This window comes from Pyxicephalus adspersus, chromosome 6 (assembly GCF_032062135.1).
Source record: "Pyxicephalus adspersus chromosome 6, UCB_Pads_2.0, whole genome shotgun sequence".
NCBI classification, from domain to species: Eukaryota; Metazoa; Chordata; class Amphibia; order Anura; family Pyxicephalidae; genus Pyxicephalus; species Pyxicephalus adspersus.
The window spans coordinates 23163970-23233601 of NC_092863.1; the positions used below are offsets into that span (position 1 = coordinate 23163970).

The window sequence follows — 69632 nt, forward strand, 5'->3', positions numbered from 1 at the left end:
AATCTATTCTCCCTTTAGAAGAGACATTTAAGGGGGGATATGATCACCCTGTATAAATATATAAATGGTCCATATAGAGAACTCACTTCCCCATTATTTACTTTGAGAACATTACAAAGAATAAAAGGGCACTCTTTGCATCTGGAGGAAAAGACATTTAAGCTCCGGATAAGGGAGTGATTCTTTACTGTAAGGTCTGTAAAAATGTGGTATTGGCTCCTTTAGGAATAGGGATTTCCCTAGTGGTTGAACTTGATGGACTTACTGTATGTCTTTTTTTAACCTAACCTACTATGTAAATATGTAAGATTACAAAGCTCAATAGCTCAAGCTGAAGTGTATACAAAAAAAAAGAATGACAGGAATATCATCCCATTTACCTGCCTGTCTCTGGGCTCAATACACATTTTTAGATGTAGAGAATGTGCATTCTGGAGTGGAGTGGAAACCTGTCATGTTGTATGACTCGGCATGCTTGGACTCATATAATAAATGCTTGTAAAACTTAGATTTTACCTATATAGCAGATAACATATATAAAACTAATTGTTTTGAAAATATAGACATTAAATGAAACTAAAGCCAACAACTAAACATTTATAGTTTTCTTTTTGCCTACTATTTCAAGTGTTAAATAGATGTTGAGTGTTGTAAACTGGACTCACAACTTTTTATAACCATCTTGGGTCTTTTCCAATATAAGTCTTGTGGCTTAACAGTAGCTACTTCCCAATACAACTAAATATTTTAGGAGTCCTAACACTACAGTCTTCATAAAATAAAGCATTTGTATAAAAAAAGTCACAAAAATCATAACATCTAGTGACCATGTAAAAATAAGCAAATCAGTATGGAGAAAATACATATGCTGATGGAAAAGAGAATGTTAAATAAATAGTTTGACAACTTGAGGAAGGATAAAAAATGCTGAAAATCACAAACCATCCTGAATTTGACAAGTTATGAAAAGCAGATGCTATGCTTGAAGCTGAGACAGTGCAGGTTACTGATGAGACAAGGGAATGTGGATGGCCAGTGGGTAAACTTTCTGGAGTCCTACAAAAAAAGTAAGTTAATTTGTTAATTAAGTTAATTTAAGAAAATAAATCTCCCCAGCGGTTACCCCAAGTGTGACTCGGGGTAAAAAAAAAAAAAAGATGCTGAAAGAGGTAGATCCGAGTCACACTCGGGGTAGTTAAAATAGTGAAAACCAATAATAAATAGAGCCTTACCTGGTCCACCGACATCCTCCTTCATCCTTCCCGTCTCCTCGCTTCCTCCGGTCTGCGTCCCCTGCCTCTGATGAGTCACAGGTGAGTTCCCAGTGACGTTGGTGTGTGCGGGGGTTGCTTCGGGGGCAGGGTGGGAATTTCAAATTATTTTGTAATGCATTCAATACAAAATAACTGTTTTGCATGTGTCTAAAAGCAGTACATTGTCTTTCATGAAAATGTATTTTAAAGTAAAATATATCAGTATAATATTTATTTTTTTAATTTTTTTTATTTATTTAATTTACTATTTTGCCATTCAGGGGTATTGGTCCTACCGACCTAGAGACCTTGTAGGCTCTACAAGCACACAGGCTGCACACTCTTACAACCTGACCTTAGGCTATCACTTCCCCCTGATAAAAAGGCAGTTGCCTGTATTGTCAATGACCAGGTGCACCAGAGCAATTCTCAATTTCTGGCCTGGAAGAAAAGAGGAGTGCTTGGACCACCCATTCCTTCCAGGACACTCTGGGCCTGGATCCTAAATTAAACAACATATGAATAAAAAGGAAAACGTATCTTATATATATATATATATAAGAATATTACCTTTTATATTTTTGTGGTATAGCAAACAGGCACCTCTCACATGCCATTACATGTGCAAAGTTCTTTTCATTAACTCTTTTCAATAATAAATGTATGTCCCTCCCATTTATTGACTAATTTGTTGACTATTGGTATCTAATTTTATAAGACTTACCCTTTCAGGTATCCTGATGTTTATTAATGTCATACTGTATGTACTCCCTAAATGCCATGTTTTAAGATAAAACAGCTGAAAAATTGCCAAGACAGCTGATACTTCCCTCTCCCATGCTTCCTTGTAGCCCTGTTCACCTGCTGGAACCTTGAAAAAAAATCTGAATGGAACCTGCATGTCAGTTTGCTTTGTGCTTACTCAGAGCTAATTACCTTCCTTCTCCACCCTGACAAGACAAATTTCAGGCCTGGGTATTGGCTTCTCAGAAGCATGTACTGGATCATGAGATGAAGGAGGTCATGTGTTTTCTCATGCCTGGAAGTACAGGTTATTTCTAAGAGCCAATGCAATTTTAGCATATGAATTTAGGGGTCATCAGGGGTACCTGGCTGTTTACCCTGATTGGGTAAAATAACAGGTGCATATTTGTTTACACTGCAATTATGACAGAAGCAGGCAATGCTAACTGACAGCTGCTCTTTTCTTAATACCCTTGCGATTGAGGTGACACAGTGACGCCAATAACCAGGAAATTCAGGACATGGTCAATATGCTAAAAAAAAGGTTAATACTCCACATTTATTTTAATACATTCTACTTGCAAAGCCTGATTCATTTCTAACAGTAGTTACATTTTCATTAAAAGGACATATTAATAGCAAAGTGTGCATGAACGAAGACATGTATTTTCCCATAGGTCATCTGGATTTATAAATATAAACTAAATATAATTATTACCAAAATGTAGGAATGAAGCATTGCTGAAGCTGAATATTTTCCACCAGGTTTAGGAAAAAGAAAATCTAAAGCATCAGATCTGTGAAATCGAGGGCAAGGAGAAATTGTATTTTTAAAAAAAATCTTTTAAGAAAGAGGATTACCAAACAAAAAGCGAAGACGGCAAAAAAATGACAGGGCTATGTAACATTACCTTTTCTCTCCAGATTTTCCTTTTCAGTTAACCTTTCCTTCTCAATAGCTTTTTAATATATCTTACTTTATTGAAATATCGTACTATCCTACCCACCTTCTTTACCCTCTTTGTGTCTTTAGCTATGATTAGCCTGTACTTTAAGGGCAATTCTTTGTTTCATGTGTTCTAGTGCCAATTTTTTGGTGCATACATTTGTTTTGCATTACAAGGATTTATTAATTTTCTTTGGGAACACACAAGTGAACACCCAAAAAGCCTCCCTTACCTAATGCTAATGCAGCACACTAAAACAGGTGTGTTTTCACATGTGTCTTGAGGATTCGGATGTAGTAGTTTCTGTATTGACTTGAGTTAGAAGTCAATTAACCACCTGAGGGTTACACTGATTTCTAGATTTCTGTTCCAAAAGCGTCACAGGTTTTCATGAAATTTTTTTTTTAAATTGTAGACCTGTAACTTACAGAAATATGTCCGAATAGGGTTCTAGTAGATATCATGAATATAAAAAATGTTTGAAACACACAATCATGTAAAAAAAAAAAAAAACTTTTAATAAAATTAAAGGAAAAACACAAAAATCAGCTTAAACAAGAACACATAAATAAATGAAAAATACTGAAAATGCGATAATTCGGTATAATGTATAGTAATATATTTTTCTAAAACACCTCCCTAGTGTCCGTCACATACCTATAGACAAAACCACATAAATATATTTTCTATTATTTTGTATTGGATTGGATACAGGACTTTGTATTAAATCCAATACAAAAAATTTGAATTTTCCGCTACGACCCTCATCGACGGGCGCACGCACGCGCATCATCAGGAATCGCCGAGGGACGCGTACGCAAATGCCGGGTATTCTAATTCTTTCCAAACTTCCATGCAAAAAGTGTTACATTTTTTGCATGGAAATTTATTTTGGATTGTAGGCTCTAATTCACCGAATTACCGCATAACTCACCAAAATATGTCCAAAATTTTATAAATGTAATAATTAAATTTTTTTTTATAAAACATAAAAAAAACATTAAAAAAAAAAATCTTTAAAAAAAACTAAAAAAAGTTAAAAAAAAAAAAAAGTGTAAAATGTAATGTACAGTAGCTTATATAATATATATATAATACAATTATATATATATTATATAAGGATTTCTTTGTATTGAACTCAATACAGCTTTTTTGTATTCAATACAAAGGAACTCAATGCAAAATTTTGAATTTGCCGCCCCGCCTCCCTCCCGCGCCGACCGGGAAACCCCGGTGATCGTCTCTGCACTCGCCGGCTGAACACAGAAGACACAAGACGTGTCCGGAGGAGCGGAGGGAGAAGGTGAGTATTTTTTTTTTTTTTTGTCCAGCGATCGACGCTGGATAGGGAGAGGCACAGGGATAGGGACAGGGAGAGGAGGGAGAGGAAGCCGGCTGGCTTAGAAAAGAAAGCCAGCTGGCTTTCTCCTCTAAGCCGGCCGGCTTTTTCTTTTAAGGAGAGGGACACCCGACGCTGGAGGACGACGCTGGAACATGGACCCGACGCTGGAACAAGGAGCCGACGCTGGATTAGCACAGCGGGACCAGGTAAGTGGGGATTTTAGTGTAGGCGAAAAAATACGGGCTTAACCAAAAGAGCAAAAATATTTAGTGCGAGAAATTACGGGCTTAGCGGTTAGGGGGTTAAAAACAACATGAAATAAAAGGTATGTGCATGGTAATGTGTATAGACTACTGAAAATGGGCTCTAGATGTTGTATGCATCTCATTGCTTTTTGACTTTCCACTGTGCAGTCAATAAGCACACAATTAAGAAGCAAAATTTTAAGGTATAGCAGTTATTGAGATTTTCTCATATTGTAAATTATTCTGTTTGCCCCTAGTAACTGTACTTTGCACATTATCTGTGTATGTTCTAGTCCTTTTTAAGGCACCATGTACATATATGAATGAATTGTAAAACATGTAATTTTCAGATTTCCCATCTAAGTAATATGTCCCAGAAGTCTGTGACTACACCTTCCAGTCAAGATAGAAAGGAGAAAACCTAGGGATTAGGTGGTAATCATATCACGGGTTATTAGCTAAAAAGACCTCAACCAAGGTGAGGTACCAAATAAGAAGTGTAAATAAGGTCAAAAACAGTGAGGGCCAAGGATCTCAAAACACGTTTGTCTAGAAAATTTGGAATAGCAGAAGCAAATCAAATGACATACAACTTTCTACTGACAAGCATAGCTCTATCCAGTGCATTTGCAGTTGCAAAAGCAAGAAGCAAGGCAAAAATGTGCATCAACACATAACTGCATTTACAAGTATGTTGCATAGGTGTGCATACATAGGTACTTGACATCTAAATAATTGTCCTTCCTGGAATATATCACATTACATCTTGCTTTGGACAACATTTTAGATGCTGTGGTCATCAGGACAAACAGTGGGAAAATATTCTTTCCACCAGGGTCACTGACACTAATAAAAACTTGAATAACGATCTACCCTCCTCTCTAAGTAATACCTACCTGAATTTACATGTACTTTAAAGGCTGCTTCACATGGTATTGGACTATGATAAGTACCAAATGTAGTCACAAGGTGTTGTTTAGAACAATAGCTATTAAGGTAATCACTGATCAAATAATTATGTATCTCCTATTTATATATCTGTAGAAATCAAAGTTTATCTATAAAGCATAAGAGTATTTACCATTAGGTTGACATCCTGTAGTGGGGATCTACCACTTACAAGTAACATATGTTTTCAATGGTAGCGACTGATTTTTAATAGAGAATGTTTGATGAATGTCAGATTCACTGCTTTATAAAAAGACCACAAATTTTTCAGACTTCTGCTGTCCAGGCAACATCTACAATCCTTTCTTAAGAAATGATGCAAACTGATTCTAAGAGATGATCCTCTTTAATTATTTAAACCTGTAGATCATGAGCTAACAGAAATAAATAACCTTTTCAAACTTACTGTGAACATGGTTTCCAAATAATGGGGCGCATACCTGTTCATCTAGATTTTAGACATAATTTTCCTTGTGCTCAAATAGGCACATTTACACAATTTGGTATGCATATCCAGTTTTATCTACATAATTGCATTGTTAGTGATTTAAAACATTTGCATATAGGAAAGTTTGCATCTAGGAAAATATTTAAACCTACCAACAAATAAAATATTTTTTTTCGAAGACTGGTGTGATGGATGTCTAAAAAAGCATCCACAACCTGACAAAAGCCTCAATTCTGTGTTTTTCTATACAATACTCCTATAGATGGCCCCTGTAAAAATCTTCCAACAAAAAGAGAATGACACCTATTAAGCAGCATCTATGATCAACTTCCTAATACTAACTCAATGAGCAAGCAAATAAAGGAAAATTAAAGGGACAGCACTGACATTCAGTTATCCATAGAGCATATAGAATTATTTTATTATGTAAAGCTATCCAATATATGGTTCAGAAACTTGAAACCTAATCATTTCTGGGGTGCTATGTGACCTATGTTGACACCCTTGCCTAACAAATATGCAGAAAAAGTTATTCAGATGGGTTGGATTTTCTCAGTCCAATTATTTTGTTCACTGAGGAAAGGCCTTTATTTGTGTGTCTATGCAGTCTTCATGCATTCTGGTCTAATTGTTTTTTTTTTACAACAATCATTCTTATAAATATTTACCAATTGTACTGAATCTATTGACTGTCTCTTCTGGTGCACACAGTACATTTATATTGTAGCTTTTCTTGCAGAAAACTGACTATTGCAATAAGAGTTTTCCATAGGATTTTTCATCCAATTATGTGTCCCCCTTAAACTGCTCTTCCTGTGTTTTGTCTTGGTGCTGCAAACATATATGATCTGTCATGTTCATATCAGACAACTCTCATTTAATTGCTATGATCATGGTAAGAAACAGAAAGGTATGGAATATAATTACTGTATTTTAAAATCAGCTTATGCCTACTTGTGGCTGGAAACCTTTTCTTACCTCCTGGTACCTTCAAGTGATCATGACATTTAGTAACAGCTATTTACTGCAGCTTTACAATGCAGTGAGTTCACTTCAGTATACATTCCTATAGATTTACATCCATGTGCTTTAAACAATTATCTTGAACAGAAATATAGGAGTAGCCATTACTTTGTTTTTTAAAGTGCATGCTGTGAGTCAGTCATTCTGCCATTGATTTAATTTTGATTGCCTTTATTACCTATGGATATACTGAAAACTTAAAATTTACCCAACGCTAAAACAAAAGGTCCCGCTACATTGTCACTGCCCCCCTACCCTTTCTAAATATCAACGTGTTCTGAAGGGCATGACCCTTCATTGGAGCCCTGTGTAAACATCAAGTTGTGACTTGGGGTCACTACAAGGTTAAGGACTCTTCTTCTAGAGCACCAACACTTTCACAGTGAAGGAACAGCAATGATGCCCATCCCCTAAAGTACCAAATGTTACCCCAGAAACTAAACAGAGCAGTGGACATTAAAGGTAAAGTAAGAATATAGGAAGAGGCACTTAACCCTCCACCAATTTGACAAAAATTGTAATTTAGGCAGTACAATAATAAAAAAAAATTACTAAAATAATAAAAAAATAAAGTGTATAATGTAATAATGTTTTACTAAATCAACATCTTGCTCTGAGCCGATGTTTTTCTCCTGCTTTGCTTATCCCGCACTTTAAATTCTAGCATATTTAGGGTTGGCTTTTACTACTTCGTTTACAGCCCCGGGTAGGCTTCTTTTTTCCACTGCTCCATTTCTGAGTGGTTCTTTTGGTCAGGCCAGCTTATGCTTCCAACCTGTCTAAGTTTTTCCTGTTTGTTACATGGACCTCCATACCTAAACACCTAGAGCAACCTTTCAGTACCTCCAGGTACCTGTGGCTGCTCCAAAAGTTCCAGGATCTAATTAAAAGTGTCTAGAGAGAGAAAGTGCATTGGAGTCCAAGAGTCCATTGGATCTTAGGGGGAAAGACTATTATTGCTCTAATAGAGTCATATATTCAAACCATCCCAATCCAACCTAAACAATGTCTGGTACTGCAGTGTCATTGGACTAATGTTGACTGCTCTTAAGGGGCCAAAAACTACCAAGACCTGAGAAAGGCAAACATAAGCTGCACAAATTTGGTGTTTGGAAAGTGAGATTCACCCCGCTGTATCCCTAACCCTGTCTCACAGTTGAAATCAAGAATAAAAACACAGAAAGTAATTGGCCCAAGATAATGGCCCCATCTTACCAGAGAATGGATATGCCAACATGAACAAATATTCATGAAATGCCAGCCTACTATAACATTTTTTGGTGCTTATTCCACACTATCCTAGGTGGAATAGTGCTGCGCATATATCACATATATCCAAGAAGGCTGCTGGATGCTCATGATATGTAACCAGCTACTACTAGTTGCATTTTGAAAAATGAAAGTCTATAAAATGTCCATTTAAAGCCAATTGTTTTGTTCTGTATGGGGAAAACACAGCTTTACTTCAAAGTGACTAAAAACTGCCCAATAGGTAACAACAGCACTGAAATACAATAGACTGACATCATGTTTTATTAAGTTTTTTTTGAGTATATTTTATACCACACTGTGCAAAGACACCATACACAATAAAATGCATTATGTGTAACCAATTCCAAGATTCCCTATGATGTGTTGTATTCATCTGAGACAATGTTACTTAACGAACAGACAGGGCGGAAAAGGGGACAAACTTAAAAAAACAGTTTAAATAATGCCTGTTCTAAACCTCGAATAATTCCTATTTGTTGAATATTTCCTGTTCGCAAGAATTATATCGTTTTTCAGGACACGAGAAGTGTTGTATTATAAATAAAAATATTTCAATATATTACCAAGACCTGGTTTTATTTTTAATTGCCTAAGTGAATACTAAGGTGAGGCCTCCACATTCTCTAATAGCATTCATATCCCTGCTTTTGGATTCTGCAACTTTCTGGACAAGTAATTGCTCATCTGACATGATATGACCCTAAGACTCTGTAAACATGTTCAGTTATTGTCACTGAAAACAACTCTCCTACCTCGCTGTGTCCTCCCCATTAGTGTACAATAGCAGCCATTAATGGGAATTCATAAACAATGTCAAGGGACAGTTGAATTAATACTGGATTTTCAGCCAAAATGATCACACATGATTTTTTTGAGTGGCTAAAATCTAGTGCCTGTGCAAGGCTTTAGGATATGAATCTTTGTGATACTTTAGAAAAATCTGTTCTGGTCATTCATGTTCCCCAAAAGAAGCAGTGGCCAGGTGTATCACTTCCCCAATCACCTGAGCTTTCAAATTTCATATAACAGTAACACATGACTGAGAGTGGTCATATTGTTCCACAAACACAACAACATAGGGAGGAGCCTTTTGATGTAATGTTGTGTGTGGTACATCTGGTACAGTATGTGTTTTATTTGACCAAAATCAGGATAAGAAGTAACTGAAATTACAGTGGAGTTTAACCTAAAAAACAAAACTGAGAGCATGCAGGTTTTCTGTTGCAGAAGGGAATGTCTGTCTTTTCTGCTATAAAACAAATTTACCTAACACATCTTAACTAAATTCACCTCCCTTTGCTCAGATGACATTTTCATGTGGTCCTCTTCCGGGTTCAAGATATTTGAGCATCTTAACTGGGCATGCCAAGATGATATATCTCACCCACATGCCAGGGAATTCATTATTCCTGGCAGCCATCTTTGTGGATTGATTGTGAGGATTTTTTTTTTTTTAATTGAAAATACAGAAAATACATAGCATGCCCTGCAATACAAAATCTGTCTGCTTGAAGTTTTTTTATTTTAAGGTTTAGTTCTGTTTTTGGTAGTCAGGTCACATCATCACATCTTCAGGTTTGACTGCCCTCTTTGGTGTCTGATCTTGACCGCAAAACAGAATAAATTTTAATTAATATCTCAATAAAACATTATGGCAGACCTTTTGTTGCAATCTATAAATTATTTTGGCGAGTAATATTATTAGGTACTGTGAGATTATTAGTAAAACTGGATGTTTTATCAGATAGGTAAATCTTGCGTCGCTTGCAAGATCTAATGTGTTCTAGTGTGTGAAAGCAAAGGATGCCAGTCTATGGAATCTCCCTTCTCCATCCACCTCTGCAAAGTGTGACAGATTAATATTTCCAAACTAGAAAACTCCTGTGTAAGTGTGACAGCTGTAATGCTAATTTGATTTGTTCTTGAGGCTGCTTGCAGCAGTTCCAATTTCAGGATGGGAGGGACTCTTTTTTACCTCCCAGAATTAAAAACCTGAACAGATCCCAGCACTCTCCAAACCAAGACTAGAAAAAGGAAGGTGAACAGGATATTACAGTAAGGAAACTTCATTTACTCTCCTACTGCTGAATTGCATTTTGTAGATTGGCTGAATTTATTTTAATAGAATCTTTATATGCAATATTTTGGGTAGTGCTTAGTTTAAATTGTACAAACACGTTAACATTTTACTTTCAAAATATTTTTGGAATTTCATTTTTCACTGAAATAAACATGTAATGTGATAGTACATTTTAGATTTTTTAATTCACCTTTGAGATTTGATGTGTATGGGAGATAAGGGTTACAGACTAGTCTCTCAGCAGGGTGTTACTGTTTTGGCTAGACATTCACAAGTCATGGCACAAGTGAGGCTCTGATAGGAAGCCTTTAAACACATTTGGAAACATTACTTCATTAAATCTGCTTTGATCATTCATTCTTGGCAAGCAGCATTTGCTAATTTGCTATTTGGCTGTTTGTATTGTATTACAGGGAAACGTACAACGGATTTGGATTAGTGTGTAACCTTGACTAATCTCTGAGTTGTATACATCTAATGATGTGCCCAGGAATTTAATTCAGTAAGTTAGTGCATATTGTGGAACTACAACCTGTTATATTTGTTGACCCATAGAGGTAATGCTTGGGCTTGTAGTTCAGCAGTGGCTGGATAAATGTGTGAATAATCTGTTTAATACAGAAGAGATTGAAATGTAATGGAGGATAATATACACAAACATAGGGAAAAAGCTAATCAAATATTATTTTTTATTATATATATAACTGTATATGATTGTTATTTACCAGCATCATTCCACTTTAAAGTATTATTTATGGATTTTTATAATCCAGTGTCTATTTCATTACTATTGTATGAAAACAAAAAAGATACTAAGCAATTATTCTTTTTGGATGCATTAATATGGATGTATAATCTATAATAGGATAAAGTTGGCAAATTTCTCACAATATTATGTTTATTGTATTTGTGAGGAGCTTTTGTCTATAGCAACCACTCAGACTCTTCATTTTTAACACAGATTAGAAAAACTTCATCTCCCATTTGGTTGCTATAGACAACATCTTTAGATTTCATGTATATCATTTACAATTAATAATTGTAATAATTGTATTAATAATTGTAATAATAATTAGTAACTTACTTACAAAATAGCCAGATTTGCTTAGTTAGGCAATTGTGACAATAAGTAGGACCTAACAGGGAATAGCTGTAAATTTAGCTGCAAATACAGCTAAAAATAAAAGTCAGTCACTCAAACAGTTTCAAGGGTTCAGTTTTAGGGTTCAAGCCCAGGAAGCTGTTCCGTATAATAGATGAATAGATAAAATAACACATACAATCACATAGAATAGCTGTAAATGGGCAGATGTGTTTTTGAGGTTTACTGGGGGAGGGAGGGCATGTTCCAGTGCTGTGTATTTGCCTAACAGATTTAAACTTTTATTGACCATCCCTACAATATTTTTATAATCCCCAATACAATTGAAACAGAGTCTTGTTACAGATGACCTTAAAACAGATTGGGTAGCCCTACAGAGCCAGCCACTCTAATTAAAAAAAAAAAAACAATTGACCAATGGGAAATTGCTCAGTACAATCTACACATTCTAACACAATCTGAAATATCTAGGCATACTGAATGTGCATGCACAAAAAGTTAAGTTGACTACAGACAAAAAAAGGAATGTAAATTGGAGTGGCTGTGTGATAATCCTGCCACTCTTGCATTTCTTACAATCAACCCTGTATGACTGTATTTGTGGAATCAATGCCACCACCTCCTGCCGGGCCTTCTATTCTGTTGAATGATTACTGTATATTTAATGTCACTAACTTCCTCTGAAATGCCAGAGCTTAATGTATCTTAAATGATCACTGGTGTTTTGTATTATAAATATCCTGAAGCATGTGGCAGCAAAATAACAAACACCGCTTTATAGTCTGGCAATACTGTGCTGGTATTGTTGATGACTGCTGATTTGAATTAAGCTTTGGTACTTTATACCATAAAGCCTTGGGGGTAATAGAATGTGACAGATTACTTTCCATAGGGAATGAGACAGAGGAGAAAGTAATTGTTTCCCTGTGTTCCCATCTAATAACTTGTTTGTATTTATAGGGTTTTCTAGACATTCACTGTAAACTGATGTATTGTTTTCATATATACTGTATTTTTATATTTACTATATGGGATGCATATAAAAGGACTTTAATTTTTTGCTGCAGCCTGACAAATCTTTATATGTGGAGTTTAGACTTTTAAAATTTGTGATTGCTTAGTAAGAAGGTATCCAGCCAGGTTGCTGTGTACTATGTTTGGTATGTTGACCTCCTCAGCTGTGCTAGCTGTGTTTACAGACAATTTTAACACCCCAGCTGTCTCCTTCTTAGGTGTATAAACAGTCCATCTAAAGAGTGATTTGTCTGCATGGGTTTGAACAGTCACTTTTATCAACAGAAGCATGTGAATAGCTTGATGGGGCAGCAAGAATTTTCCAAAAAGAATTGGAAACCTGTCTAACCATGGAAGCTACTCGTCTATACAGTACATAATTTATATATTTAAAATAGATATTTAAAAAAAAATAAGTTTTTTGCTGCTAATTTTTATCTTACTGTCAGGTTTTGGTATACAGTATGTATACATAATACCATTTTAAAGAAGACTGGCTTAAAGCAACCCTGGTAGGCTCTGAAAAAGCTGAAAGTCTCCTTACAAGAGATGAGGAAGTATATTCTCCTCTGCAGCTGAGGTTGTTCCCACTACAGTGTTGAGTTAAAACATGGGTTTCTGCAACTATGTGCTGTGTTAATCCAACCATGGCAATGGGCATCATGCGAATTTGTGGCTACATTGCCATGCATTCTTAATGGATGCCAACAAACTGCAGAGCAACGTGTGACAACAGAAGCTCATCATACACAATTTTTTTAGGTGATTTTCTGTGCTGCACTACTGTGTTATAAAGTTATTTACTTGTAATTGCTTTCAGTGTACAAAAAGCCATCCAGTCTTGTCTGTTGGTGAGCTCTGCCATCTTGGATGTGATGTCAGCAGCCCCAGCAGACACAGAGTTGTCAAGCCTCTAACACTTAGTGGATATCCCTACAGGTATCTGTACACTTCTAAGGCACACATTAGCTATTGATCATGAACAACACAAGCATAGAAGTGATCACCGTGAAAAATGAGTTAGCTGGTTTACATTAAGTCGCAGTGTCCTGTACCGTGTCTCTACAGCATGGGAGGCATGACCACACACAGAGACTACCGTAAGATGCCTTTACTGGATGGTGGGTGGTTAGAAGTGCCATATTAATCATATTGTGTCCAATTTTTTTGTTTTTTTGAAAAAGTTTACTTACATTCAAAATTCATTATTTTTCTGAGGCCTCAGGGGTCCATCATTAGGGCTACAAGAAATTTACAAGAAAATTATTTACACAATATACATACATGTTTGTTGTATATATTGTGTGTGTGTGTGTTCTATTATATTAGATGGGTTTTAGTTTTGCATTAGAAATCCATAATAACTGTAGCTTTTGAGTAAAAATCTACTTTCATTTATTTATTTTTTGAATGACATATAACAATACTACAAATGCTGCTTTTTCAGCCATAATATAGAGTGAGAGAAGCACCAGGGCATCAAAAACATGTTGGGTTGGAGACTAAAACGTTAAGCACTAGCAAAAGTTTTGAGCACATTTTCCTGTGGCAGAATTCACAGTATATTTGACTGTAGAAGACTGTGTAGTGAGTTCTTCATGCCTCAATGTACAGTAACAGATAAGTGAGAACTAATAGGCAGACAGTAAGAACCTTGTCAAGTTTTTTTGCTATCTGTCCCCCTCACTCTATATGTACTGGTGTCTATTGGCACCAGGACAGAACAAAAGAGAAACAGATCCAACATTTCTGAAATGTCACCAGCACATGTGGAGAGTGTAAGTCTTCCACTGTGTACATGTATTCTTCACTGTCACTAACAGAGGCTTTAACTCATGTAGCCCGCATCACATGTAGGATTTACATATGACACTCTGCATGCTGTCTACCTTGGAACACCTAGCCCTCCAGGAATTTTGATGTACAGCACCATGCTAGCTCTTACAAACAGCCTTGATTTGCCTGTATTGCAAACAAATATTAATCTTGCTGAGCCAAAGCTAATAAAAGAACTAATAAAAAATAGAACATATTAATTTAAAAATAAATAGCTTTAAACGTTAGCTTTAAAGTATCTACACTAAACTGGAAACCTCACCAATGGAGGTGTCAGATGCGTGCAGCAGCAGACTCCAAATTTTGTAGATATGTTTGGAAAGATAATACATTAGGAGAAGTCCAATGACTGGCATGTGCAAATACTTTTTTACACTGGTAAACACAATACAAATACATTTGTAGTTTGGAGAAGAATAGACTAGAAATGTTTCATGTAAAAAACAATGATATTGTATACTGTGTACACTATGTGCCATGAGCTTGAGTACAGTAATTGAGTACAGTAATTATAAACAGGGGTTCCCTGGATTTTCACTTCCTCCCCTCGCCACACACACTCCATTCAAAACCCACTCAATGTGACAATTCTATGTGTTAGGGATTGTTCTTGTGTTGTCACATGGTGATGGAGGGAGTCCTTAGCTTACTTTCTATGCTTCTAGGGTGATTTTTTTTGGAAAAGCAGTGAAGGAGTACCAGATGTAATTGGACTGCTGGGACAGGTGGTCTCTAGGTCTGTTGCTTAGATACTATAGGGCTTGTAGGGTCCCTCATGGGCAAAACACACGTTAACTTTAAGCACAATAATTGAATGGTGTTGAAGAGGGTTAACAGGCAGAATGAAGGGATAAACCACTATTGCATATGGCCACAGAAGTGTGTGCTTTGAAAAAGGCCATCAATTTTTCTCAACTGTAAATTTTTCATTAACTGAAAAGTACTAAATGTCCTTGTCAGTAGGTACAAATTAAGTAATAACATTTAAAAGTCAAATATATGATATATGTTTTCAGTAAGCTTCCAAAACTAAATAAAATGTTACCTGAGACTATAAAAACAGCTTGAATAAGAAGCTCAATTGAGGAAGGAGAGTTCACATTGGAAACCTAAGAACTGCCATTGCTGGAATTTTCTACTTTTTCTTCTCCTTATATTAGCTAGGATGAGGTGGTGCTAGTGGAGAAATGTTGAGGTATGGAGTATATACTGTGTGGGAAGTAAACTGTGATTTTAAAACTATCCACTTATTACAGCTGTCCTAGGAAATGGAACATTTTGGGGTAAACAATCATTAAAGATGGTAAAAAAAAAGAATAATTACATGAAAAAATAAACATTACTTTGCACTGCTGGAATTGGTCCTTTTATTTTTCGTCAAAAAGTTCTTTTTGCAGGTTTGTTTCTGGAAATACCAGAGATTAAACACACACATATTTCTGAACCAGGGTTCCATGGAACTCCATGTTTCCGCAATAATTTTCTTGAACAATATCTGACTCCTAAATAGATCCCCACTGACAACAATAATCTTTTTAAAAATCTCTAAAGGTTGTATGCATCTCACTGGGATCTAATTTACAGAGCATTTTTCCCATCAAACACAAATGTAAAGGGCATTCTTAGCACTAACCACCAATGTAAGGAGTTTTCCTCCCAATGACCACCAAAGTATGGGGAAATCCTTCCATTTACCACAAAAGTAGGGGTTTTCTTCTTACTGACTACCAATATAATGAGCCTTCCTACCAATGTCCACCAATGTACGGGGTATTCCTCCCACTGACCATCAATGTAAGGAACAATCTTCCCCTGACCACCATTATAAGTAGAGTTCTGACCATCAATGTAAAGGACATTTTTCCAGCTGACCACCAATTTAGAGGGCATTCTTCCAGGCGACCACTAATGCAAGAGGCATTCTCCCCACTGACTACCAATTTAAGGAGCCTTCTTTGTACACTAAAAAAAAGGGCAATCTTCCGGCTGACCACTATGTATGGGGGCTCTTTAGTGACCCACAGTGTAGGAGGGCACTTGTGAACTGACCATAAAGTTTTATTTTCTCCTCTGATCCCCAATATATAGAAACAGTTACATGTTCACATTTTATTTTCTGGCCATGAATAATATTTGTGTAATTTCATTATTGTTACTGATAGTTAAAGAGTGATAATTAAATTAAATGTGCTATGTTCCTAATTCTTTTAGTTATTTCTATACCTCAGGTTACTGTTCCTGCCAATGTGCTATAAAATGTAGATATAGTAATTACCAGTAGGGGTTGGCTTTGCCCTAAAAGTTATTTTAAGTGTTTATCTATGTTAAAAAAAAAGTATTTATGTATTTACAGTATTAATTTCCAAGCACAATTTTCAAATCAACCAACCTTCTATTAAAATAATGAGTGTATATGTATATATATATATACATATACCTCTGCTCAGTCATCCCAGGAAAGACAAAAGAAAAACAACCAATATATTTGTTCAGGTGTCCCTTCTAAAGACTGCACTTTTTTCTCATGTGCAGTAAGTGAGACGGTAAACAGTTAGACTTTATAATGTGAGGTAAAAATAACCAGCAGCTTGACTTAGAAAAGGGTAATTGTTCCTCCCGCCTGGAATGTGGATGCTCCAGAGTACAGACCTATTCTGCTCACAGAGAAAATAGCTGTATGCAGGTATTCAAGAGATGGTTGACACAGAGCTGCCTCTGTTAAAGGTTCATTTAGTCTTCCACAGTTACCATAAGCAAGTATAAAATATTCCTTACATGGAAATACATTAAAATAAACCTGTCATTAAAACTGAAACTTCACATAACTTAAATCACATCATGTCATCAATAATAAATCACATTTTTTTTTTTACTAGAAAAAATAATTATTTTTCTTGCCAATAATACAAAACTACTGATTGCTAGTTCCTAAGCTATGTATAAAAATATTATTTCTGGCTACCAAATAGAAAGTTTGTTGTTTTTATTATCAATGGTAAAGTATTTATACGGGTGTCTTGTACATAGATTTTTTTAAAGCTGATCTAAACACAATTTAACTACCATGCTCATAACTATACTTCTTAAAATATATGGTAGTAAGATCAGGCTCCCTCTCTGTGTAGTAGTTGTCCAATGTTACTGGATCTCTGTGAGACAGAAGTACTGATTGGTTTTATCAAATCCAGTCAGAGCCAGACTCCAAAACATTGGCAGCACAGTGGAAGGCTGGTACGTGCAGTAACCCTGGTCCCATCCCTAAGTAAATATTTTAGGGTACTTAATAATGTGTTTTTGGGGTGCAAACATAACATATATTTAGCTGTAACAACTACTAGCAAATAGAAACACACCCATTGTTTTCTTTTTGGTGATCAGCTAAACCCAATGTGTACACTGCAAATCTGCTGCTGGCCCAACGTATCATATAAACATTCCCTCTCCCCAATGGGGTTGTGTTGCAGTTACCACTTCCTCATACCATTGAAGGGGAGACAGTACAAGCAGTATCCACCCATAGCAGCCTAATAAAGAATTCATAATGGAAGCAGTGAGCAGTAAAGAACAGATCACTGCTGCCTGCTGTCAATTATACAAATGCTGGTACCAGCACAACAGTGTGGCCAAACACTGGAAGCCACACAAAATCATTTGCTCTTGCCTTCAACTCCAAGATGGAGTAATGTTTAGAGATAGCGGAATTTTAAAGGTGCTACTACTAATCAATATAAGGATGATATATATTAAAATGTCATATTTGTTTAACAATTCCTAAAATCAACAAATCAAAAGTCTGAATCCCTATATATAATTATTTTATTATAATCCACTATTTGCAGGATAATGTTGTATAGTAAAGTGTCTGTTGCTAACTTATTGTTTTTTCTTCTGAAAAGGGGTTTGGTTTTCTGTTAAATATTTTGTTTGGTTTTGTTAAAAATGTCTACTATACTCCAAGAAAACGGAAAATTGAGGTGGGGCAGCAGTAGCTAAAAGTGCTTGACTTGTCCTGATGTGTATTATTATGTACTTTTTCATACTGTCATTAACTATTGTACTGTTTATTATTGGTTGTTATACCTACCTGCTGCTATTAAAGACATACTAAAAAAAAAAATCAACACAAATAAAAACACCAAGACAATAATAGATAATTTTCTCTTTTTTTGGCATAAAGGATATATGTTTCCCCTTCCTCAAAAATTCTCACTTCTAAGTACATATCATATAAATGTTGAGTCCCACTACACGCTGGACCTGAAGGAACTGCTTATTAGCCACATTATGCAGCACAGAGCAGCTTTATTTCAACTTTAGCATTTTTTTTTGGATTTCAATCTTTTTTGTTCTTGTGAAGGTAAGGATTTGTTTGCAATCTCTGCAAGTTGAGAGACAAACTGGACATGTAAAAGTAGCAAAATCGTTCCAACTTTATATGATATGTACTTGGATATGAGAATTTTTGAGGAATTTTTTTATATATCATCTTTATAGTGATTTGTAGTAGTACCTCAAAGGTCCCGCTATCGCTATACATTACTCCATCTTGGAGTTGAAACTTTTTTGCTCATTTGAATTTTGGGATGTGGTACATAACATGCTGTTTTTGTAAATAGGGGTGATTCAAAATTAGAAATGCTCTTGCCTCAGGTCTGAACCTCTCCTTAGTCCCAAGCTGCCATCATATTTTCAAATATCAGTGTAAAGTGAAAACACGTTAAGGCAATATGCAGTTTTACACATATAACACATTAATTCGCACTTATTAGTATGTAGAGAAAACCACAACCATCATGGATTCCACAGGACTGTTCTGGAATTTGTCACATGCTGGACTCCATAAATCACATTAAGGTATGGTGGAGCTAGTTTTTCCCCCACAACTGACAGGGTATTTTTTTCTCATAGTTATGACCGATGTATACGGCCTATGAAATATTATTCATGCACTCCATACATTGCGTTGTTTTACTAAATGCTTCAACCTATGTGTTCTAGCACATTAAATAGGATCCACTCTATACTCTTAGGTATTTTTCTTAACTAGAGAAGAACAGACATTTATATACAAAATGACTAAATTTACAATTGCAATTTTGTAAAGCTCTTTTTTTTTTTTTTACATTGCCTGGTTCCACTATTCCCCCTTCATTACTATGCAATGCAGGTAGATGGGAAGTTAGAGGGGTTGGAGGGGGTTAACAGAGTGCAAAACACAGCTCCTTAAAAATATTTAGATTAAACTAAGTGAAATATGCCTTGCAAGGTGATCATTCACTTTTCTAGGTGAACAGTCTATATTCCTTAATTAAATTAGCTACTTTGTCTGAGCCTAGTTTAAAGAAGAACTTCATTAGTTACAAACTGCACAACAACAGACAATTAAAATAAACACATGGGGAAGGAAATAACATACAATTTTGCACATAGAGTTCAGGGGTTAGGTCTACATTTTGAGTCATAGATTACTGGACTAAAGGTCAGGCTGTCTTAAAAATTGTTTCTTGAAAACTTCCCTAACAATAAAGTAAATTCTAGATGTCTAGAGTCCTATTCTGACAGATTTATACCCGACCCCCTACAAAAGTATTGACCTTATTGCCCTTAGATGGTTCTGACTGCATTGTATTGCAATTGTTATCCTTGATATCTAGTGACATTTACTTCCTGGGTTCAATTTCTACAAGGCAACACTTTTTGCGTAACATGGACTGGTATCCTTTCAAAAACAAACCCCACTTGTAGGTTACCTGGCTTCTGTCTGAATTGGCTGTTGAATGTAGGAGCTTAAATTTCATGATAAAATTGGTCAATTAGTTCTACTGGAGCAGTGACTGATGTGAATTCAGAACACATGTGAAATGTTACACAATGAACTGTGCTGTAGCAGAGAAAATTATAAATCTACTAAATCCAATTTGTTTTTATTTATGAATCACAATAGTGGGACTGGATGTACTTTTATAGAGATACTATCCTTTAATCCTTATGCCAATTGGGATTGTTAGACATTACTGGATATGTAAAAGTAATCAACTAGATGCCTCTTAAATGTCTTATGCAGAACAGACAGCAACATTTACTGTGCTGCCATTATTCAGACTAGTTGCCAGAACAAAATACTGATTTTTTTTTTTCATTTTATTTGTTTTACAATGTTCAATGCCTTGTGACATTTTAAGTCATCCCTATCAAAATCAACATTATTTAGCAAACAAAATCTGTTAGGAATTACATTTTTCTGTCAAAGTCCTAATGTCCCTCCAGTATAAGCACCAGAACAAACAGAAAAAGTGGAAAATTCGGACCCTTTTCCCCATCTTCTCCACTCCCTATGTGCGCTCATTCTCATCTGGGCTTACATTCATTACACACGTCTCTGCTGCTCCCTCTTCACTGTATGCACCCTCTTCACTATATGAAGTCATAAGTCTAAGATCACAAAACCAAGTTCGTACAGAAAATCATCATTACATTCGACATTATCTTATACAGTTTTGTTGGGGGTCCTTTTCAAGAAAATGTCTATTCTCTATTGTCACACGTTGCTTATGTAAAACCCCAGGTAACTAAAGAGGATGGTGTTCACCCTGTTCTTCATGTCATAGCTTAGCAGGTATTAGCCATATCATTGCTTTACATATGGATCCTAAATGTGTTTCTCCATCTGCCGATTGCTAAGAGATCCTCCTTCACCAGATACTGATTTTAAATGAAGATCTTGCTTTTCACTTACCATAGAACAGTAGTTCACTTTGAATCACATACATGTCATAGAATAACATATGTTCATAAGTTAATCAGATGGAAAGTTTGAAAGCAATTTAGTTTTTTCTTGTTCATGCTTTCTTAACCTGAGCCAGAACAGACCACAAGCAAAGCCTTCTAGATATTCCATTTAGTGCACCCAGTGTTTGCATACCTTCATGGCCAAGGACTTCATTTAGAAGAATCAGACCTTTGTTTTATTAGAAAGAGCAGACATTCCTTTTAGGTGTCATGTAACATTTTTCACCATTGTGCTATGCTAATCTTAGCCACATAGCCCTGTCCTCCTTGCTGCTCAATGTTGCTGGTTTGGAACACACAGCCCAATTTTCTTGTAGCGCTTTTGTGAGCTTGCATTTTAAGTAAAGGGTCGCATTATGCACTGCAGACAGGAAGGCGAGCTTGTTGGAAAATGCATAGCTGGTGAGGTGTGAGTCCAACAAAATGTAGTTTCTTCTCAATGATATATGATAACTAAATACACAGCAACAATTTACTACCGTGCATACCTGGTGACACATTTATGCTGTAAAATAGCCTGTGACAATAGTCTGTTTGTTAGGTGCTGGAAATGTGAGCTTAGAAAAGTCATAAACTTTTTATATTAAAAAAAAAAAAAAATTCTTGGTTTTCAGCTCTTCAACCCATTGCTGTATACCATTAATAAGATTTAGTGTAGTTACGAAGCACATTCATATTGCCTATTAGCCTAATCAAGACACATAACCTTGTTATCTCTTTGACAAACATCTCGGTTTTAGCGGTTTTCAGGTTTCAGTTGTTAGAGCCTTGGTCTAGTATAATTTGGATCGTGATTTTATTATTTGAGATATCCCTATACAATGACAATAAAATCAATATTGGAAATGGATAATAATGTACAATAGGCTTAGGGACAAATAAAGACGTTGAATGTCCCCATTGGGAAGTTAACAAGATCTTCACAGGGATTCTAATCCTTCCCGACTTTATAGAGTTTATTTCTTCCAAGAAAAGATGACTTTTTGTTTTTAGATTTGGATAGATTAAAAAGTGTTAGAAACCTACTGTATTCTGGCATTTTTGTGCTTTATGTATTCCCAGGATTTCCCTTTACATCCTATCCTTGAAATATATAAAGCTACGAAGTGACAACAGGTATAAAAACATGAAACAATCAATTCAAAAGAATTGAATTGAATGGCTGTACATTCACTTTTTTTCATATGTAGCTTTTAAGGACCTCATGTGGAGCTAAAAAATGTAACATCTTGTCCACCGTTTATCTAGAACCTGGTACACTGAAACAGTATTCTTGTAACAAGCTGTTTTGGTTCTTCACACAAATTCCCATGAAACCATGTCTCGCTTTAGTGTCAACGCTTGCAATTTGTGTACAGAGGACACAAAGCTCTTTTCATCCATCACTGCTAGTGCAAGATTCCATCTGAACAGAGGTCTGTCAACATCAGGGCATCAAGTTGTTCCAGCATCCTTCCCTTCTCTTCTGATCTTCTGAATGTCAGTACAGTAAATTATTCACATAAAGAACTTATTCTAAGGCTTTGGGCTACATACATCTACACCAACTGCTGTTTAATAATTTTAATATTTCCAAGGAAAAGATCAGCATAGTAGATACGTGTCTGTGTGAAGCTTGTGGAAAGTATTTCTAGTATGTGAATATGATGAATTAGATTTCCTCTCCTAGTGGGAGTTATCACTGAATGAGAAGTTCTGTATGTGTTCCATTTCCCAAGACTATGAAAAATGAGAATAAATTAGTAGACGCAAATGTAAACAGCATCAAGATAAAAAAAAACTGCAAGTTGGCCTGTTATGTGGGCAAAATATTTAACAAAATTTGAATGTCATACTTTCTTCTATCGGCCTGGGAAAATAACAGGCTGTCACTGCTGGGCTTTTTGAGACATTTACAAATATCTGTGCAGTCATTTGTAAGTTGTTTCAAGAGTCTAGCTAAGAGGTTTTACTTTTTCTTTTCACTTTCCCCAGACAACCTCTAAATACTGTACAGACGTTTCCAGTGGTGCTCTGATGTTCCTGCCACCTAAAAAACTTAATTTGGTGCCACTTGCAAATGCTTAAAATTACTTGTGCAAGTGTTTTTACAAGCAGTTTCAATACAAAAAGACTCAGCTAGGCTTTTAAAGCTGATTGCAGTTTCGGGCAGTAGACACCCAGAGGGTGGTAAATGCTATAATGAAAGGCTTGCCTCTTGCAATTTCTGTATAGCAGAGCTGGAGTGTGAGAGGAAGAAGCACAATGAATAATTCATTTCTGTGCTGACAAGAAGCATGCTGATGGGAGGAGAGGTCACAGAGATTAGTTTATCTCTGTACTCTTTCTTTTACTGTTCAGTAATAGGTTGGGTGGGTGCAGACCAATCTAGGTTAAAAGAAGTGGCTGGAATATTGGTCAACATAGACAAAACAACTTCTTTTGGCAAAAATCAATAAATAAACTCTGAGCTGAATTTTGCAACACAATCTAGTTTTTCTATTTTTTATTTTAATAAGCCATTCATTTCAGAAAAAAAGTATAGGAAACAAAGACAAAAATTAGGGTTTTGAGTGGCCAAAATGAGTGTTTAGTTTTATTGTATGATACACTATTAAGCATATATATATATATATATATATATATATACATACAGCAATTAAATATATACAGAATACATGCACAGAGTATATCAGTATAACATTGTAAAAAAAATATCTCCTTCTCAGTTTAGAAGAGATTTGGAAACAATATTTAGACAGGTAATATACTAATTGTGGAATCAAACAACAAGCAGTTGCAAATGATGATACTGGATGACTAATTAGGTAAGTATGCAAGGTATTAAGGATGTTCAGTAGTGTTGGTTAAAATACCTGACGCGTTTCGCCTTATGTGGCTTCTTCAGGGGTATGTCTAATAACCATGGTAGTATGGCTGGTAAAAAATGAATGTAGTATATTAATTATTAAAACAGTCTATTACAGTACTATATTAATATAGTAGGTAAATGTAAGAAAAATGTATATGGTACACTTACATGATAGATTAATGTATAATGACTTACAAAGTATGCAGTTGGGTAGTTTTCCTTATTGCCGTCTGTGCAAAAGACCTCTATAAAATTTACATGTAAATGTGAGTTGATGCTATATTTCATATTAAGCATACAATATATAATATAATCTTATATATATATAAAATCATGAAAGGATAATCATTAATGCATCTATATAAAGTGAGGTATATAGGATAGATAAATCACCAAAAAATCCTAATCTAATACAAAAATAGGTAAGATTCTTTGGTGATTTATCTACCCTACTACACGGAACTTCTGATGGGTTCCCTATTTTACAATTACAGCCTCTGGGAAGCTCTATCTGCCTGCTAATCTCAACAGGAAGAATGGAAAGGTAACTCTCCCAGAAGGCTGTCCAAAAAGACCTCCCCCTTCCTTCACCTTGCTTTTAACACCACCCTGACCCTCAACCCCTCTTGACTGCTTTTCAATCCCCTTCCAGACCTTTATTTTTTTCCTTTTTACTCCCTAACATTTCACTCCCTGCCCTCCTGATTCCCCTCCCTCCTCCCCAATCATGCCTGTATTTTCCTAGCTCTCTCAATTGTAACATCTAACAAACTGAGCTGGAAATGTGTTCTTTATTTCCTTTTGTGGGACACACTGGGCTCATTTTGCAGTGTTTAGTCTTGCTAGTTACTTAACCTTAGAACAGTTCATTTACGTGAGACACACTATTGAGAACGATTTGCGCACTAGCAAATTGTCATGGCAAGAAGGCAACCATTTTTTGGTTCATTGAAGAAAAAACACAGGGAACACTGTGTTTAATGTTGACGACAACCATGTATGTCTTTGTCTATACGCCTACACCTGAAAATTCAAAGAAAAGCCCTCATCAAAGCATAACTATTTGCTGGCTTAAAAAAAATTGTAGACGTTTGTTGAACAGGATGAATACGGAAATCCTTAAAACAATTTTAAACATATAAATTGTAGGGAATTAAATGTATGGTACAGTGTACACAGTGCAGCAATTTGTGGTACATGTTGGGCCAGTACATTGGCAGTGGAGGCGTTGGGAACTTAACAGACGCTGTGGCAGTCAGTAGAGAAGTGCACACGAGCAGTGGTGACAAGTGAATAAGTGTTTAGGTACTAAGGTGGTCAGCAAATAGGTGAACAAGTATTGTGGTGGTCAGTGAATAAGTGTACAAGCACTGTGGCGATCTGTAGAGAAGTGCACAGTGCAGTGGCAGTCAACAGAAAAATTTACAGGTTCAGTGTCAGTGGAGAAGTATACATAGGTAGTGGTGGTCAGTAATTAAGTGCATGGGTACCCTGATGATAGGTGGATATGGAAAACAGTCAGTTGAGATGTGAACATTTGAAATGATGATCAGTTAAAAAGTACCCAGGTGCAGTTACAGTCAGTGAAGTGCTAGGGTGTATTGAGCATCAGCGGTGACACTCCAAAGCCATTGGATCAGCATGGCAGCCAGGAACTAGTATTTACAGATGCAGCCTCCATATTTCAGGGTTTTCTTAGATCAGTAGAGGGGACAGCAGTTCCTGTGCCTCCTCTGGCTGCTGGCACTGTGCCAGCTCCTTGGCCACTCCCTCCACTGCATTGGTTCTTAAGGCAGTGCCATTGGAATATTTTACAGCAGACAGTGCTGAACAGGTCACTACCAACCCCATTTATCCCCTACGGACAGCCGCAGGACATATGCTGCATGCAGATTTTTACTGTGGGTGTGGTTCAGGGGTGTAAGGATGTGGTAACTGCATCTCAACCTTACAGCCAGTCCGAACAAACCCTAACCACTACAGGTTTCCTTTAATCAACAGACCACAAAAGAAACATTGTTGATGGTCTGGGGCAGACAGAAAATATTTTCTAATTGCAAAACATTTTTTCTTTTTGCACCATTCAACAATCTGTCTTCATAAAGTGGCTCCTTAAATTTCATTGTTTTAACTCTATAAAACTTGCTTTTGACTTAGGTGTATATATTATATTTCAAGCAAGAACCAAGTTCTGAAAACACTATATATTTCTTTATGCTTCCCTAAGTGATTAATTTAAGTAAGCAAGATAAAATCATCTATTTCATAACCTATATTGTTTTAGTAATTTAAGAAAACAAAAAGATTATTTTTTTGGTCTTTGAGATCCTTATTTATTTGCACCTATGCATTTATTAGTGATTTGCACATTCAGCCAAATTAAACTTGAATGTGATCTAAAAATGGAAAAACATGTAGGCCAGTAAAATCCTTTTCTTAAAGTTTATGTGCAAGCAACATCAAAACCAATATATATGGCATAGATGTCCAGTACATACACTTTTCCTCATGTTATGTTGTTTTAGAAACACTTAAATTCCTAACATCTTGTAGAGATCTGGCAAATCTGTTGGGAGAAACAAAAGGAAGTTGTTGATGGGAGGGCATTCTAAGAAATAAACAAGGAGAAGATTTGGAAAGTGGACAATGTTTTGTAGCCCAGCGTTGAGTTGAAAGCATTTCTTACTGGATCAGCAGGTTGCTAGTATTTGCAGCATTTTAAATCCCAGATTGGGTTCATTTTTTAACTGGGTCGCCAGCCTGTTCTAAACAAAATACACAGCTTCAGCTGCAAAACTAATCTTAACTCTGGTGCTGCAGTATTTCTTCTCTGGTTGTAATTCACACTAGAAGACTGAGTATGTGTTATGAGTGCAGGAGTTCATGAACATCTGATGGGACATCAATCCACTTTTCTCTGACAGATTGCCATGCTAATGTTTCTGTTCTGACTGGATTTCCAATCAAACAATGGCACAAATTAAACCACCATGACATGACAGCTCTGCACTTTTTAAACCCAAAATTGTAAATGTTCCAAGACATTTAGGATATGCAATTGCTATTATAGCCGAATTAAAGTATTACAATATTTTGCTATGTAATGCAATCATTCCTAAAGTTCTATGTAACCTTTTTTCCCAGACAAGTCAAAGGTCATTTCTATTCCCACCCTAGTCCTTCCTTTGCCTCTGTTATCAGCAGTTTCTTACTTGTAAGGTGTTTCACTGAAAGCAGCTGTCAATCAAATTAGAAGGCAGAACTCAAAATGGGACAATAGGTCTGTACAATAATGTTCTCTGCCTCCTATGTAAGGGAAGTATAGAAAGTATATAGCCTACTGTAGTGCACATGAAAATTTTTCCTGTCAATTTTGCTCTTGATTAGCTTATTTGATTGATAATCTATTACTTGGAAGTTCCAAAACACTGCACACACAAGTTTATCATTTTCTGATCTCTCTTTTTTTTCTTTGATAGAAATTGATGGAAATCTAATTTGTTCAATGGCTCATATGCAAGTCATAATGTATTCTTGTGATTGTTTAACAACATATCCTATTGTTTTCAAATACAATCAGAAACCTGAAAAATGATTACCAGTGATTTGCCCTCAGATTCACATAAGTCCCAATTAATTGTTTTATATTGAAAATCCGAACAGAAGATAAAATTGGTACAAGGCCTTTAACCACGTAGCTGTGCAGCCAATGGAGATCATACCAGAGGTTATATAGTATTTTCTGTTATGCACTATGTCTGAGATAGCCACTAAACAGAGTATTAAAGGTATATGTGCATCTGCTAGTTTTCCCTTGCATTATCAGAGGGTGTACATTGAAAAAAAATAGATTTACCTATAAAACTTGCAATTTAGACCTATGCTCTACTGAGACCTTATTGCACAGCCATGCCCAAACTGCACATTTGTGCGATGCAGTGCCACCCTCTCAGCACACGTGTTGCAGCAGTATACTGTGTTTTGGTTTGGAACACCCTAATACCAGTTGCATGAATGTTTTTCTTGAACCTCTAGGTGTGCATGCAGGAATGGATCTGCATTCCCACAGAGCTGAAGTCTCCCTGGATCCCTGGATTTACAAATAATAGTAGTGCTGTGTAAAATCTTACACCATTTGCAAGCTATTATCTTTATATTTGGAAAGCTTTTTGTGCAAACAAATGTTAGATAATGATTAGGTTTTGAAATGCATAAACTGCGGATCTACAGATAAAAACATGGAAAACCCTTACTTGAATATTAGTGTTCTAATCACAAACATAAATAATGCTTATTGTTTTCTAAAAATCAGCTTAATATTAATCATCTTTATTGTATTTCTTACAGTCAAATAATACAAAGAAACCTTGCAAGATGAAGCTGGTGTATTTCCCCACGCTACTTCTAATCCTCATTTTAGAACTTGAAGCAAGACCGCCAGCTGATCGTAAGCATTTGTACTTTTAAGACTAGAAAAAATATGACTAAATATGTAATAACACACAAAGGAGAATATACAGTCATCATAAAAAGAAAGTAGACTCTCTTTCAAATCCAAGGTTTTGTGTATCAGGCATAATAAAAAAAATCATGTTGTCCCTTAGCAGTCTTAAAATTCGATAAATACAACATATGAAAAAAAGGTTATGACATATTGCACCATGTTATTATTTATTTAACAAAGGCAAATTCAAAACACAGAAGGAAAGTAATAAAACACTTACCAATTCCATAGGAATTAAGAAGGTAAGTAGCAGCCAGGTGCGGCTAGACAAATGCTCTTGAATAACTAAACATTGGCAAGTGTGACCAACTCTATCAAAGCAGATGTTTTTGATAGTTTTCTGGTCTGGGGCATTGAGGTTTGTGTTAACACAATGCCAAGGTAGAAAGACATCAAAAATCTTAAAGAAGCAGCTGTTGCTGGCCATAAATCTGGTTACAATACGATTTTCAAACATTCTATATTCAATATAATAATATTATTATTATTTTTTTAATAATAATAAACAGTATTTATATAGCTATTGACAAGTGAAACACTTTCATGACAGTTGCCAACCTCCCCAGGATTAGGCGTCTCAGCAAAGTCGCCACAAGGTCAGTGCACAGTGATATTGTATACACCCAAAGCTACATCTCAGACTTTACAGGTCTGCATTACCATATTTAAGTTCATGGAAGTACAATTACCAAAAAAGACTGAAGAAGTATGGCTTGTTTGGAAAGATTGCTAGGAGAAAGTCTCTTTACCTTTATCTTTAAATCACACGGCAGCATGGCTTAGTTTTGCAAAGTTTAATCTGAACAAACCACAAGACTTCTCGATCAATGTCCTTTGGACAGACAAGACTAAAGTGGAGATGAGATGTTTGGTCATGATGCTCAATTTCATGTTTGTTAAAACCAAACACAGCATATCAGCATAAACACCTTATACCAATTGATAAGCACAGTGGTGAAAGGGCGATGATTTGTGATTGTTTAGCAACCAAAGGACCTGAGCACCTTGCAGTCATTGAGATGACCATGAACTCTTCTGAATATCAAAACATTCTAGAGTCAAATGTAAGGCTATCTGTGCAAAAGCTATAGCTTGGCTGAAACACACAAGCAAGTCTGCAACATTTTTAACACATGACTTTTCCATTTTGGCATCATGTTTGTTAAATAATAACACAGTGGAATCTGTTGTGTGTTGTTTTACACATTTGAAGTTAGGTTTAAATAATTTTAGAATCTGCTGAACCAGCTATTTTTTTAAATTATGTCCTGATGTGTAAAACATTATAATTGAAAAAGGTTGCACTTTAGTTTTTCTCATGACCCTATATATGATTACTGATTATTTGCCACTTAGTGCCATTCATTCTAAAATGTTGTGGTGTGCTAGGCTAAACAGAATTTACAGCTTACAGAACAGTACACCATGAAAACTGTTGAATTGAAAAAAAATAGAATTGGGTGTTTCAGATTAGGTGCTATTATTATTAACCCCCTTAAAGTCAATAATGTTAATGGTGTACATAATTTTTCACATGATGATTTGTAACTGCAGAAACAACATAGGGTCAAATTTTATTTAACCTTTCCAGGACTGATGAAGAAGGACTATCAAGGGAGAACCTAGTTTATCCAGCAAAACTAAAATAGATTTCATAAACACCATTTGCTATAAGTTGGCAAATGCTTTTAAACCTGGAACCATTTCCGGTTTGTTGGATCAGCCAGGTTTTCCCAAAATAGTCTATCTTTTCCAGTCTTAGAGGGCTTTAATAAATCAGACCCATACAGTCAGGTTCTTTTGATAATATTCTTTTCTTGGAAACAGAAAATATTTGTAAAATTTATTTCTCTACTTATATAAAATTTATTATCACATTGTAACATGCATTTGGATGTGGCCTTAGCTAAAGAAAGCTTTATCTAGCTGTTCTGTTCTGTTCTAACAGGCTTTTTATTCTAATTAATTTTTTTAACATTTTTTTCACACAATATACAAAATACAACAGTCAAAAGACAAATCCCAAACAATTTATTACATTGAAAAATGCATAAGCAGAGTTTACCTTATGTGAAGATCACATCATTTAAATCATACTAGTTATTTTAGGAAAATCTAAAAACATGGTCTTTTATCATTAGGGGTCTATTTATAAAGCAGGGAATCTGGCATTCACTAAAACATTCTCTGGTGGTTAATCTTCCAGATCCATGTGTTTCAATGGCAGAAATGTATTTTCCACCAAGGAATGTTTCAGTGAATGTCAGCCTATAGGCTAATATATTATGAAAGGTAGTTTGAAGAATGCAGATCTTTATAATCAATAAAGTTTTTAGAAAACCGATCTTTGGGAATATTTCTGTTTTCTGCAGTAAATTATTTATTTTTAGTTCCTTAAGTAGTATTCCATTTGCTTATTTTCTATATAGACATCAATAAATAACTGTTTTATGTAACTTTTACAGTGCAGCAATGTAAGGCTGGCCCCATGGACCTGGTCTTCATCATTGACAGCTCAAGAAGTGTCCGACCATTTGAATTTGAAAATATGAGAAAATTTATGATTGATATGATCAATTCACTTGAAATTGGACCTACCCATACAAGAGTTGGAGTAGTGCAGTATTCCAGCCAAGTGCAAAATGTATTTTCTCTTAAGACTTACACTACAAAGGCTCAAATGCAAAAGGCCATCAATGACATAATTCCTTTGGCACAAGGAACCATGACTGGTCTGGCTATACAATACGTCATGAATGTTGCTTTTACTGAGCAAGAAGGAGCTCGACCACTGTCTAAGAGGATTCCAAGAGTTGCTGTTATAGTGACTGATGGCAGACCTCAGGATCGTGTTACAGAGGTTGCTGCACAAGCTCGGGAAGCTCAAATTGAAATTTATGCAGTTGGTGTACAACGAGCAGATGTCAACTCTCTGCGGGCCATGGCCTCTCCTCCTATTGATGACCATGTGTTCTATGTGGAATCATTTGATCTTATTCAGCACTTTACTATTCAGTTTCAGGATAAATTGTGTGGTAAGTTGAAATACTTATAATTTACTTATTAAGAATCTCAAGTTTTGTTCACTGGCCAGTGGTGTGCATTGCAAGACCTGTATGACATTGTCACAAATCCTCACCTGTTCCTAATTCAACAGATTTTGAAATTCTTAATGAAACTGAAATACCCTAGCAAGGGTATTTCAACAAAACAAAAGACTTTCATATCAAAGAAATAGCCTCCTTGTTAACACAAATGAACTGTCTAGGCTGCTTCAGAAAAACAGTGTTTTTCCTCTATACAAGTCAGCATCAGAGAGCTTGGCTTACACAGACACATAGCCCTTGCTGTGTGTCCAAGCCTATAAAGCACCAGGTGTGCTTTATAGGCTTGTGGTCTTGGGATATCTTGAACCTGGAATTAGGAATCTGCTCCACTCTGCTCTAGCAGATTCCCCATAAAACCAGTCCCAGGACAGACAATGAGCAGGGAACTCCTCTGCAAACAAAATTCTGCTGGTTTCACCTTAGTACAAAAACCTGAGATACTGCGGTTGCACATGCCGTTCATCCAGGTGCTCTCTTTGCCCGGTGTTACAGAACAGTGGTCACCAACCTGAACTAAGATTCACACCATGGGTCTGCAATGACCCTATTACTGCACTCCCACCACAATTTAGAAGCAATATCTTAGAAAATAAAGCATGGGGGTCATTGTAATTGATACATTGCACTTTGCTCCCACAATCCCTTCCAGTTGTATTTCCTGGAACTTTATTTTCTTTAAGAATAGGAGCCAATATTTTAGATTTTTTTCTGCAGCATGAGGCTCCTATAGCTTCTTATTAATATAGTTTATAAAAAGTGTTTTGTACTGCTAGCAAAAGGATGTCTCAAATGTCTAATTATAATGGAAAAATTGTGTATATAAATTCTATAGACAAACAGGACGCCACCAGCTCAGAAAAATTTTTGGAAAATCACCAAATAAAATAAATTTGGCTTTATGTTTTTAAAGAAAGCTATCCTTCTTTCCAGGTGTAGATATGTGCACTGAAATGGACCATGGATGCCAACATACTTGTGTTAGTGTTCCCAGCTCCTACTACTGTGAGTGTAACCCAGGCTACAAGCTTAATGCAGATGGAAAGACATGTTCTAGTAAGTAGAAACCTTCTTTTTTATGCATTTATGGACAAGCATCAAAAGGAAACTATATACTTTTTAGCTAATTTTAAATCAATGGATGAAAAAAATGGAAAATTAACTGAAATGGATAAGAAATATTACCATATGTATGCATATTTTTAGCTGACAAAACTGATGTTTAGACTGCTTTAGAATTTTTCGCTGACTACAAAATAAACATATTTAAAAGAAAAGCTGAACACACATACCATTTATTATTTTACATTTAAAAGAATAGTTTTTAAAGTTTAACATACATAACTCAAAATGAGCACCAACAAGAACCAATAAGTGGTTGCTTTTTTCTAAGTGAGTTAAAATACCTTTGTTTAAATTCCCCAGTTTTTTAGAAGTGGCTACAATTTTCCCTTCATTACTTCGCCTGATACATATGGTCTGAAGGCTTCTGTATTCATAAATGGACCACCCATAAGTCACAACACAACCTCAGGATTTCCCTCTCAAACTCAATGTTCACTGTAAAGCTAAATAAACATTGGTTTTGAAGGCAACTAGAACAGAGCTCCCTTTAAAACGATATGCTGAAAGGATTTTCTATAAGAACTGCAAATGTTCAGAATTTAGGTAACAAAATAAACTTAAAAAGAAGGGATACTTTATGTTTAGTTAGAGATATTGCAAGTTAAGGGGAAAGAAAAAGTTTCCAACATCATAGTGAAATTGTACTGTAAAATCTGAAATAGCTATGGCTCTCCTTATTGATGGAGTACACTATGAGTAAAAAGCAGCTTTAGACAACTGTGCCTGATAACTAAAAAATCCCAAATATCCTTACACATAACAGTTGCACATTTGTCATGTTGCTGATTATGTATGTAATATTTGAGGAATTTTTTTTTAATTGTATAAGTTTTGAAATGTTTTTTAAAGTAAATCTATTGTGATGTACCTTGGAGTCAGCCATTCCTTACCTTTTTTTCTGAAAAAATAAATTCCTGGTGTCCATGCTGTTTTAAAAAATTTGTATAATGCAGTCCAAAGTGACAAAAAAAGCACTAATAAGATTGGAGAAGTACGCAGGTCAGGAATCCTGACTTCCTAATCTAGCTGCTTGTTCCAGGTTAGTAACTCTTAAGCTGCGTACACACTTCCAATAAATGTTGATGGAAACGAACGACCGATCGCCCGAGAATCGTTAACAAAAAAGGTGCACAATGACTGACCAACAACGCAGATGGAAAAGGATTGTCGCTGGAAATGAACGACCCTCCTGTCGGATCTAATTGAGTGACGATCGTTCCCTATCCATCGTGTGTACAGTCGTTCAGTGATCGTGGATGTTTCTACAATACACTTTCTCCTTTCCATGTCATTTCCTGCATCGTTCAAACGATTGTATCCAGCGCGTGTACAATATTGGTGAATTATATTTGAACGATCGTATCGTTACAGCATGTACAGAATTTTGCACAATACGATTGTTCAAATATAATCGTGCATAATCGTTGATCGATCATAATCGTTTGTTTTCTAACGATAATTATTGTGTTAAAGTGTGTACCTAGCTTAAGTAATAAAGTCAGAGATAATCTGATAAATAGTATTTGTACAAGGGGGTCATGCTGGGGGTCAAAGAACATGCTGGCCCAGAGTTTGACACCCCTGTACTAGAGGGTAAATCAATGCCGATCAATATGCTTGGGCGCCAAGCCTAGATAACATCTAAATCAGGGAAGGCAAACTCTGGCCGGCGGGCATAATCTGGCCCGGCATGTCCCTTTTTTTAGTGATAAAAGTCTATAGTCTATAGACCAACGGCCTCTCTGCCTATGCGTGGCCTATCTGCTCATTGGACTGTTTTATAGACGCAAGTATTTTGGGAATTGTAGTAGCGGCAGACATATTCAATATCAAGAATGTAGGATTAATTGGGTCATGGCTTATAATAGGCATTTATATCATAGTCATCAATGCCTATTGCCTCCTGGGGTATACCTAAGTAATTTGTTCAAAACCTTGCCAAGCCAACTCAGACCACTTCTGGGTTATTCTCACTATTATCTAAATCGCTTTTTAGTTAATATCAGATGGGTTTTAGAATGCAACGAAACCTATGTTTATGTGGCTAACTTATTTACTATATATTTGTTTTGCAGTCATAGACCTGTGTGCTCAAGGAAACCATGGCTGTGAGCATCTGTGTGTCAGTTCTCCTGGATCTTACAATTGTGCGTGCAGAGCGGGCTACAAATTGAACAATGATAAAAAGACTTGTTCGTGTAAGTTAGTAGTTTAGATTGAATGTAGTAACTAACACTGCCAAAATATGCAATAAAAGAAAATAATATGACAAATGAACTGGCTAACCCTGTTCACCCTTTAAACCCTTACTACAATAGGGTCGTTTAAGGTCTGGAAACAAAGCTAACATTTCCTGATCAGCAGCGATTTTATGAAAAGCCTGACAGATGATGACACAGAAAACACTGCCAAGCATGATAAAAAATCCAGTGAGAAAGTAACCATGTTCATTTTCCTGGCATTTAAAACTGGATCAATTTTCATGATATTTTTTATGTAACTATTATATTTAATATTACTTTTTTCATATATAGTTATGTATAGAAAGATTGCAGAAGGGTTACCTTTTTTCCTCTTTGTCTAAAATAGTAGATCTTAAACCAAAATGTTTTTGATTTTTGATAGAATAAGGTAGGTTGAAATCTACTATCAGACTGTACTTCTGGTGCTCCGACATTGGGAGCAGCATCTCTCATTCATTGATTACTTCCTCTTTATCAACAATTATATTTGTATTCCATTAACAGCCTCTGACTAGCAAAGGAGAGAAGGGGGATATAAGTGACAGTGGTTCTTTAGTTTTCCATTATTAAGGGTAGCTTTCTGTGACTTGGACTGGGAGAGAATATTGTCCTCAAAGAACAGAGAACTAGAGAAATAGGGGTGTTTCAAGTCTGTTCTACACAAACACACTGAAAAATATATTCCAGTAAGTAATAAGTTTAGGAGGCTCAAATAAAACCTAAAACCTATGTGACTCACAACTATTGCAGAAAAAGTCATAAAGAGTAAGAAAAGGGCATTCCAAAAATATAAAAATGAATGATCACCTTAATCAATTAACCTCCTGGGCGGTTCATTTCTGTCCGGATTTGTATGTCTAAAAGCGGTACATTGTTTTTCATGAAAATTTATTTTACAGTATATTATAATAGTATGAGTATAATAAAGTTTGAAACACAAAATCATGTAAAAAATTAAACAAAAAAATATAATATACTTATACTATTATATTACACTGTGGAATAAATGTTCATGAAAGAATCCGCATGCTCCGTTCGCATGCACCAACGTCATCGCGAACTCCCCGGTGACTCATCAGTTGCAGAGGACGCCAGCCGGAGAAAGTGAGAAGACAGGGATTGTGGAGACGGACGCTGTCGGATCAGATAAGGCTGGATTTACTATTGTTTTACATTGGTTTAGCTACCCCGAGTGTGACTCGGGGTTACCGCTTTCAGCATCTTTTTTTTTACCCTAATTTAAAATCGGGATTACCGCTCGACAGGTTAAATACTATAAAGAATATAACAAAAGATGTAAAATGGAAATAAAATGTGCAAAACTTCAAAATGAAAGACTGCAAAAAAAAAAAAAAAAAAATAAGGGCAAACCCCCACATTTTTAAAAAAAATAAATTAATAGCAGAAATATCACATCTGAGCATGTAGGCTTTTTAAAGGATGTCTCCGGGTTGGTAACTGGGGATAAAGAGAAGGCAGATAAATGAAACACTTTTTTTTTTAGTTCTGTATACACAAAGGAAAATGGCAGAGCTGAAGTCCAAATTGCTTATAGCAAAGTCAGTGCCTTAAATGAGCCACAATGTCTCAAAATTGATATAATTGAGAAACAGCTGGACAAAATTAAGGTGACAAAGCTTCAGGACCTGATGGATTACATCCACGTGTCCTCAAAGAGCTGAGCTCAGTCATTTCAAAGCGATTGTTTATCATTTTTGGAGACTCTTTATTCACTGTCATGGTGCCAATAGATTGGCATAAGGCGAATTTGGTTTCTATTTTCAAAAAGGGAGCAAAATCATTACTAAGTAAATACAGAATGGTAAGTTTAATTTCCATGGTTGGAAAGGTCCTAGAGAGTTTGGTAAAGAACCACATAGAATAGTTTCTGCTAGAAAATGAAATTCAGCATGGATTTAAAAAAGACCGAAAATGTCTAAGAAATGTTCTTTCTTTTTATGATAAGGTAAGTAAGCAGGTAGTGTAACAGTTGATAAAGTGTACTTGGACTTTGCTAAAGCATTTGACACAATACCCCACGGACAGTAATATGCAAGTTAGGGTCAATAGGTTTAGAAAAGTCAATCTGTAAATGGACAAAAAACAGGCTTAAAAACCACATCCAGAGAGAAGTGATGAATGATTCATACTCTGGATGTCCAAGGTTATTAGTGGTGTAGCCCAGGGTTCAGTGGTAGGACCTTTACTGTTTAACAATATTATAAATGATATAGAGTTTGTGATTAAAATTACCATTTCTGTGTTTGTAGATGACACCAAACTATGTAATAGAATTAGGTCCATATAGGATGTCTATAATCTACAAGCAGACCTGGATGTACTGTTTGATTGGGCAGCCAAGTGGCAAATGACATTTAGTATTGAGAAATGTAAAGTTTTGCACTTGGGGTCTAACAACAGCATGCGTCATACTGTCTAGGGGGAATACATGTGGGAGAATCAAAAATAGAAAAGGATCTGGGGGTTCTGGTGGATCATAGACTTAATAACACCATGCAATGCCAAGCTGCAAATATCTAAAGTTAGCAAAGTACTTTCTTAAAAGAGAAAAAAACTGCAAAGATGGAGACATAATCCCCTGTACACAGCATTGGTCAGACCTCATCTGGAATATGCAGTCCAGTTTTGGGCACCAGTTCACAATTGTGGAATTAAAGAGCGCGCAAACAAGGGCAATTAAACTCATAAAAGGAATGGAGGAATTTAGCTATGAGGAGAGATTAGCTGAACAGAATGTTTTCTCCCTTGAGAAGATATGGATATGATCACTTTGTGTTCACCTCAAAATCAGTACATAGGACAAGACTATTTGCATCTTCGCTGTAAGGTCTGTGAAAATGTGGAATTGGCTCCCTCAGAGTGGTTTTAGCAAATACTATATATTGCTATAAGAAAAAGCTGGATGCTTTTCTAGAAGCATAGAATAAAACTGAGTATTAAAGCCTTTAGGGAAATATTAAAGACTGTTGATCCAGGGAACATCTGGTGGCCTCATGGAATCAGGAAGGAATTTTTTCCCCTTTTGGAGCAATTTGTACCAGGGTTTTTTTTTGCCTTCCTCTGGAACAACTATGTCCATTGGGTTTTATAGCTGGGATATGTTTAGCTCCCTAGTGGTTGAACTTGATGGTCTTTTTTCAACCTGAGTTACTATGTAACTTTGTAACTATGTAATTGACAATGTAGGCTGAAGACCCTGCAAATAAATAAAATCCTATTGAATAGTAGGATTATATTAATATATAAACCTAAAAACCTTCTCTTTATACATTAGAAATAATAACTAATTCCTAATATATTTACCTTAGTTCTTACTTTATATTAACTCCCTTTTATATTTACAAGGTAATTGTAGGAGGTTCTTCATTTTGCATTGTATTGTACAGAACAGTTGGTTTAACATGTTATCATGGTTGTTGGTGCCAGATTGGGAGTTCTTTAGACAGCCTCGAAAAAGACCTCACCAGTAGGGGGATGCTGACTTTTTTTACAGAGGTAGGCTGGGGAGAACACAACAGAAGCTGTCAAACTAAAATAATTAATAGTGTTACCTTTCTGGCTATTCAGTGTTACCTTCCCGGCTATACAATTAGGCAGGGGAGTAAGAGATGTAGCTGAACACAGTTAAAATACTGTAATATGTATGTTAACTATATAAAATATATTTATGATTTGTACAGCAAAAAAAACAACTGCTACTATTTTCTTCAATTTTACAACCTAACTTGGCTAATTCTGCCTCATTTAACTTTACCATCTGGTTGCATGAGATGTAATAAAGCTAAAAAAAAATTCAAATTATTATCTATGCGTCTGTGAGTATTCACAGACCAGTATTTAGCAAAACCCTGTTTTGGTTAAAGATAGAAAGGCAGATGTCTTACGGGCATTTGTTCATGAAATGTTGGTCTCAAGTTGCCTATTCTGCCATGCAGAAGGGACAAGATAAGCAGAGGATTTTAGCATGAAACAATGAAAACTGAAAGAAAGTGACAACACTGCAGTATTTATCATAAATACACAACCTAATATATATTGTTTTCTTTTTCTATAGCAATAGACCTGTGTGCAGTTGGGAACCATGGCTGTGAACATCTTTGTGTCAGCTCTCCAGGCTCATATAAATGTGCCTGTCGTACTGGATACAAACTAAACAATGACAAGAAGACATGTTCAAGTAGGTTGATGGTGTTTTTGTTTGTTGATACAATGTTTTTATATATTCCAAATACAATCCTAAAATAGCAAAATGGTAGAGATAATTTTTTGATCAGGTCAAAGTAATATTAAACTGTAACTTTCACTGACAATTTGGTTACAATTAGTTACAGGCTATGGATGGGCTTATACCTATATTAAATAAATAGGAATATGTGAGAGTTTTTACTTTTCAAAGCAAAGAATGGGGTTGTGTTTTGCTGTTTTAGTTTCTGATTGGTTAATTGTCCTTACTCTGTCATATTCCTAAGACAACAGGAGTTATGAGGATATCAAAACATGTATAAACCTAATTACATACAAAACAATATTAAATTAACCTTTTTCCCATTTTTTTAAACAACATTAATCCTATTTCCTGTATAAACTTTAATAAAACTCCCTGTTAAAAAACTAACAACCAGGCTGCAGGTCTGATCAAGCAAGGTCTGTACTACCACCAGCTTTCATTTTTCCAACGTCACAAACAGGCCCCTAGCCGCCCAGCACCACCTCAGGGGCCAATGACTGTACTTTATTTTAAAGGGGGACCCTACCACCATGAATCCCCCTTACCCCAAGGTTACCATTTTATACCACAAGACCCTTGTCTTCTCAGACCCCAACTGGCACCGCACACAGGTGAGACACCTCACATCTGTGTACCCCACCACACTTGCAGTGCTCGCTGAACCCTATCTTGAAAGCCCAAAAACCACAAATCTGTTCCAATAGCATTTCAATGTACTCCATCATATATCAGGTACCTCAACGTTTCCTCCTTCAACTCCCAATACCTTACCACAATACCTCTGTTCCTAGCCACAAAATGACCCACCTCCCTATTATTTTTTATCCTGGCCTTATTAATCCTTTCAACAGAGCGAGCCCCCCTCTAAGTTTTCCTGGCCACAATATCAGACCAGACAACAATTACACCAGGGAATTCTACTCTCAACTGCAGGAAATCCATTTTCACATCCCTGATTAATTCCCTCATAGACCATTTTCCAAGATCATTGCCCCCAGCATGTACCACTACCACCCCAGGGGGCCTATCCAGAATCGCAAATTTGCGAATCCCCAGCAACACCTTACTCCGAAGCATTCCTGGCACACCAATCCATTGGAACCTCCCGCTCTCCCTGGACAGGCCCAGCTTTCAAACATCCGGCCTAACTTCCGCTCTCCGGGGACCCACCAGACATAGGAATGCCCAAAAAATCAATACCAAGCAAGCCTGACCACCCACAAAAAACAAATAATGAAAAACAAATACACACCCACAGCACTGCCCAACCTCCAACACCCCCAAAATTAACCCCCCACTTCTATAACAACTGGGGTCTCACATATGATTGAAATCTCCCAATGCGCCTAATCGCCTATTCACCCAATCCCCACCTAGCCGCCTCACTAGAGGCACCAATTCGAAAGGAATGTGAAGAATAGCCTTGGGTCCCCATTCCCAACTTCTGCAGACATCCTTTAAAAACCGCCACAAACAGAAATTTGCACAAAAACTTGCCATCCTCATGAATCAGCAATAGGCCCACACCCTGCGGTCGGCGACTCACCAAACTCACCTGCTCCACCCCCAGCACCACATGTTCAACCAAAATTCCCCCAGGCCGACACTTAGATGGACTCACTAATTTACTAATCCTCATTTCCCACCAAAAAAACCAGCACAAATGCCGCCCTAAATAAAACCATTTTATACTCCCCTTCAAACTCCCTCTCTAAAACCCTGACCAATCTTTGAAGCAGCTGAAAAACACTGGCCACCTCGCGTCCAGGGTCCGCCTGCCCCTCTTATACCTCTTCACCACCTGCCGTTCCACAGTCTTTCGTCACATCCTGTATCCCCTGCAACTTACACCAAAAAGCTATCGCCAACAATTTTCTACTCACCACTGCCTCCGACACTCCTGCGGCAAAATCACTTGCCAACCAATACAACAACAAGTGAACATATTCTTCCACCGAAACACCCCCCCCCCAACTCTGACCCTCAACTCTGCCCATTTTCTCCATACCCGGGAATAGGACCTCCACATCGTCTCACTTCCCGGCCGTTCAATCAAACCTCCTATGATCCCGTTACAAACAGTTGGGACAAGGGCAACCCCACTGCTCTGCCTCCGGTGCCAGCTCGCGAAACCTGTCCCACTGAAAACGAGACAACGCGTCAGCTACAACATTAAACACTCCCAAAATGTGCCGAGCAAAAATAATTATAATAAGCTGCAAACACTGCATCAACCGCAGTGCCGGCACTGAAGACACCGAGAATCCGTAAATAGCCTGAACCACCCCCAGATTGTTGCAGTGGAACTTGACCTTTTTATTGACCAACTTGGACCCCCACAATTCCACCAACACGACAATCGGCAAGACAAGCTCCAACACCACCAGATTCTGTACCAACTCTGCTTCCACCCACTCCAAAAGGCCACACCACTTCCCACCAAAATATGCCCCAAAATTTGTTGACTCTGCCGCATCAAAAAAAAGATTCAAATCAACAGATTGCACCAGCCCCACATAAGATAACCAAAACGGCCGCCTATTGAACACTTACAAAAACATGTGCCACACCATGAGGTCCTCTCTCAATTCCCTATTCAGTCGAATAAAGTGAAAGGGCACCGTCACCCCAGCAGTTGCCACGGCCAACCTTCTACAAACAATTCTTCCCATCCGAACCACCCGGCAAGCAAAATCCTATTTACCCAACAAAGATTGAACCTCCTGCAACCGTATTTTTCACCTGCCATGCACCTCTCAAATCTCCTCCTGCAACACCACTTATTTGTCCCATGGCATTCCACTCTCTATTGCCACCGTGTCTAACTAAATCCAAAAAATAAAAACAATGTCATTGCAGGCCCCTCAGTCTTATTTGCCACCAAGGGGACCCCAAAGCGCTCCACCACATGCTCGAGTGTGGCCAACAACACCCTACAGATGGAACTGTCTGGCGGCCTAATCAACAAAAAGTCATCCAAATAATGGATGATCAACTCCACTGCCGCAACCGTCCTCACCACCCACTTCAAAAACATACTTTCATGAAAATGAATTTCTCAAACAATGCACATGAAATTGAACATCCCATAGGAAGGCAACGATCAACATAATATTGCCCTTCCCGCAGAATGCTCAATAATCTCAAGCTCTCTGAAAGCACTGGCAGCAACCCAAAAGCCACCTCAATGTCTGCCTCAGCTAACAACGACCCTGTCCCATAGCGACAGACCCAATGAATCGCCATGTCAAAAGATGTAAAAGCCACCCCGAAAAGTTCAGAATCGATACCCTCATTCCCCGACCCCCCAGGCAGGAATGACAAATGGTGGACCATCCTGAACTTACCCTTTTCATTCTTTGGTACTATCCCCAATGGGGACAACATCAAACCCTCCAGGGGGGAACTTTAAACTGCCCACACAACCAGCCCAAACTCACCTCCTTCGCCAACTTCTCCGCCACAATCTCGGGATGCAGCAAAGCCAATGCACCCTAGACATACACCTCCCCTCTCGCGTTGTTACTCACCTCCCATTTTTCCCCCGACGCCTCCCCCCCTGGCAGCCGCAGCCCCCTTAACAGAGCTCCACCTAGGTAGGGGTTTCCTCATTAGTCTAGACCCAGCTTGGGCACTACTAGACCCAGCAGGCAGGCTAGAAGGGTCCCTGCACAGGCTCCCATCTTGGCACTGAGCCCTCTGAAAGTGATCTGCGCACAGGAGGCCTACGCCTCCGAGGCTGTAGCCCCTCTAAGCTAGCAGAAGGGGGCTAACAGCAGCACCTCAGCTACCCTTTCCTACCCCTCTAAGCTGTGCCATAAGGGCCTCAACGGACTCCATTGTACTGACCTGTGTCTACACTAAACTGTTCATTCCTAAAAAGTGACCTCCACTTCTAATACAACCCCTCTTAAACATTCTGTCTAACCCCCCCCCCCCTTTACCATCTAACCAATCCTCCACTCAACTCCCCCTGACTAGTAGGGTCCCTGCAGGGGCACCCTCTGAAAGTGACCTGGGCCCAGGTGTCTACACTAAACTGTTCTGTCCCAAAAAGAGACCTCCCACTTCTGATGCAACCCCTCAACATTCTATCTACCCCCCCCCCCCTTTACCACCTAATCAATCCTCCTCTCAACCCCCCTATGACCAATTCCTTAACCACTTAACCCTTACCTCCCCTGGGCTTTTTGCTGTGTACTGTGTCATGTAGGCCCTGTGCTTATTGTTTAGCTATGGGCCTCTGTGGAGGTTTGTATGAAAAGAATAGGGTAGGGGTCCTATTCAAACAACACTCAAGCACATATTGACAGAAAAGGAAACATTGTGTCTTGACCATAAACACAATGATTACTTAATAGGCAATTTCATGTCAGCAGCTGGGCTGCACTGGATTATTTTTATTGATTTCTTTTATTTGTTTCAGGCTATTGTTGCACAAATGGTTTTCTATGCTGATGTATGCATTTCTTTGCAGTGATAGATCTGTGTGCTCAAGGAAATCATGGCTGCGAGCAGATCTGTATTAGCTCCCTTGGGTCCTATACCTGTGGCTGTCGTACTGGCTTCCAGCTAAACAATGATAAGAAGACTTGTTCAAGTAGGTTTACCTTTGTTTTAGAAATCAATCCTAGGGAACAAGTGAAACAAATTGATTTGTTAAGGTGGCTATCCAGAAAACACTACAACTAAGTCAACGTCAAAAAGTTCATTCAGTTCAAACCAGAAGAAAGCATTTCACAGGGTCACCTAGACTGTAATTCCTAAAGTTCTTGCAGTGTAAATTTTTTTCTGCCCTCTATATTACATTTACATGCACAAGGTTGTTTAAATCAGATGACTGGGAGAAATGTCTTACAACTGACATTACTTTTACATCTGCCTTGGAATTTTCCACTATCTATACAAACAGAGGTACTCAGATAGTCAGAACTTTCAAAGAGTCGGGATAACTGGTGCAATACTGCAAAACAAAGTTAAAATCAGGAGTAGGCCAGCTGATCACTCTGGCTACATCTGGCTACATCTAAAGCACTTAGGTAGAACCATGGCTTCCCATGGCCATCGCTCCCCCCAAAAAAGCAAAGCTAAGTTTTCCCTTAGTGCCGTGCAAAGTCCTACAAATACTTCTTGATCCTACCAGTGAAGTACACCTTCTTCAGCTCTCTGTGATGGTGTGACAACCCCATCACTCCTAAGCTCAAAGCAGTGTTGCCATTCTTATATAGGCTGTGCAGTGGAATGAGAAGATGCTATCAGCAATGTCACTGTTGATGCAGTTGATTTTCAAACCTAAAGCTTGTCAATCAATTGCTAGTCTCACCAAGTCCTTTACATTTTTATATCCTAAGTTCAAACTGAATGCACCTTGCTTCTTCAAAAATTAGATAGGAATTAACACAACTGCCTAATTATTTGTAACCACTCACTGATTAGACACCCATATAAAAAGACAAGAGACCTCCAGCACTCCCAACAAGGAAAAGCATAGCTACCTTTTTATCTAGTGTTAGCTCTATAATGATATCTGCTGTGTAACTCAGTGCGTTGATCTTTTCTGGATCAAAACAGAAAAAAAAACATTAAATAGCTATTTGCCACCATAAAAGATGAGGAGGGGAAATCTTCAAGTGCATTCACCGATTCAATTGATAACAGTTTAAAAGAAATTCCTTTCAGTTGGAAAAGATTTCCTCTCTTCTTGAGAATTAAAAACATTTGCTAAGGTTATGCGGATGACATTACATCATGATCAGACAGAAAATTATTTGGAGGTTCTGACTTTTGGCTCTGGTCTTTAGCCATATTGTTAACTTTACATACTTGCATATGATAGATTTTCAAATCCTACGGGTCCAGCTCTGTGTTAATGTAACTTTTTTTAATGTAAATTCATTTTGATCAGCTGTTTTGAATGAAAATAGATGGTATTGCTGTATTACTATCCCTTCTAGTCTTCAGAACATTTTATTAAAAATATTGGAGCACAAAAAACAGTCAGCAATAAGCTTTTATTGCAGCTCCAAATGAAAGGCCTGATGTAGATAACATCATTTTATTAAAACATTAATAAAATCAACTTTTATATTGTTCCAATTTGAGATGAAACAGCCCAGTCTAACTGACCTTTCTCTACAAAGATTTCTTTCAGGAATGAGAAATAGCTGTGTATTCTTCCATTGCATCAAACAAGAAGAGTCATAGATAGAACTATGATGTTAGAGGGTGGCCGGCATCCAGCAGTTATTTGAGAAGGATCTAGGAGTCATAAGCTACATCTGATTACTCTGTCTGTTTTAAATTGCAGTGATTGACTATTGTTCATACGGCAATCACAGCTGTCAGCATGAATGTGTGGGCATCCTGAATGGCTACTACTGTCGCTGCAACGAGGGATACACTCTTCAAAGTGATGGGAAGACTTGTCTGGGTGCGTTGTAGGACCAAACATAAATTACACATTGCAGATAAATCTACATATCTATCTACACAAATATGTAACAAATGAATGTCTACACTCACACTATTTCTACTGAATGAGGCTAAAAAAGGATTGAATTTCCTAGATCATGTTCAATAACATATTTGTTTTAAACCCTACATCTATAATGCAGTAAGTTTTTCATTATGCCTTGCTGTATACATTTTGGGCAAATTGTTTATTAACAATAATGTTAAGCAACTGCCTCACAATTAGTGGCAGGGTTGTCAGCTTGCCACGTTTTATCATAGAACCTTTATCATACCTAAATGGACCTTCAAGACATCCCTTTTTTAAATCACATTTCCCATAATTTTAATACAAATATAATAATTTAAAGGGAGATATATCCTTCATATTGTGCAAGTATACAAACAATATATATCCAGTCTCAATTTTGACGTGTTTCGCAAGATATGCTTTCACAGGCATTACGAGACTGGCATCAAGATTGAAGTATTAGATCCCATCTATTAAAAACATTAGAAGCGTTCACCGTCACATATTCTGGGGATGACAGTTCCCCAAATGGAGCCAAACAGGCAGCACTGGTATCCGCAGACAACCCTGATTTTTTTTTCTTTATGTGTAGATAGATTAATCAGATGGATTCTTCTAACACTTCCAAACAATGATTACACTAGTCAACAAACATTTTCTTGCCAAACAGATTAAAGTCTTTTTAGGTTATGATTGATGCAGAATCATTAATATGGTATTGGCTTTGCTGGATTGGTTGTAGTTTTTGAAATAATGACCTCAATAATAACCTCACAGAAAACTAATTAAACTTTTAATGACATTTTTCAGTACTCAATCCAGGGAAGAATCTACAATGTATTTGAAGCAATCACCATCCTTGTTCAGAGCTCTAACAAATTGCTTCATTATTCCCAACTTTAGGTGTAGTGGAGGGAGAATGATTTTTTATTTGTCAACTATTGGTTCGTTAATAATGTTCGCTGCACCTTTTTTCATGTTTTCCCTTGGAGGCCATGTCACTTTTTCCCAGTGATCCTGCTTTGCTCTACTATCCCACAAGCAGATGAAACATGGGTACTTTGTGTATCCGCTTTGCTGTCCAAGTTCACCATTTTTAAATCAACACATATGGCCCATTGGTGTTCATGATAGCAAAGCTTCTGTAAGACCATTTTGATATTTTGATATTCTTCTTTAAGTTTTTTTGAGTGACCATCTGAAATTGATGCATAGCAGTTGCCATTATGCAGAAAACAGATTTCAAACTTCGAGTGGAGAGTGGAACTGTCTATGAAAAGCTGCCAGTCTTCTACTCAGTATTCTGGTACTCCCATATGGGCTAGTAGTCCAGGGATGGTACAACAGTACACAAAGTCTCCATCTTCACTGAAATATAGAAGGAATGTCACCTCTCCTGTCCTATAAACCGTTATTTTAAGTTCAGGTCTCAGACAATTCCTTTCTTTTAGCCTGGATGCTTAAAATTCAGATTCCTGCTTTGACAGATCTTGCTTTGACAAAAAATAAATAAATGAGCTCTTCTTGGGAGAACTGCTGGTTTGATGAAACACTTTCTTCATATTACCTTTCACTGCTAACTCCTGGATTACACTCCAAACCCTGTATATCCTCCATGTCGGATACAGGAATATCAGGGAGAGTACTAAACACTGGTATGGGAACATCAGCCCCATGCGGCACAGGTTGTCTTGCTAATTTCAAATCTGTGTACTCCCACTTTTTTTTTTTGTAAGGATTAAAATTTTTACATTCACAGCACAAAAATAACAATCATTATGACTATTTTTGGGCTCTCGCCATACCATAGGTACACCAAATTTTAAACTTTTCAGTTTTCCATTTTTTTCACTGATGTAGACACTCTACACAAGTTTTTCATACCATACAGGGAGCCCAATACTTATCTTGGTCCCCCAGTTTAATTCCAAAATATGCAAGATGTGCTTGTTTCCCAAATTCTCTAATGTTTATTCACTGTTATTCTCTGCTGAGAATATTTACCACAAATGTAGCAAAATACATTAGGGATATTTAAACAACTTCTTTTTGAAGAACTCATATTTCTGTAAAAAAATAAAACGTATGAATAAAAAGAAGACCAATGAAAGTTTCATGAAAATAATGCTACATTTAATATATAAAATGTAAAACATTTGTTGTTGGTAAAATCGTCTATTCTGATTCCCTTATCACAAGAACTAGAGCCAATTCAATGAAACTGATGTCATTTCTGGATTCAGCAGACCTGAAATACACTAAATATATTAAAAAATCCTTGGCAAATGAAACTTTTTTTTCTGAGCTGTGTTTTATACTTAAATAGGTCTGTTCCACTCTATTCCATGCTGGAGTCTTCTCATATTGCATCTTCCATTATGCCAACCTATAGAATTCTTGCATCCCAGGCTTTCAGCGGCGACCACATAGAGTAGAACAGACATATTTAAGTATATAATAATTGTACATAATCACTGCCAGATAGTACAGATATCAATGTACATCTGTCTTGTGGTCAATATCACTGCTGAACATCCATTAGACATTAGGACTTTAGTGCCATGTTTCCACTTTCCTCCACACAAGGACAAAGCACAGTGGTATCCATACTATAGGTGAAAGATAAAAGGTAAAAACCTCCTTAGCACTGGTTGAATTGATTTATTCCACCTAGAGAAAGGTTTAGGCAATAACCATATATATTCATACTTTTATTAAAGTGCTAGGTGGTTAGGTTGTAGGAGAGCTATATATATATATATATATATCTCAATATATATATATCAATATATATATATTAGGTGTAATGTAAATCCGTTATTCATTATTTGTTATTCAGGTTATAAATGAGACCAGTGATTATGATAAGAGCATGAGCTATCACGTTTGCCAGGGTCCTTGGATGGTGGGCCCCTTAGGCAGGAAACAACAGGAAGAGTAGTTAACAAAGTTCTGTATTTCATTTCAAACTGGAGATGGCACAAGAGTTAATGCGATACATGAACACACACATTCTGCCAGTTCAAAGAATGTACAGTATTTGTTTTTACCCTTTGTCCTCTTTGCCTAAGAATATAAATGTTATTCTTGCAGTGCATGCTCTGCTTGCATGGTATTTCCTGTTTAATCACTTAAAAAAACTCTTCAAATGAGTTTACCATCAGTTACAGCAAATTATAAAACCATTATTCATTTATATATTTAGTAGAGGTATATACTTTGTGTCGATTAAAGAGAAATGTAACCATATAAAATTTTCTGTGTGGAAACAGTGAAGTCTAGCTCATCTAAATTCCAAATTACTGTATGTCTTCTCTAGAAACGTAACTACACAATCATACTGGTTAAGTAACTATAACATTGTAAGGTGATAAATAAGGTAACCAAACTTGTTATTGTGCTGGCATAACTTCATGTGTAGAAAGAAATATAGTCTTAAACACAGTGGTGTTGGTATTAACATCATATCTAACTCTACACTGTAATTCCAGTGGTGTATGTAACCCTAATCCTCCCTAGACCGTTCACATAATATACATTTTGAGAATGTTAGAAAACCTCATTACAAATTTAAATGAGATCATCTGTAAAAAGTGATGTATGTATTGCAGTCAATTCCTAACTCTAGTGCTGTGGAAAAAGGGCCTCTGCCTGCGCTATTATTAGATTGTGTGTTGTTTTGTCAGCATGCTGGGAAAACCATTGAGCCAATACCTTGAGTGGCAACAGACCTTTTTTCACACATTGGACCTGATTTATTAAAGCTCCCCAAGGCTGGAGGGGATACACTTTCATCAGTAAAGCTGGGTGATCCAGCAAACCTGGAATGGGTTTCTTCCATTTGAAGAATCCTTTGAAGAATGGATTTCTTCAAAGTTATTTGCATTTTGCTAGCAAATATTTTGAATCATGGACCAGATCCATTCCAGGTTTGCTGGATCATCCAGCTTCACTGATGAAAGTGTATCCTCTCCAGCCTTGGAGAGCTTTATTAAATCAGGCCCATTGCATAGCACATCCATGCTTGTAACATGTGACATTTAAATTGTAATGCTAATTTGAGACATTTAAGCTGTAATAGCTTGCTTAAAACTAAAACAAAAAATGTTTTTTGAACCAGTTGTAGGCCTTTAGCATATGAGCTTCACCCAGTAAAAGCAATTTAAGTACTTTGGGCTTACGTATAAAGCCACTCTGCCCATTAAAATCACTGGGGTAGAATGACTGCTGGGTCCTGCTCTGTGTAATAAAATAAATATCCTTGTTTATGTGTTAAAGCTCAAACTAAACCCAAAATTGAACTACGCAAATTCTAACAATCAATCAGGTTAATAAGTGTATGGAAGCAAACTGTTTTAAAGCATAAATGTTATTGCACACTGCATTACAGATATTTGTCTCATCTCTGAATTTAAATGGCTGGGTTTTAATCAGATGTGACAACCAAACTAAGAAGAACAGTAGACGTCAAACAAAAATCTCCCAAAAACAGTAGAAACTGTGGGGTTCATTTATGAAAGGAAAATAAGCAGTTCACATAGCGAGGGATATTATACCCTTGTGAGAGATACTTTATTCCCCAAGTTTCTGTATGAGTAGGTGGGACTTGTAGATCACAGGAAGATGGAATACAAGAGGTCCTAAGTCTGCTTATATCGCAACACAGCTAAGGGTTAAGAACAGCTAGATTATCAGTTTTTGAATTTTAGGTTTGGTTACATAGGTAATACGTATAATGTACACCAATAAACATGATTGCTTTGAGAATTTTGCCTTGTACAGTTTTGGCTTTATTTTATTTTTTAATTAATTGAGCCAGTTAAATTAAAAAAAGTACTGAAGAATATCATTTATCCTCGTGATTTGTTTTTTAGTGTATGTTTATAATTTGTATGTTCTTGCAGCTAATGATTTGTGCAACGTTGTGGACCATGGATGTGAATTTAAATGTGTCAGCACTCCAGGATCATACCACTGCATTTGCCCAGAAGGTCAAGAACTTCAAGCGGATGGAAAAACCTGTAACAGTGAGTATCCCCAAAAAATGATATGCTTTAGAGGAGGCATCTTAAAGTTCAAGGGTATGGAAATTTTGTCTGGCATAAAGAATAAGTGCATTGTAAACTAAAAATAAATTTTTCCCTGGTCACCCTATAATTTTATAGTCAAATATACTCACCTAAAGACACAGAAACCAATGCACAACACCAGCTCAGCAATTAGGTTTCCATAAAAACAGAAGCACAAGGGACCTTAAAGTGGACCTAAACTAAAATTTTTACCTTCCATAAAAGGGAAGACAACCATTTTCTATAAGGTATAAATGTCCTTCTTTTTTAGGGAAAGGTTTTCAAACCCTTTCTTTTTTTAAAAAAAGGTAAAGCTCCTCCCTTTACTGTCTTGATTGATGCAGCAATCAAGACAGATTGGGAGCTCAGAGTCTCCCGGGATACATTTTGGGCATGCACAGAAGGAGTTTTTTATTCAATGGGATAAAAAATGCCAATCTTATGCATGTGCAGTGAGATCGGCACTCTTTTTTTCCTCATCTGCATGATCAGGTGATGTAGGAAGAAGGGCAAAAAAGATGACGTTGCCCAGCAGACGAAGGAGGATACCGATGATGGACCCAATCCAAGAAACCCCTAGGGGGATCGACGGATCTTCAAAGGTAAAGGTGACTGAGTTTTTTTTTTTCCCAGTTTACTTCTACTTTAACTTCATCTTCATGCATGCACCCTACAACCTCATTGGCTGCAACTGAAGCAACTCCTGCATATGAAGATGCTGATACAGAGCTATCAGGAAGTTTTTATAGTTTTATTTGTACATCCTTTAAAGGTAAACTGGAACTAAAGTCCCACTTTAAAAATTCACGATCAGGCAGAGAGGTGTTGCAGAAAGGGACAGGCGATGTCTCCACATCTTTCCTGCCTCATCGCTGCTTAGCTGTCAGATTTTTCTAGGCTTCACATGGCAGCTCAAGAATGATTGCCAGGGAAACTCAGCAATCTCTCCTTTTCTTGAATGTGATGGGTATAAATTTTGCATGAACAGCTCAGTGGTGGTTGCCAGAAAAAACCCAGCAATCCCACCTTCCATTGTGTGTGCCAGGAAAAAAATCATTATTTTGACACAGCCAGTCAAGATGGCCAAAGATTAACAGGAGAAAAAAGACAAGAAGGAAGATTGACCACAACACTTCGTAATGGGGTTAGGTGAGTAGTGCGGGTTTAGTTCTGCTTTAAGAAATAACTGTTCTTTAGCAATAGGAGCCCCTAGCCCTTGATGAATAGACTACTTCTTCCTTGTGCCAAGCAAGCCCAGGACTCTCATCTCAGTTTTACCTTGTCACTTTTGAAGGCTCTACAATAATTCAGATGTTTTAATAGAAACTTTAAGAGATATTAGATTGTGAGCCCCTTTGGGGAACAGGCAGTGACAAGACTATAGACTTTGTGAAGCGCTGCATAATGTTTCGGCTCTATATAAATACTAGTTAATAATAATGATAACTCTGATCTACATTTTTTCATCAAGTTAGGTACTTGATGTCTTCAACCAGGCATTCTGTAAAATGTTGTGGGAGCTCTTACAGTACATCATAACTATCAGTATAGTTTAAGCAAAGCAAAACAAGGGACACTTATATTGTAGCATGGTAGCAGTAGAAAGCAGTAAGAATGGTCATGCACAGGTCCCAATTCACTAAATTCTTCTATAGGTCCCTTTTTTTTTACAAAAAGGATTCTTGTTTTCAAACATTGTACTAGTGTACTTGTAATTGTGTTATAAGGTCACTTTAAAACAAAACGTCCTTGTTAAAGTGTGCTATATAGACTAGGAAGCTGACCTCCATTTTCTTCTGTTTGTATCATCATTAAAGCTATGCCATTTATTCTTTATCTTCCAGAATGTTCCACTGGTTACATTGATTTAGTGTTCGTAATTGATGGCTCCAAGAGTGTCCGACCTCAAAACTTTGAGCTGGTCAAACAGTTTGTGATAAACATAGTGGAGTCTTTGTATGTGTCAGCACATGGCACACATGTTGGACTGGTCCAGTATTCTAGTAGAGTTCGTACTGAGTTTTCCTTGAATCAGTTTAAAACATCAAAGGATATTAGCAATGCAGTGAGGAACATTGAGTACATGGAGAAAGGCACCATGACTGGACTGGCATTGAAGCATATGGTGGAGCACAGCTTCTCTCAACAGGAAGGAGCCAGACCCAACGTGCCCAAAATTGGTTTGGTGTTTACTGATGGCCGTTCACAGGATGATATCTCAGAATGGGCTAAAAGAGCCAAGGATGCTGGTAAGAAAAATACTAATTATTCAGACCATTTGTTTCACACTTTGCAAGCAAATTTATCTAAAACCTCCAAACCAATATATATGTTTTTTAGGACTTTGCTTTTGTTACTGTTTTTATACCTTTTGCACATTTTCCCATTGCAGGTATCACTATGTATGCTGTGGGTGTTGGAAAAGCAGTTGAGGAAGAACTCAATGAAATTGCCTCTGACCCTGTAAACAAGCATTCCTTCTATACAGCAGACTTTACTACAATTAATCTCATTGCTGAAGATTTAAAACTTAACGTTTGCCCAGGTATGAAAATGTCACTGGTGTCTTGTTTTTTTTTTCAAATTTATCCTAAAGAGGGACTTATAGTGTTCAGGGAATGTATACTTGTCATCTATGGCCCCATTTTAGCTGTGTTGCATTGATTATCTAGCAGATGTCACCAACCTAAAGCATAACCAGATTTCCCACCTTCCACCCTTCTTTTGAGACATCTAATGCAAATAGCTGAAATAATTTGCTATTGAGTTTGATAATCTGGAAATCTAAGGACTGAAAATACTGACCAAACTGGTGTTGGCAGAAATGTTGTATCTACACTTGCCAGTTAAATTGGGGTGGGATTTAGTTGTTCTGTCCTGTTTTTGTTGTCCTGCTACAGTAGGGTAAATGACCTTTGTTACCCCAGGACAGTAAATATGTTACTGGCAGAATCAGAAATAATAAATGGAAACATCTGTAATACATTCATTTTTATACTGGCATTTAGGATCAGCAGACAGAAGATACTTAGCTGAAACCTACAATGTGAACACAACAATTCTGAAGCTGGGTTCCCAAAACTTACACTGAGGATTTAAAAAGTATTTACTTACACTTTTGGCATAGGCTGGGGGATCTTTAGTAATAGCGTAGTCCTGTATTTTCCACACAACAATTTTGGTTTTAATTTTCCCCACAACAAATAGGAGACAAGAAAATATAAAGATGCCTTTTGTAAAGTGATTATGTTTAAGTAAAGAATCCATCATTGACTGGTCTGACTTTAAGTAAATTTAATTTTATGCTTGTATAATTAGTTTCTAGGTTCTCATTACTTACTTGTGGTTTTTTTATGTATTTTGCAGAAGAGATTAAAGGAGAGACAGAAGTAAAAAATCCATGTGAATGTGAGCATCTTGTTGCTTTCCAGACAAACACTCTAACAACACTTGGAAATCTGGCAGAAAAACATATCCTTTTCAAGTATTAGTACTTTTTCATTCTAAACTATGAAGCAAGGTTGCTATGTGGGTTCATGAGGGTTTACAATTGCAGTAAAAGGACAATTTTTGGAAGTGTGCAAATGGTAAAGGAACATAACAACACTTATTCCTTTTATAAACTATGCTCAGATCATATACTGGATTTGCTTTACTTATAAACATATCTATGACAGAAAGCACCAACAGAACACTAAGAAAGCCATTTTAAACTCGTAATGGGGTTAGGTGAGTAGTCCGGGTTTAGTTCTGCTTTAAGAAATAACTGTTCTTTAGCAATAGGAGCCCCTAGCCCTTGATGAATAGACTACTTCTTCCTTGTGCCAAGCAAGCCTCGGACTCACAGCTCAGTTTTACATTGTCACTTTTGAAGCCTCTACAAGAATTCAGATGTTTTAATAGCAACTTAAAGAGATATTAGATTGTGAGCCCATTTGGGGAACAGGTAGTGACAAGACTATAGACTTTGTGAAGCGCTGCATAATGTTTCGGCTCTATATAAATACTAGTTAATAATAATGATAACTCTGATCTACATTTTTTCGTCAAGTTAGGTTCCTGATGTCTTCAACTAGGAATTCTGTAAAATGTTGTGGGAGCTCTTACAGTACATCATAACTATCAGTATAGTTTACGCAAAGCAAAACAAGGGACACTTATATTGTAGCATGGGAGCAGTAGAAAGCAGTAAGAATGGTCATGCACAGGTCCCAATTCACTAAATTCTTCTATAGGTCCCTATTTTTTTTTTACAGAAAGGATTGTTGTTTTCCAACTTTGCACTAGTGTACTTGTAATTGTGTTATAAGGTCACTTTGAAACAAAACGTCCTTGTTAAAGTGTGCTATATAGACTAGGAAGCTGATCTCCATTTTCTTCTGTTTGTATCATCATACTGTTGAGGGTAGGCAATTTCATTCAGTGTGTCAAGTTGTTCTGCTAATTCCACCAGTCACTATTCCATTATGTTCTGCTGTTTCCCTCATATAATGTGCCACCATGTTCTGCTGTTGCCACCATATAATATGCCAGCATGTTCTGCTGTTGCAAATATCCTTCTCTGCCCAAGACATTGCCACCTACTTTAGAGATAAAATTGACAAAATCAGACATAATGTCACTGCTCACCGGGCCACTCCAACCATATTCACCCCTTCCACCAGTATGTCATCACTTGGCTCCCCCAGCCCTGTTACTGTGGATGAAATCCCCCTTCTTTCCTCATCATCTCCATCTACTACCTGTCCACTTGACCCAATTGCCTCTGATCTACTATGTGCCCATTCCTCCACCCTGGCCCCCACCCTAACTGAACTATTCAACCTCTCCCTTTGTACTGGTATATACCCCTCCCCTTTCAAACATGCCATAATTCTCCCTATCCTGAAGAAATCTCAATAGACCCCTCCCTACCTTCTAACTACCGTTCCATCTACCTTCTCCCATATGTTTCCAAACTTCTTGAGCGCATTGTCTACAAAAGACTCGCCGATTACCTGAGCTCCAACTCTCTCCTTGACCCTCTCTAGTCTGGTTTTCAAGCTGCCCATTCCACCGAAACAGCCCTTACTAAAGTGGCCAGTGACCTCATCAGAGCTAATTCTCAAGGTAATTTTTCCCTCCTCTTTCTCCTTGTTTTATCCTCTGTTTTTGACACTGTTGATCACCCCCTTCTGATACAAATCATGTGCTCCATCAGTATCACTGACACTGCTCTTTCTTGGTTTGCTTCCTACTGTCTGACCACTCCTTTCAAATTTCTTTCAATGGTAATGCTCCTGTCCCACTCTTCTCCCTGTTGGTGTTCTCGAAAGGTCAGTCATATTTCTAACTGTTAATAACACTGTTATTCATCCCTTCCCTCAGGCACTTTGTCTTGGCATCACCTTCGATTATGCCCTCTCATTTACCCCGCATATTCAGAACATTTCCAGGTCCTGTCACTTTCACTTACGCAACATCTCCAAAATCCGCCCCTCCCTGTCCCCAAAGACTACCAAACTCCTTGTACAGGCTCTTATCATCTCTCGTCTGGACTACTGTAACAACCACCTCTCTGGTATTTCACTAAACCGACTTTCTCCTCTACAATCTGTTAGGAATGCAGCAGCCAGACTCATCCATCCTTGCCACCGCTCCTCATCTGCTGCATCTATTTGCAGTTCTCTTCACTGGCTTCCATTTCACCTTAGAATCAAATTCAAGCTCCTGTGCTTTGCCTTTAAATCCCTCCACAGTTCTTGTCCCACTTAACTTTCTGACCTGGTAAACAAATACTCCCCCAGTTGCTCCCTCCGCTCCTCCGATGACCTACAACTGACTTTCTTACTCATAACCTCATCACACGCACGGCTCCAAGACTTTTCTAGAGATGCCCCAACTCTCTGGAATGGTCTTCCTCTTCCTATTCAGCTTGCTCCTACTTTCTGATCATTTAAAAGAGCACTCAGAACCCAGTTTTTCATACTTGCCTACCCATCTTCTTTTGTCTTTTGAAACCGTCACTACTTCCCATCACTACTTATCTTCCCTCCTATTGTGTGGTAATTCCCCCACCTCCTAGGTTGTAAGCTCCTTGGGGCAGGGTCCTCTCCTCCTGTGTCACTGTCTGTATTCGTCTGTCATTTGCAACCCCTGTTTAATGTACACCGCTGCGTAATATGTTGGCGCTATATAAATCCTGTTTATTAATAATATTATTAATAATAATAATAATAATAATAATAATGTTCAGTTGTTGCCATCATTCATTGTACCAGCATGTTCTACTCTTTTCACTAACACCAAACCCAAAATTCAATGTAAAGATGAAAAATCTTTCATATCCTATGGTGTGGTTTAGATCACAAGTTTATTGAAATTATAATATATTCATAAATGCCTCCCATTAATAGAATACATTAAAAATGCTAGTACATAATATTTAGGCTGTAAAACTGAACCCACTGGCGGTCATGTATAAAATCTCATCTAAGTGGGGTGTCTTTACCTGAGATATTTCACATAAACAGCTGTGATTTTCAATAGCCTTGAAGTTCTCGAAAAAATGGTTATTACACTTTCCACAAGGACTGAATGGTTAATAATAGCCTTAAACGTCTGCTTATAAATTGCAAGAATATTTTTATAGGGCTGGATTGCTACCCCTAACTATCAGCCTATTTTGTTTGGGTCATTGTTAAAACCTTTCTGACATGTGTAGCTATGTAACTTTTGGAATAGCTATAGGACCTTTTAAGTTCTACCACCACTATTTCAAAGTTAGGATACAGCCCATGTACATGAATAAACATTTAGGTTCCCAACCTTTTTAATTTATACACCTCCTAATCCTACCTATTCACATTTAAAAGTTAAAAGTTTAAGCATAAACAAAAAATATAAAATTTAAAAGTAAACCCTCTGTGAAACCTCTTCTCACAGTGGAGGCCAGTGGTCCAAACTTGATGTACAAGACCATCAACTGTCCCTTCTTGTGTGTTGTTATGTAACCACTGCTTAGACTCTCCTTACAGCTAACAGGAAGAGTCCCAGGCATCAGACCATGATGTGGGCTCTCAATGAGGGTCCCTTCCACACTGCAGTTCTGAAGAAAGAACACTCCAGGCCCAGCCTGTGACCTGCCAGCAATTTCAGGTAGAAAATCTGGTCAGCTCTAAAAGGCACAAGCACATATTTATCAGCCTATACTGCATTACCTCTTTATGTATTTTCCACATGTATTCCTTAACCTTCCTCACTAGCCCAGCTCACTGCAAAACTGGAAACCCTGGAACAGCAACTAAATGATAGAAAATGAGGATCTCCTTCTTCTCCTCCTTTTTATATATATATATAAAAAGCTAAAAAGAGATTTATGTGGCTTTTTTATGTCACGTGATATTATTTTGTAATCCTTTTCAGGACGCATTCAACTAAATGATATACAGAGCTGTAATACTATTAAATAAATAATTGTGAATAGATTGTTTTTATTAATAAAATTATTTTGCTGTTTCTTACTAAGGATTCAGAAATATGTTAATGGACTAGATTTAAGTAGATAAAAACATACTTTGCATTTCAGTTTTTTTTCCTTTTAAAAAAAATTAGAAGGTACACAATGTTATTATTACGACAGGTCATTTTAAATAGAAGGTCTAGATTTAAATTCATTATCGCCAACAAGATGTTATAAATTTTTACTTCGCAGCCACTTTAAGAGCTCAAAGTATGTTTTTTGTTCCATGATTTGTAAAGTATTCGCAGAGCTTTTATGGTTATATGAAAAAACAGTCAAAATATAAAATTCTGTAATAAATACGTTGTGTGAATACCAACACATCTTGGTCTGCTTTTTGATTTTGGTTCTACTGTTTTTCTAGAATTAAAATTCCATCTCCCCTTTCCAGGCTCGAAGAGCTTATGGTATTGTTTTTTATTAGTGAACTGTAGAAAAGAGCCGAGTGATAGGGACAACAGCGTTTATTTACTTAGGGCCGAAGGTCTGCACTCACAGGTGAATGCTGCTGTAGTATCATGTTATTACATGAAAACACTTTCTGAAGTATTTAGGCTCTGTTGACTGCCAGAGGAAGAAAAGGGCTCAAAAGAACTGGAACACCTTGGAACACCTAAAAAAAAAAAAAAAAAAAAAAAAAAAAAAAGGTTAGGGTAAGGCAAAAAATAAAATTATATGAAATATTTAGTAAGCCTAATTAATTAGGCAGTATCCTAAAAAATTCCATTCTGCACTAAAGAATGCACTTTCTGTGTAACTTTACCCAGGCATTCTAAGCTTTCTGACCTCTAGGAAGGAAGGGTAAATGGATTCTTTTTTTTTTTTGCCTTTTGTTACTTTAACTCTCAGTTTTTCAACCATCAGTTTTACAATTAATTCATTAGATTAATTAAATGCTATTTATATATTTATTAAAATACTAGGTCCTTGTGCCCTTCCTTTTCTTCTTTTTTATGCTAATATGGACCTTCTCTTTTTCTTGATTTTGATTCTGTTGGACCGCTGCAAGAGACTTTTACTAAATGTACCTGGATTTAAAGCAGTAGTAAACTGGAAAAAAAACTCACTTACCTTTACCTTCACTGATCCACCATACTGGTCCCAGGGCAGACAAAGCACCAGGTGCTTCCACCTTCTTCCTACGTCACCCAATCTTGCACTGCACATGTGTGGGATCTGCATTTTTTTTTACCCTATTGAGTAAAAGGCATGCGTTCGGGCATGCTCAGAAGGAGCAGCCAGAACCCTGTCTTAGCGATCAAGACAGATGGGGGAGGGGCTTTACCTTTTTTTTTTTTTTTTTTTTTAAAAAGGGTTTTAAACCCCCTTCCCCCCAAAAAAGAAGGTTATTTTTATCTCATATAAAAGGTCTGCTTTAAGTACATTTAGTTCTTTACCAGGCTTCGAGGCACAATAAGGAGCCATGTATAGGTAAACACAAATAGTTTGCATATAAATACACACACATGACCAGCTGCCATGGGTCATGCATGTATTTAGAGCTCTCATATTCTTTCTGAGATCTATACTTGCTTTACCCTGACCATGATTCTGTTTGACCTCACTGGATACCTTGCCTGGCTTCTGTCACCCTTATATGATCTATAACTCTGACCCCGATTAGAGAACCTGGCAACCCCTGGATATCTGGCCTGGTTATTGTCACCCATGTATACCTTTTTGCTCTATCCTATTCTTGCCTAGTGTGGTTACCATTAGTGACCTCTTGGCACTGTCTGATCCTGTAGGCTCCTGGTCCTCCATCAATTCTTGCACCCCAGGTACGACCCTTTGCACACATAAGTCTAGGAGGCAACTATGTGCCAAGGCAGTGTCAGAAAAGTTGACTATAGGTAAATATAGATATATCACAGGTTCAGTTTAAAACAGTTTTCTACCAATCAGCACATTTTGAAGGCAAATAGATGCATGAAATTCGATCTAGTATTAAAGTGTTGGAGAAAAGATAGAAACATTTTATCAGAATACTTCCAACTGGGAGACGAGCAACAATTAAAGCAGACTGTAGAGTAAAAGTGGTCACCGGGACAGGAAGTAGGAAGACAACCTTTGAATGGTCAGGATCTAAATAACTTTATAAAGTGATAAATTGAAGCATGCTGTAGCGAGCTTTGTTGGTGACAAATTCCCTTCTAAGATAAAGGTGCTGATGAGATATAGTAATTTGTTCTGCATGGCATGTGGCATTGCAGTTTACAAACCTGCATTTGATGTATTTTAATACATAGAAATCAAGTAAATATTTGAGTTCAGTAATGCGCACATCATTTGTACCATCCTAACAGTCGACTCTGGAATATACCAGATGAAAGCAGAAAAAAATTGACAGCGCATATCATTGGCAATAGTATATACATTTTCCTATTTCCTATGTTGATTTTTTTTTTTATGGAATATTAGGTACACTGGTATGGATTACAGTTCATTCTTTATTGGTTAGTTAACAGCAAGACAGGTCATTGAATACATCATAAGACTTGAGTCAATCTATTACACATCTTTACAAAAAAATATGTTCAAAAGGCAAAATTTTGTATTGTATTTTACACCACCTAGAGGAGTGCTAGAGTTCAAATGTACGTCATTTGTTTGTTATCTATCTTTCCACTACTAAATTGATCAATAAAGCATTATGTAGCTATCATAAAGCAATAATGCATTCATGGGCAGCACGGTGGCTCAGGGGTTAGCACTCCAGCCTTGCAGCGCTAGGTCCTGGGTTCGAATCCCACCCAGGACACTATCCGCATGGAGTTTGCAGGTTCTCCCCGTGTCTGCGTGGGTTTCCTCCGGGTACTCCGGTTTCCTCCCACATCCCAAAAACATGCAGTTAAGTTAATTGGCTTCCCCCTAAAATTGACCTTAGACTACATTAACCACATATGACTATAGTAGGGACATTAGATTGTGAGCTCCTTTGAGGGACAGTTAGTGACATAACTATGGACTCTGTACAGCGCTGCGTAATATGATGGCGCTATATAAATACTGTATAATAATAATAATAAATGTTACTTTTAATAAATACAAACAAAATATTTTTTGGTCCTGACAGAAATCTTTCCTAAGAATCATTTTTATCATTTCATATTGTTCTTGAGGACAGCTTGCCTTGAGGACTAAAGAACACCTTCTGCCCATGGTGATGAGGAAAAAGATTTGTAACCCTGTCCAAAGGTGTCAATTCCCAAAGATACAGTGCAACCATCAGGCAAAATCAGCCTAATAAAAAGAAAGCAAATACAGCCACTGCATGTATAGACTGATATGCTCTAATATATTCAATTTTTTGTTCTGGGGTAAAGGAACTCTTAAAAAAAATATTGCCAATTCTGATAAAGAGTTCTTTAGGAATCAAAAACTAATTTTAATTTGTTGACATCTACAGAGTGAGGAAAGTTTAGAGATGTATCCCAATACTTTTAAATTAGGGACCTATGCTGTAAAGAGTGTTAGAAAACAACAGAATTCCTTATTGATTTAAGGCCAGAGTCCTAGCAAACACTGCGGTCAAAGCATTCACCTTTCAAATGGAGGTTTATCAATTCCTAAAGAGAGGTCAGCAGCTCCCGTACATCTTAATGTAATTTTTAAGCACACCTTTCTGACATGTGATTATGTAACCTGCAACCTGTGACCTGATTCTCATTCATTCAGCTTTCCTGGTTGGTGTTCCAACTCTCCTTCTGATCCTTTAATACCTACCGAATCACTGACCCAGAATGAGAATAGAGCTCAGGGGTTTAGTAATTGTGTTACCTACATGCTTGTACCAGGTGTGTGAATACTGGCACCAAAAGTTAAGCTTTACATTCAGACAATTAGCATTATTTACAATGAAATTGGCAATGTGGAATGTCTGGTAGCAGAGTCCAGAACTGCTGCAGCATATTTGCATCATGAGTCATTTTAAAGATACCTATGATCATGTTTCACAAATTATAATATAGTAATTTTATTATCATTCGCATCATAAGTTACTGAATCTTAACAAAAGACAATAAACTGTGTAACTGTGATTTCATAAACTATGCATTTTTTTCATTGATATGTAAATGTTTTATGTTACAAGCTTTGTTGTATCACATTGCAGAATTTGTTTGCATCTTATTTTTTAATGCTTATGTGTTTGCTGAAATACAACTTTATTATAATTGTATTATCAGGGTTTCATAACCTTCTTTAATGTTGTACTTTACCTAATTCTGTTTAATATTTTCTATTCCGAAGCATGGCTGTGCATTGATTTTTTAAGTCAAGTAATCTCTGTTACTGGTGTAAGTCCTCTATATGTTTCCATAGATATCCACTAGTGCAGCGGTCGCTAACTGGTGGTCCCCAAGAAAATTTTGGTGGTCCGCGGCTCTGGCTCGTGCACCCCTGGACACAACCTGCCCACACTTCTTTTTGCAGGCTCAGGTCTGCAATAGGAAAGTGGGCGGGGTTATGTCATAATGATGTCACTCTCGGGGAGGTTTCTCCCATTTAAATGACATACAGCTCCCCACGCATGCGCAGTCGGGAGCCGGTTATTTTATTGGTCCGCGGGACCGAAAAGGTTGGTGACCACTGCACTAGAGCAGCCTTTGTCAACCTTTTTAACCACGAAAGGAATCCTTTAAATATGTCCATGTCTGTGGTACTGTTAATTACACACTAACCTCTCATAGCACACATTGCCTGGAAATTCTACTACAGCAAAAAAAAAAAATGCATATTAACATAATTTTTACCCAACGAAACTTTATTTAGAGTTTACATTTTCTTTGTTCAAGGGCTAAAATTTCCAATTGTTTCTATGCAAAGCAACTAGTGGGCATACTTACTACATACTTACTCCACAGGTGCTACAACCCTGCATGGGTTTTAGTCACAGAGACATTTCCACCAGGTTCAGTCTACACCGACCTCTCTTAACCCCCCAAGCGTTCTAATTCTGTCCGTATTTCCACACAAAAAGCGTTACTTTTTTTGCATGGAAATTAATTTTACATTCTTTAATTCTTAGGCATAACTCACCGAAATATGTCCAATAATAATTCAATTTAATACATTTATTATTAAACTTAAAAAAAAAAATCTGTTAAAAATAAAAAAAATAGTGAAATATGTAATATAACTGTACAGTAGCATGTAAAATATATATATATATTTCTTTTTATTGGACTCAATACAGCTATTTTGTAATGAATCCACTACAAAATTATTTGAATTTCCCGCCGCTCCTCCCGCCTGCATCAACGCATGCACCAACGTCACCGGGAAACCCCAGAGATCGTCTCTGCACATGCTGGGAGAAGATCGAAGAAAGAAGATGTGTCCAGAGTAGTGTTGGTTGAATATCCCACTATTTGATTCGACAGCTATTCGATCAAATAGTGAGAAATTCTCCGGGTGATCAAATGCCGAATTCGAACACCATTGAAGTCAATGGTACGAGAATTCAGGTTTTTTTTAGGGTCTTTTAAGGGCTGCAAGAGCAATCAGATTGTTCAGAGAGTTATGGGCACTGAGGGAGAACTGTCCTTCATTTCCCTGGAGTAACAAAAACTTCATGACTGCTCGTAACTCCAACGACCTGAAGCTTGCTTGTGCCTCTGCCATCACAGCTTCTCACTAAAAGAAAAAACAGTTTTAAGAATCGCAAAGACCTGATATTTGCGCGGTTACATACTAAGATATTAGGCTGTCATATACCCCCACACTCATTTTTCTATTTCATCTGAAAGGGGGAAAAGCCAGGAACTTTTCAGCAGCCCCTCGTATATTAACTCAGGCTCATTGTGTTTACATAACACAGCTCAACAAAAAAAAAATGTTTTCCCTTTTTTTTATTGAATTGGCTCTAGTTCTTGTAATAGAGGAATCGGAATAGACAATTTTACCAACATCACATGTTAACACAGCATATTATTATCAATCTTTATTTACGTGTAATTTGAGTTGAAATAGGAAGAAGAGATTGCTGATCAGTTTCTTCTGATCAAGGAAGGGCCACATACCCTGATAATGTCATAATTCAAAATATAAAAGAAAAAAGAATAGAAGCCAGGGTATTTGTTTTCTGTGGCAGTGTATTAGTTATAACATAACTAATGGTTAAGGAATTTGAAGATGACCACAAAAAGCAGAGGTGCAAAAGTTTTACAAACAATACATCATATGTACAGTGAGATCCACCCTGCTGTGTCCAAAGACATGAGGGTGGTTTTTAATCTCTTATCTAGACAAAATATCTCTATGATGTTAGAAAATGAGAGGTTCAATTGAGTCCCATCGCGTTTTGCCCTTAGGGCTTCCTCAGGGCTCTTTGTCAGCCTGATGTTGGATTGCAGGCTGCATGTAAACATATCATATAAATAAGTATAAAATATAAAGACAATTGCTTCATAACTAAATTTTCAACATCCTGTAAAATACTGTTAATAATAAATAAAGTACTGGTTTACAATATAAAATACAGAAGATGTGTCACATCATTCAAAATAAATATATATTAAATAAACATTAGTAGTTGAAATTCATAGCCAGACTAGATGTTTTTAATGTTATGCAAATATATCTAAATTTCAATCAAATAACCAATTCAACAGAATTTCGATTTGAGAATAAGAGGGGTACTTACATGAGAGAAGTAGTAAATAAAGGAAAAGGACACAAGCAAAAAATCTTATAAGGTGAACGTCTGGGAGTGAAAGATGTGTCTATGGTTTAAAAGTAAGTAGAATCATTAAGATTGTAGCACAAAAAAGAGGAAAACAATTTTTTAAAAAATCATGGATGTCAATGCTAATGATATATGATCATTTAATTAGAATGTGTTGATAATACTAGTCTAGGGACAAAAGGTATATAGTGCTGTTACTTACGTACCTGTCACTTGAATAGTAACTCAAATTACTCACAGTGAAGATTTATATGCACAAATTGGATGTCAGTAGGATCACAGCTGAGGATATTGGTGTATGTGAATAAACAATATATTAATGTAAATACTCTATAGTATCTAAAGGATAAATCTATGTAGGGGTATAGTATGATGGTACATACCGCATGAGTATTGATGCTTTTATATCTCAGGGGGTATTTGGTTGTTGTTGGCTTTTCTGAGACCAACCTTGTGTTGACAAGCATTCATCTATCAAAGTTTGTTGGAAGGATAGAGAAGAGCCTTCCCAAGTTCCTGTAAATAAGTGGTGTTTTCCCAAATACACTGTATATAAACTGGGCATGCAAGGGCTTATTAGCTGTCCAGTTGCGTTGCATACCTATTCTAACACACCTGATGGTAATAGAAGTATGTCCAGGTTCCCAAACACAACATCAAACCACATTGATTGCCAAGCTCACAAGCAGGGTCAAGCACTCCTAGAAATTAACAGATGTTCTGTTGTTGTTCAACTTAATTTTGCTCATTAGGTACTCGATTGTATGCATTATTTAGGTGTTTACATAAAACAAATAGTACTAGTATCTAAAACTTCCAGGGACAAATCCACTTTGTGCCAAACGTATGTTATTGCTTTTCCAGCCTTTCAGGGTGTTTCTGCAGGTTTGAATGGCATTCTAGACCTTGGCCCACTATATATTGACTTACTCACCTCAACTTGGTAGTGTAAGCATATGAAGGTGGTTTCCTCTATTAACCAGAAACAATATCATCCATGAATGTTGCTTGGAGCCACGCACATGACATCAGAAATTATAGGAAGAAATAGGCAATCTTTTCAATTTGAAGAATTTTATGCAATATACCCCCCCAAAAAAAATCCTCTTTGCCTATTTCTTCCTATAATTTCTCTTTTTTATGTATATGTACACACATAAATGCATATATATATATATATATATATATATATATATATATATTTGCGCATGTATGTACCTACATTAGTGCACAAGCAGCAAAACAAACAATATACACCTAAAAAGAAAAACTTACAGGAATGGGGATCCTTCTCTGGAAAATGTTTCAACTGATAGAACACAGTTCACGCGCACATAGTGGTTATGCCTTGACCCACAACAATGTGCATCACACTCCTAAAGTTTGGCGCACAACTATGGGCATAATAAGCCAGTTGTGCTGTTTTTAGCCAGTCAAACAAATCATAGAAGGAAACTGCTTTAAAACAATCAGATTGTAAAGGAGATCACATAAAAAAAAACTAAAAAAGTTTTGAAAAAACTTTAATCAAAAACACATTTGCTAAAAGGTCACATTAAAATATAGAGACACACAGACACCACTAAATATACATGACAAAAAAAAAAAAAACACACGTAAACCACACTTTTTATATAAAGCCAAATTATTTCAACAAATATTGCATTCCAAATATACTTGACCTATCAAGGGTTGAAAACTGGATTAGAAAATATTTATGCAGGACAAACATTTAAAGGTGGCAATAAAAGACATATTATTGAAATTAAACAATATGGCCACAAACACAATAACATTACATTAACATCGACTTCCTTATTGCAAAATGGACATTGAAACTTTAAAAGTTGAAAAAACAAAACCAGCTATTTTGCTAAATGGTAAGCAAAGTATCAAATGTAGCAACATAGATTAGGCTAACAAACAAAACAACAGCCCTCACTCACAAAAATTAAGACAAAGGAAAAAACCAACTTAGACGACACCCTTATATATGCTCATCATTATGCGCACAGGTGCTAAAAATTTACATGCAACTGGGCGTGCGCAGTCCGTGAAATTTGGCTGTTTGTTTTTTTTTCAGTTTGACATTCTATAATCATTTTTTCAGTTTGACATTCTATAATCACTTATTGATGCGATCCATTAGATTTGTACACCAGTAAACAGATATTCAGGAAAAAACAAGTAAAAGTCGAAAAGTTACCCTAAACACACGCATAAAATAAAATATTTTAAAATTAAACCCTTGTCTTTTTTTTAACACATATTTTAACCCTATCAGGAAATGAATAAGGGGTTTAATGTACCCATGCACTCATTTACCATTGTTTTCAATAGAAACTTTCTTAAAAAGCTTACAATTGCTTGTAAAAGTGTCCAAAAATGCATATAAATGTGGAAGAAGCGTTTGCATGCGTTTTTCAAACATTTATTTATATAAATACATAGAAATATAGTATAAAAATGAAAATACATATATATCTCTTTTCAAATTTTTAGACTATATTAATATGTATTTATTCATCATAGATATCCATACATGTATTTATAATAATTATATATGTGTATAAATAATATATATATAAAAATATATGTGTCAAAATATAAATGTATATATATATATATATATATATATACACACACACATATATATATATATATATATATCTATTGAAGCAAACAAGAACTTGTGTGCCTGTAACTTTTGTTGAAAAAATTAGGTTCGCTGGTTAAAGCGAGCTCTCGCCCACCAGAGCTCGCTGGAATTTATCACCAGGCGGATCCTCGGACCTGGCATTGTAAGTGTTTAAATAGACGTAAAAAATCTAAAGGCGTTTAAATGTAAAGAGCTGAAATCAGTTAACTCTTTCTGAACCTGAAAATATTAGGTCATTTAAAAATATGCTTATTTCTCAGCTATTACAAATGTTTGAAACATTTGAACAGCCCAAACATTTTTATTTAGATTTTAGTTAAAGATGTGTGCCTGAAAGATTATTTTTTAGGGGAAAAGTGACTTTTAATGCAAGGTCGCCATTTTCAGGCTCACGGAGATGCACGGTTCGGAGCGAGCGATCATTTCAGTTGATAACTGCTGGGAGAAGCGAGCTTCTGATTTGGCTTGATGAATCAGCCTCCAGTTGTAACATTCCTGGACTACAAGCCCAGAATACTGGGCAGAAGACTGGCGGCTTTTCATAGATAGTTCCACTGGAATTTTGAAATATGTTTCACTGCATAATGGCAACTGCAATGCATCAATTCCAATTGGTCACTCAACAAAACTTAAAGAAGGATATAGAAATATCAAAATGGTCTTACAAAAGATTTTCTATCATGGGCAGCAATGGTCCATATGTGTTTATTAAAAAATGGTGAACTCCCTACTTGGACAGCAAAGTGGATACACAAAGTACCCATGTTTCATCTGCTTGTGGGATAGTTGTCAGCCTTCAGAAAGGAGAGCTCTGTTTGAGAGAATCTCGGTGGTGATTAAACGGGAGATCACACACACACATGTATTAGTGATTAAACAGGGGTAAATGTACCTTTAGTTTATTTGCAGAAAAGACAGTGATAAATGTCCGAATGACCTTGCAGATAAACATTATTGGTAAATGTCCAATGACTGGGCAGATAACAGTGCTGGTAAACATCCAATTACTTTGCAGACAAACAGAAGTGATAAATGTCCAAATGACTTGCAGATAAACAGAGTTGGTAAGTGTCCAATGACTGGGCAGATAACAGTGCTGGTAAATGTCCAATGACTTTGCAGACAAACAGAAGTGATAGATGTCCAAATGACTTTGCAGATAAACAGTGGTTATAATAACTTGCAGACAAACCTTGGAGGTCATACATGGATAATCAGATAGAGAGCGGAGGATGCATGAGTAGCTAGGAGCAGGAACCAGGAAGTTGTCACGATCAATCCGTACTGGAAGGAAATCATGGAGCCTTCATATAGTGCCATCCTAGTCTCTGAGTGGAGCTCGCACTGGGCATGTGCAGAGTAAGGATACGCACTGAGCATATGCAAAGTGCTGGGCAAACTGAGTATGTGTAATAAGGTTCTGGACGCCCTCTGGACTTAGTTGTTCTGGATGATGCTAGTGAAAGTCATTCACTAACCGGGTGGCATGAACTCATGTCGCAGGTTCCCATGAGCTTTCCTTCAGTGTAAACCCTTTTCATTTGATAAGGTATTGTATGCCTTTACCCCTTCTTCGAGAGCCCAGTATTCTCTTCATCTCAAATTCCTCTTCTCCATCCACGAAAATGGGTAGAGGTCTCAGGAGCCCCATGGGTAGCGTTGTTTGACCTTTGCTTCTAGCACAGACGTCACATCCTTGGACAAACTCGGTACAATCCTTGTTTAAAGTAGGCCACCAGAACTTGCGGCGTGTTAGTTCAGTAGTCTTGAGGAAACTCAAGTGTCCGGCCATGGGATGGGCATGCATGCTTTGAAGGACAGGAGTCCGTAAGGGAACTAGGACAAAAATTTTTCCTTGATGTAACAGAAAACCTGCTTCTTGAGTCAATAGTTCATCTGTATCAGGCGAAAAGTGTCTTGGAAGTTTACTTGATTTGGTTCATTTGTGTCTCTAACAGGAGAAAGTGGCTGAAAGGATCGGTTTTCCACCTTCAGGCGACTCAGCCCTGGAATGAATCTGAGACAAGGCCCCTGATTCATCAAGCAAAATCGGATTATCGGTCGCGCATTCGTATTAGCGATCCGGAATCGTGCGCGATCGCGCTATTCAACAAC

General features: G+C 36.9%; 1 protein-coding gene across 2 annotated transcripts; it reads left to right on the forward strand.

Annotated features, from left to right (window-relative positions):
* The first annotated feature begins 10198 nt into the window (after positions 1–10198).
* MATN4 (matrilin 4) lies at positions 10199–58478 on the forward strand. 2 transcript variants are annotated; one of them, XM_072413740.1, is made up of 13 exons: positions 10199–10277; positions 28242–28341; positions 30864–31433; positions 32436–32558; positions 34703–34825; positions 38946–39068; positions 43597–43719; positions 45427–45549; positions 50505–50627; positions 52514–52918; positions 53062–53214; positions 54036–54138; positions 57909–58478. In XM_072413740.1, exons 2-13 carry the CDS (start codon positions 28269–28271, stop codon positions 57967–57969), a joined length of 2103 nt encoding a protein of 700 aa, XP_072269841.1. In that variant the 5' UTR covers positions 10199–10277; positions 28242–28268; the 3' UTR covers positions 57970–58478. The 2 variants fall into 2 exon arrangements, with proteins under 2 accessions (XP_072269841.1, XP_072269842.1); XM_072413741.1 differs by lacking the exon at positions 45427–45549.
* Positions 58479–69632: the final 11154 nt, after the last annotated feature.

Coding starts and splice junctions, on each gene's coding strand:
- MATN4 (XM_072413740.1), top strand. CDS start 28,269: ATGAAGCTGGTGTATTTCCCCACGCTACTTCTAATCCTCATTTTAGAA. Junction 34,826..38,945: donor TGATAAAAAGACTTGTTCGT/GTAAGTTAGTAG, acceptor CTTTTTCTATAG/CAATAGACCTGTGTGCAGTT. Junction 54,139..57,908: donor CTTGGAAATCTGGCAGAAAA/ACATATCCTTTT, acceptor TTAACCTTCCTC/ACTAGCCCAGCTCACTGCAA.